Below are 71,072 nucleotides of genomic sequence, written 5' to 3' on the forward strand. Positions count from 1 at the left end.
GATGATGATGATGATTTTTTGAGACAAGGTCTCACTCTATCACCCAGGTTGGAGTGTAGTGGCACAATCTCGGCTCACTGCAGCCTCAGTCTCCCGGGCTTAAGCAATCCTCCTACTTCAGCCTCCCAAGTAGCTGGGACTACAGGCATGTACCACCATGCAAACTAGCATGAGCTAGTTTTTTGTATTTTTTGTAGAGACACCATGTTGCCCAGGCTGGTCTCAAACTCCTGAGCTCAAACCATCCACCTGCCTTGGTCTCTTAAAGTGCTGGCTTTCAGGCACGAGCCACCATGCCTGGCCTACTATGATTATTTATATGACTGTATTAATATCTTACTATATTTGTGATATGGTTTGGCTTTGTGTCGCCTCCCAGATCTCATATTGAGCTGTAGTTCCCATAATCCCCATGTGTTGTGCGAGGGATCCAGTGGGAGGTAATTGAATCATGGGGGTGGTTACCTCCATGCTGTCCTTGTCATAGTGAGTGAGTTCTCACAAGATATGATGATTATGAAGGGTTTCCCTGCCTTCACTCTGCACTTCTTCCTGCTGCCATGTGAAGAAGGACATGATTGCTTCCCCTTCCACCATGATTGTAAGTTTCCTGAGGCCTCTCTAGCCCTGCGGAACTATCAGTCAATTAAACCTCTCTCTTTCAGAAATTACCCAGTCTCAGATATGTCCTTATAGCAGCGTGAGAACAAACTAATACAATAAATTGGTACCAGGAGTGGGATGCTGCTGTAAAGATACCTGAAAATGTGGAAACTTTGGAACTGGGTAACAGGCAGAGGTTGCAACAGTTTGGAGGGCTCAGAAGAAGACAGAAAAATGTGGGAAAGTTTGGAACCTCTTAGAGACTTGGAGGGCTCAGAAGACAGGAAGATGTAGGAAAGTTTGGAACTCCCTAGACACTTGTTGAATGGCTTTGGCCAAAATTCTGATAGCGATATGGGCAATGAAGTTCAGGCTGAGGTGATCTCAGATAGAGATGAGAAACTTGTTGGAAACTGGAATAAAGGTCACTCTTGCTATGCAAAGAGACTGGCATTTTGCCCCTGCCCTAGAGATCTGTGGAACTTTGAATTTGAGAGAAATGATTTAGGGTATCTGGCAGAATAAATTTCTAAGCAGCAAAGCATTCAAGAGGAAGCAGAACATAAAATATTGGAAAATTTGCTATCCAATGATACAATAGAAAAGAAAAACCCATTTTCTGGTGAGGAATTCAAGCTGGCTGCAGACATTTGCATAAATAACAAGGAGTCAAATGTTAATCACTAAGACAATGGGGAAAATATCTCCAGGGCATGTCAGAGGTCTTCATGGCAGACCCTTCCATCACAGGCCTGGAGATCAAGGAGGAAAAAATGGTTTCATGGGCCAGGCCCAGGGCCCTGCTGCTTTGTGCAATCTTGGGACTTGGTGCCCTGCATCCCAGCCATGGCTAAAAGGGGCCAAGGTACAGCTTGGGCTGTGGCTTCAGAGGGTGCAAATCCCAAGCCTTTGCAGCTTCCACATGGTGATAAGCCTGTGGGTATACAGAAGTCAAGAATTGAGGTATGGGAACTGATATGGTTTGGTTGTGTTCCCACCCAAATCTCATCTTGAATTGTAGCTCTCATAATTCCCACATGTTATGAGAGGGACGAGTGGGAGATAATTGAATCATGGGGGCACTTTCCCCCATAATGTTCTTGTGTTAGTGAATAAGTCTCACCAGATCTGGTGGTTTCATAAAGAGTTTCCTTTTTCTCTTGGCTCTCATTCTCTCTCTTGCCACCACCATGTAAGACGTGGCTTTTGCCTTCTGCCACTATTGTGAGGCCTCCCCAGCCACATGGAACTGTGAGTCCATTAAATCTCTTTTCTTTATAAATTATCCAGTCTCCAGTATGTCTTTATCAGCAGCATAAAAACAGACTAATACAGGAACCTCTGCCTAGATTTGTGAGAATGTATGGAAACACCTAGATGTCCAGTAAGAAGTTTGCTGCAGGGGTGGAGCCCTCATGGAGAACCTCTTCTAGGGCAGTGTGGAAGGGAAACATGGGGTCAGAGCCCCCACACAGAGTCCCCACTGGGGCACTGCCAAGTGGAACTGTGAGAAGAGGGCCACCAGACTCCAGACCCCAGAATGGTAGATCCACTGACAGCTTGCACTCTGTGCTTGGAAAAGCTGCAGACACTCAATACCAGCCCCTGAAGGCAGCTAGGAGGGAGGCTGTACCCTGCAAAATCATGGGGACAGAGTTGCCCAAGGAGACGGGAGCCCACCACTTGCATCAGCGTAACCTGGATGTGAAACTTGGAGTCAAAGAAGATCGTTTTGAAGCTTTAAGGTTTAATGACAGCCCTATTAGATTTCGGACTTGCATGGGGCCTGTGGTCCCTATGTATTGGCCAATTTCTCCCATTTGGAACAAGTGTATTTACACATTGCCTGTATCCCCATTGTATCTAGGAGGCAACTAACTTGCTTTCAATTTAGGCTCAGAAGCGGAAGGGACTTGTCTCAGATGAGACTTTGGACTTGGACTTTTGGGTTAATGCTGGAATGAGCTAAGACTTTAGGGGACAGTTGGACAGGCTTGTCCTTGATTGTGTTTTGAAATGTGAGGACATGAGATTTGGGAAGAGCCAGGGACAGAATGATATGATTAGGCTGTGTCCCCACCCAAATCTCATCTTGAACTCTAGTTCCCATAACTCCATGTATCATGGGAGGGACTCAGTGGGAGGTACTTGAATCATGGGGAAGTTACCTCCATGCTGTTCCTGTGATAGTGAGTTCTCATGAGATTTGATTATTTTATAAGGGACTTCCCCCACTTTGCTCTGTGCTTCTCTTTCCTGCTGCCATGTGAAGAGGGATGTTTGCTTTCCCTTCTGCCATGATTGTAAGTTTCCTGAGGCCTCCCCAGCCCTGCAGAACTATGAGTCAATTAAGCCTCTTTCCTTCATAAATTAACAAGTTCTGGATACGTCCTATAGCAGCAGGAGAACAGACTAATTTGTTACTATTTTCTATTTGTTGGCCCTGTTCTTTGTTTCTTTTTGTTGTTGTTTTTCCACTCTTTTTCTGACTTCTCTCTCTTTCTCTCTCTCTCCCTCTTTGTGTGTTGTTTGTGTGTGTGTGCATGTGTGGCTTTTTAATTTTTTGTAGATATGGGGTCTCACTTTGTTGAATGAGCCCAGGCTGGTCTCAAACTCTGGGCCTCAAGTGATCCTCCTGCCTTGTTCTCCCAAAGTGCTGGGATTACAGGTGTGTGCTACCACCTCCAGCTTGTTCTCTGGTTTTAACTGAGCATTTATATAATTCCATTTTCTCTCCTCTCTTAGCATATACATTATAATTTCCTTTTTGGAGACAGAGTCTCTTTCTATCATCTAGGCTGGAGTGGCACAATCTTGGCTCACTACAACCCCTCTTTCCTGGGCTGAAGCAATTCTCCTGCCTCAGCCTCCTGAGTAGCTGCGATTACAAGGCACTGCACCATGAGTGGCTAATTTTTGCATTTTTAGTAGAGACAGGGTTTCACCCTGTTGGTCAGGCTGGTCTTGAACTCCTGACCTCAAGTGATCTGCCTACCTTGGCCTCCCAAATTGCTGGGATTGCAAGCATAAGCCACCACACCTGGCCAAATTATGTTTTTCTGTTTGCTTTTTTAGTGGCTGCCCTTGAGATTGCAATAAACATTTACAACAAATCCAAGTCTTCTTTCAAATAATACTCTACCCCTTCACAGGTAGTGCGAGTACCTAATCACTGAGTATTCATAATTTTTCTCTTTCATATCTTGTAACATTGCTGTCATTCATTTTCACTTATCCATAAGCTACAATCATTGGATACTTTGTTGCTTTTTGTTTTGAACAAACTGTTATGTTAGATCAATTAAGAATAAGAAAAATAAGAGATTTTACTTTATCTTCATGAGTTCCTTCTGTAATACTCATTATTTATGTAGATCTGAGTTTCTGATTGTATTAGCCCATTTTCATACTGCTATAAAGAAGTGCCCAACACTGGGTAATTTATAAAGGAAAGAGGTTTAATTGACTCACAGTTCAGCATGGCTGAGGAGGCATCAGGAAACTGATAATCATGGCAGATGGCAAAGGGGGAAGCATGGCATCTTCTTCACAAGGTGGCAGGAAGTAGAAGTGCCAAACAAAGGGGGAAGAACCCTTTATAAAACCATCAGATCTCATGAGAACTCACTCGCTCTTATAAGAACAACATGGGGGAAACAGCCCCCATGATTCAATTATCTCCACCCAGTCTCTCCCTTGACATGTTGGGATTATGGGGATTACAATTCACGATGAGATTTGAGTGAGGGGGACACAAAACCTAATCATATCATTTCGCCCCTGGCCCCTCCCAAATCTCATGTCCCTTTCACATTTCAAAACCAGTCATGCCTTCCAAACAGTCAAGTCTTCATTCATTCTAGGATTAACCCAAAAGTCCAAGTTCAAAGTCTCATCTGAGACAAGGGAAGTCCCTTCCACTTATGAGTCTGTAAAGTCAAAAGCAAATTAGGTACTTCCTAGACACAATGGGGGTACAGGCATTGGGTAAATACACCCATTTCAAATAGGAGACATTGGCCAAAACAAAGGGACTACAGGCCCCATGCAGGTCTGAAATCCAGCAGGGCAGTCAAACCTTAAAGCTCTGAAATGACCTCCTTTGACTCCATGTCTCACATCCAGGTCATGCTGATGCAACAGGCCTCCTTCCAGCTGCTTTCATGGGCTGGCATGGAGTGTCTGTGGCTTTTCTGAGTACATGGTGCAAGCTGTTGGTGGACCTACCATCCTGGGGTCTGGAGGACAGTGACCCTCTTCTTACAGCTCCACTAGGCAGTGCCCCAGTGGGGACTCTGTCAGGGCTCTGACCCTATATTTCCCTTTTGCACTGCCCTAGCAGAGGTTCTCTATGAAGGCCTTGCCCCTGCAGCAAACTTCTGCCTGGTCACCCAGGCATTTCCATACATCCTCTAAAATCTAGGTGGAGGCTCCCAAACCTCAACTTTTGTTTTTGTTTTTGAGACAGAGTCTCACTCTGTTGCCCAGGCTGGAGTGCAGTGGTGCAATCTTGGCTCACTGCAACCTCCATTTCCCAGGTTCAAGTAATTCTCCCATCTCAGCCTCCCAAGTAGCTGGGACTATAGGCACACACCACCACACCCAGCTAGTTTTTGTATTTTTAGTAGAGATGGGGTTTCACTATGTTTGCCAGGATGGTCTCGAACTTTTGACTTCATGTGATTCATCCCCCTTGACCTCCCAAAGTGCTGAGATTACAGGCATGAGCCACTGCACCTGGCCCCAAACCTCAATTCTTGACTTCTGGGCACCTGCAGGCCCAACAACACATGTAAGCCACCAAGGCCTGGGGCTTGCGTCCTCTGAAGCCATGGCCCGAGCTGTGCCTTGGCCCTTTTTAGCCACAGCTGGGATGCAGGGCACCAAGTCCCAGGACTGCATAAAGCAGCAAGGCCCTGGGCCCAGCCCATGAAACAAATTTTTCCTCCTAGGCCTCTAGGCCTGTTATGGGAGGGGCTGCAGTGAAGACCTCTGACATGTCCTGGAGACATTTTCCCCATTGTCCTGGTGATTAACATTTGGCTCCTTGTCACTTATGCATACTTCTGAAGCTGGTTTGAATTTCTCTTCAGAAAATGGGGTTTTCTTCTCTATTGCATCTTCAGGCTGCAAATTATCCAAATGTTTATGCTCTGCTTCCCTTTTAAACATTAAGTTCCAATTCCAAACCATCTCTTTGGGAATGCATAAAACCAAATACTTTTAAGAGCACCTAGGTTACCTCTTGAATGCTTTGCTGTGTAGAAATTTCTTCCATTGGATACCTTAAATCATCTCTCTCAAGCTCAAAATTTCACAGATCTCTAGGCCAGGGGCAAAATGCCACCAGTCTCTTCACTAGAGCATAGGAAGAGTCACTTTTATTCTACTTCCCAACAAGTTCCTCATCTCCATCTGAGACCACCTCAGGCTGGACTTCATTGTCCATATCACTATCAGCATTTTGGCCAAAGCTATTTAATAAGTCTCTAGGAAGTTTTAAAGTTTCCCACATCCTCCTGTCATCTTCTGAGCCCTCTTAACTGTTCCAACCTCTGCCTGTTACCCAGTTCCAAAGTTGCTTCCACGTTTTCAGTATCTTTATAGCAGCACCCCACTTCTGGTAACAATTTACTGTATTAGTCCATTTTTATACTGCTATAAAGAACTGCCTAAGACTGGGTAATTTATAAAGGAAAGAGGTTTAATTGATTCACAGTTCAGCACGGTTGGGAGGCTTCAGGAAACTTACAATCATGGCAGAAGGCAAAGGGAAAGCAAGGTGCCTTCTTCACAAGGAGGTAGGAAGGAGAAGTGCCGAGTAAAGGGGGAACAGCCCCTTATAAAATTATCAGATCTCATGAGAATTCCCTGACTATCATGAGAATAGCATGGGGAAAACTGCCCCCATGATTCATTTATCTCCACCTGGTCTCTCCCTCGACATGTGGAGATAATGGGGCTTACAATTCAAGATGAGATTTGGGTGGGGACACAAAGTCTAACCATAGCACTGATGTATACTATTTACTTTCTTTCTGAAGAATTTCAACATTTCTTGCAAGGTATGTCAGTTGGTGACAAGTTTTCTCAGTTTTGTTTGTCTGCGAGAGTCTTTATTTCTCCTTTACTTTTCAAGGATAATATTTCTGGGTGTAGAATTCTGGTGGTGGTGGTGGTGGTTGTTGTTTTTGTCAACACACAAAATATTTTGCTCCAAGCTCTTCTTACTTACATGGCCTATGAAGAGAACTCTGGTTAATTATTATACTTGCTCCTTCATAGGTATAGTATTTTTTTTTCCCTTTGACTTAATTCAAAATTTTCTCTTTGTCTTTGATTTTCTGTGGTTTGAATATGCTATATCTAGGTGTAAATTTTTTTGGTATTTATCCTCTTTGATTTCCTGAGCTTCCTGAATCTGTGGTTTGGTGTCTGCCATTCATTTTGGAAAATTCTCTGTCATTATTACTTCAAATACTTTTTCTGTTCCTTTTTTTCTTGTTTTGATATTCATTATGCATATGTTATACCATTTAAAATTGTCCCACAGTTATTGGATGTTCTGTTCTGCTTTTTAAAATTATTTTTTCTCTTACCATTTAGTTTTAGAAGTTTTTATTGACATATCTTCAAGCTCACTCACTTTCTTTGGCTGTGTCCAGTCTATTTTTTTTTTTTTTTTTTTTTTTTTTGAGATGGAATCCTGCTGTCGCCCAGGCTGGAGGGCAATAGCGTGATCTCGGCTCACTGCAACCTCTGCCTCCCAGGTTTAAGTGATTCTCCTGCCTCAGCCTCCTGAATAGCTGGGATTACAGGCATGTACCACCATGTCCAGCTTACATTTATATTTTTAGTAGGGGAAGGGTTTCACCATGTTGGCCAGGCTGGTCTCAAACTCCTGCCCTCAGGTGGTGTGGCTGCCACAGCCTCCCAAAGTGCTGGGATTACAGGCATGAGCCACTGCGCCCGGCCATGTGTCCAGTCTATTTAAAAGCCCATCAAAGGCATTATTTCCATTACAGTGTTCTTTATTTCTAGCATTTCTTTCCTTATGATTCTTCCTTACTGTTTCCATTGCTATGCTTGCAGTATCCATCTCTTATTGCATACGGTTCATTTTTTCTATTAGAGCTCTTAGCACATTGATTATAGTGCTTTTAAATTCACAGTCTGATAATCCCAACATCTGCCATATCTGAATCTTGTTTTGATGCTTACTTTGTTTATTTAAAATATGTTTTGTCTTATAGGATGCCTTGTGATTTTTTGTTGGAAGCCAGAAATTAGGTACTAAGAAAAAGAACCTAGGTAAATAGGCCTTTGGTATGGTGCTTTATGTGTATTTGACAAAGAGTTAAGCTGTTTTGACTATTTGATGTAGCTGTATGTATCAGAGGTATTAAAAGTTCCTCTAATCTTGGTTTGGTCTTCTCTGTTGCACAGAAGCCCTGTTGATGTGCTGGTAAGATGTGGGGGCAGAGGAAACCTTCTCTAGTTCTTTGATTAAGTCTCAGTCTCTTAATAAGCCTGTGTTCCTGTGCTGTGACCTTCACAAGTACTTCTCAGTTTCTTCCCCTTTGTTGGGACAGGATAGCTAGAAGGGACTAGGCTAGGATATTTCCCTTTCCCCAGGACAATTAGCATTAGTAAAACCTCAGTTAAGCTCTGGTAAAATCATTTCTCTTGAGGGCAGGCCTTATTAAGAATAGAATCCCCTAGCTTATTTCACCCTCCCCATTGACAGAAATACCAAGGGATTTTTCTCTTCACCTTGATGACCTGGTAAGGCTTCTGGAGGTAAAACTCAGAAAAGTGTTGGGGCCCTCCTAAGACTGGGCTCCCTGGAGTTTTTAACTCTCAAGCAGTCCAAACAGAGCCTCTAGCAATTCAACAATTGCAGTTTAAGTTTTCCTACTCTGGTACTGGTTCCCATAAAGGGTTCGGCTCTTGAGCTTCCACTCAAGTAGTGAATCAAGTCATGATTCTCTGTATCTGCCATCTGTCTCTCCAATTTATAAGACAGTAATTTACCCTATGACCTCAATTATCTGCAGGATCTAAGAAGAGCAGTTGATTTTCAGCTTCTCAAACTTCTTTGTTGTTGTTAGGGTGGGAATGACGACTCCCAAACTTTTTACACGCCAGACTGAAAACTGGAAGTCTGGTTGCCTTTCTTTTTCTTTTCTTCCTTCCTTCCTTCCTTCCTTCCTTCCTTCCTTCCTTCCTTCCTTCCTTCCTTCCTTCTTCTCTCTCTTTCTTTCTTTCCCTTCCTTCCTTCCTTCCTTCCTTCCTTCCTTCCTTCCTTCCTTCTCTCTCTCTCTTTCTTTCTTTCCCTTCCTTCCTTCCTCTCTTTCTCCTTCCTTCCTTCCTCTCTTTCTCCTTCCTTCCTACCTTCCTTCCCTCCTTTCTTTCTTTCTTTCCTTCCTTCCTTCCTTCCTTCCTTCCTTCCTTCCTTCCTTCCTTCCTTCCTTCCTTCTTTCTCTTTCTCTCCTCTTTCTTTCTTTCTTTCTTTCTTTCTTTCTTTCTTTCTTTCTTTCTTTCTTTCTTTCTTTCTTTCTTTCTTTTTCTTTCTTCTTTCTTCTTCTTTCTTTCCTGTCTCTTTCTCTCTCTCTCTCTCTCTCTCTCAGACGGAGTCTTGCACTGTTGCCCCGGCTGGAGTGCCATGGCACAATCTTGGCTCACTGCAACCTTTGCCTCCGGGGTTCAAGTGATTCTCCTGCCTCGGCCTCCTGAGTAGTTGGGATTACAGACATGCACTACCATGCCCCGCTAATTTTTTTTTTTTTTTTTTTTTTTTTTTTTTTTTTTAGTGGAGACAAGGTTTCACTATGTTGGCTAGTTTGGTCTCGAACTCCTGACCTCGTGATCCGCCAGCCTCGGCCTCCCAAAGTGCTGGGATTACAGGTGTGAAGCACTGCACCCGGCCCAGAAGCACAAAAGTTTTAAATTGTAGTGAGCTGCAACTTGTCTACTTTTTCTTTTCTTTCTTTCCTTTTTTTTTTTTTTTTTTTTTGAGACAGAGTCTTGCTCTGTCATCCAGGCTGGAGTGCAGTGGTACGATCTCAGCTCACTGCAACATCTGCCTCCTGGGTTCAAGCAATTCTTGAGCCTCGGCCTCTCCAGTAGCTGGGATTACAAGCACCCACCACCATGCCTGGCTAATTTTTGTATTTTTAGTAGAAACGGGGTTTTGCCATGTTGGCCAGACTGGTCTCGAACTCCTGACCTCAAGTGATCCACTCGCCTTGGCCTCCCAAATTGTTGGAATGACAGGCGTGAGCCACTGCACCTACCTAGCCTTTCTTTTCTTGTATGTGCATTAAGTGTCTTACCTAAGAAACCATTGTGTAATCCAAGGTCACAAACATTTACTCTTACATTTTCTTCTAAGGATTTTATAGTTTTGTGTCTTACATTTAGGCCTTTTTCCTATTTTGAGTTAATTTCTATATATGGTATGAGGTAGAAGCCCAGCTTCATTCTTTTGCATGTGGATATCCAGTCGTCCCAGTACCATTTGTTAAAAAGACTATTCTTTCTCCATTTAACTGTGTTGGCATATTTGTCAAAAATGAAATTGGGCCAGGTGTGGTGGCTTACACTTGTAATCCCAGCACTTTGGGAGGCCAAGGTGGGAGGATCACTTGAGGCTAGGGGTTCGAGACCAGCCTGGTTAACATAGTGAGATCTCATCTCTAAAAAGTAAGTAAGTAAATAAATAAATAAATAAATGAAATTGATCATAGATCTATTGGGTTATTTCTGGACTCTCAATTCTATTCCTCTGATATAGATGTCTATCTGTATGCCAGTACCACATCATCTGGAGTATTATAGCTATGAGACAAGTTTCAGTAAGTTTTGAAACGAGGACATATGAGTCCTTCAACTTTGTTCTTCCTTTTCTTTTTTTTTTTTTGAGATGGAGTCTCGCACTGTCGCCCAGGCTGGAGTGCAGTGGCACGATCTCGGCTCAAGGGCTCACTGCAAGCTCCGCCTCCCGGGTTCACACCATTCTCCTGCCTCAGCCTCCCAAGTAGCTGGGACTACAGGTGCCCACCAACACACCCGGCTAATTTTTTGTATTTTCTTTTTTTTGGTAGAGACGGGGTCTCACCGTGTTAGCCAGGATGGTCTCGATCTCCTGACCTCGTGATCCACCCGCCTCGGCCTCCCAAAGTGCTGGGATTACAGGCATGAGCCACCTCGCCCGGCCTTGTTCTTCCTTTTCAAGGATGTTTTTGGCTATTCTGGGTCCCTTGCATTGCCATACATATTTCAGAATCAAATTGCCAATTACTGCAAAAAGGGCAGCTGGAATTTTGATAGGGATTACATTGAAAGAGTATATCAATTCGAGGAGCATTAGTAAGATTAGTAAGATTAGGTCTCCCAATTCATGTATTAAATGAGATGTTTTTCCATTAATGTAGGTCTTAAATATTTCTTTCAGTAATGTTTCATGGCTTTCAATGTCTGAGTCTTGTACTTCTTTTGTTAAATTTATTCTTAAGTGTTTTATTTTTTTTGATGCTATTGTAAGTGAAGTTATTTTCTTCATTTCATTTCCAGATTGTTCATTGCTAGTGTGTAGAGATACAACCAACATTGTTTATTGACCATGTGTCCTGCAGCTTTGCTGAACTTGTTTATTAGCTCTAATAGCATTTTATGTGTGTTTGTGGGTGGTTCTTACAATTTTATGCATACAAGATTATGTTGTTTGCAAAACTGAAGTTTTACTTCTTCCTTTTCAACGCTAATTTCTTTTATTTCTTTTGCTCATGTAATTGCCCTGGCTAGGATCCCAGTACAATGTTGCATAGAAACGGCAACAGCAGAGGTGCCTGTCTTGCACCTGGCCTTGGGGGAAGCCTTCAGTCCTTCATCATGAACTACGACTTTATGGGTCTACGAGTGCCCTCTACCAGCATTCAATTGTTACCATCTCCATGGTCCACGCAAGGAGACTGTGGCTCAGGTCGACTAAGATGTCCGGCCAAATAGCTGGTAATTGAGAAACTCAGGGTGTGAACCTATTCTGTGGTTTTCAAAGGCTCTTGGTGCTTTCCCCCTCTGCCTGGAAGTGGCCAGCAAGGGGAGAGCCCAGGAAGAAATGAGGAACAGTGAGGGCTCAGTGCTGACAGAGCAGAGCTTCTCCATACTACAGGTGATGTTGGAAGTCATCCCTCCCAGTAACATGCCCGCCTCCCACCGGGACCCCTGCTCCAAGACAGTGGGTGGCCTACCCTGTAGCCCATCTCTCTGCTCTTTTGTCAGCAGCATTTGCTGGATGCTGGCAGCGTTCGGAGCCATTTGAGGCACATTCTTGTCTGTGTTTCTGCCTCTTTTTTTTTTTTTTTTTTTTTTTGAGACGGAGTCTCGCTCTGTCGCCCAGGCTGGAGTGCAGTGGCACGATCTCGGCTCACTGCAAGCTCCGCCTCCCGGGTTCACGCCATTCTACTGCCTCAGCCTCTCCGAGTAGCTGGGACTACAGGCGCCCGCCACCACCCCCGGCTAATTTTTTTGTATTTTTAGTAGAGACGGGGTTTCACCGTGGTCTCGATCTCCTGACCTCGTGATCCGCCCGCCTCAGCCTCCCAAAGTGCTGGGATTACAAGCGTGAGCCACCGCGTCCGGCTTGTTTCTGCCTCTTCCACGGAGTGCGGGGTTGTCCCGGGTAGGAGTACTTGCTAGGAGAGTTATGTGTTGGATGTAAACAAATGATCTTTTACTCCTTCCAGTTTCTTGTCTGGATTTTTTTTTCTTAAAAGATTTCCACAGTCAATCTTTATTAATAATGAGATGTTCTGCTGCCTCACAAGTTTCTCATCTTAAAGAAGGTTTTCGGCCAGGCGCGGTGGCTCATGCCTGTAATCCCACCACTTTGGGAGGCCGAGGCAGGCGGATCACGAGGTCAAGAGTTTGAGACCAGCCTGACCAATATGGTGAAACCTGTCTCTACTAAAAATACAAAAATTAGCCTGGTGTGGTGGCACATGCCTGTAGTCCCAGCTACTCGGGAGGCTGAGGCAGGAGAATCGCTTGAACCTGGGAGGCAGAGGTTGCAGTGAGCTGAGCTTGTGCCACCGCACTCCAGCCTGGGTGACAGAGGGAGACTCCGTCTCAAAAAAAAAAAAAAAAAAAAAAGATTTTCTCAGAGAGATGTTCGGATTTCATTTTGGAATTTAGATATGTTCTTCAGATCTTCCTTGTGCTCTGACCTAATATAATGGAGAAATCAAATAGGAAATGGAGGCAAAAGCAGTTTGGGTGAATTCCCCAAGGTCGTATAGTAAGGTACAGCCCACCACAAACTAAGATCCAGTCTTCCAATTTCTGTACTGTTTCTTTCAGTCACACAATATTGCATCACAGAATGCTAGGGCATTTTTGAAGAAACCATTTATTCCCCATACATTGTCCCAAATGCTCTGGTATGAAAGCTTAGCTGTGAGCACACAGTGTTTGCTAAATGTCTGGGCTTGGAGCCTGAGACCTGGGTTTGAAGTTTAACTATATTGCTTATTGACTGGGGGCCATGGTCAGGCTAGTGAGCCTCTGTGTCATTTTCTCCGTCTATAAAATATAAAATAAAAAAAGGAACATTTGCCTCATAGGACTTTTATGAGAATTAATTGACAAACTGTAGTGTTTTGTATAATGCCTGGTGTATCATAAATGCACAATAAATGATAGTTATTATTATAACACTTTTCCTTTCACAGTTCAAAGGAGGCCAGTTGAGTTGTTAGTGGATCTGGCTCACCCTGTTGGTGGCTTACCTTCATCTGTGCACATTTCAGCACCTAACTCCCTGACTTCAGGGCCTAGCCTAAGGCTGAGAAGACTTTCATGGATGGTGGAAACCTATGTAGCTTTTCCCACTGGCCTAACAAAGATGTCAGGCTGCCATAGAGTTAGGGTGATTTTATGGAGAGATATTGATTCTCACGTCTAGGTGGGGGACTGTGGATCTTTACAAAGATTATAGGTAAAAGAAAAACAATGCAATGGTAGACATCAAAAGCCTGAGCCGCAGAAGGTGACTGAATAGAGAGTAAACCAGAATATTTTCTCCTCCTCCAATTTCCTGCAGGCACAGCTGTCCTGGCAGCTCCCCGTGCTGCAAACCCAGGGGCTCCCAGTTAGCTGCTGGGCTCCTCCGGAAGCCTGTCCCTGGACACGTGGGAAGGGAAAGGGTACTATCTTAGTCTGTTTGTGCTGCTGTAACAGGACACCACAGACTGAGTCATTTTTTAAGGAACAGAAATTTGTCTTCTCACAGTTCTGGAGGTTGGGAAGTCCAAGATTAAGGCACCAGCATCAGATGAGGGCCTTCTTTCTGTGTCCTCACAGGGCAGAAGGCAGAAAGGGTGAATCCATTGCCACAAATTCTTTTTCAAACTTTATTTTTATTTTTAGAGATGAGGTCTTGCTCTGTTGCCCAGGCTGAAGTGCAATGGCACAATCATGGTTCACTGCAGCCTCAAACTCCTGGGCTGAAGAGATCCTCCTGCCTCAGCCTCCTGAGTAGCTGGGACTACAGGCAAGTGCCACCATGCTGGGCTAATTTTTTTTATGAGGTCTCACTGTGTTGCCCAGGATGGCCTAGAATTCCTGGGCAACACAGTGAATACCCTAGAATACCCTTCTGCTCTGGCCTGCCAAAGTGCTGGAATTACTGGCATGAGCCACTGCACCTGGCCTACAAACCCTTTTTTTTTATAGCAGCATTAATTCATCCATGAGGCTGAAGCCTCATTATCTAAACACCTCTCATTAAGCCCCACTTGCCAATACTGCTGCACTGGGGATTAAGTTTCCAATGCATGAATTTGGAGGGACATATTCAGACCTTAGCAGTCAGGGATGGCAGAACCCTGGCTCCCATACCCAGCACAATGGTCATCCCTAGGTACCCCACATTCTTGCCTAGAACATCAGTCAGCCTGGTACACTCTCTGCCCTGGAAGGTGGGGAGGGCTCAGGTCAGGAGTTAGCCTGAAAACCAAAAGGTGGTGCAGCCTAGAGCGTGTGGGAGGACAGGCCCCTGTCCATTCTAAAGCTGAGTGCACTAGAGCCTCATGCTACAGGGTGCTCAAAGCCCAGATATGCCACAGACAGATCTAAGTTTGAAGCCAAATAAAACCAGCTTTCAGTGCCCAGCTGTGTGACTTGGGCAAATAACTGCACCTCTCTGAGTATCAGTGTTCTCATCTAAAGAAGAGCAGACTATGTACTGTTAGTGGGAGGCCTGATGGCTTATGGTAGCGGGTGATCAGCAAATGCTACCTTCTCTCAGTCACTTAGCTTCTCTGGTCTCAATTTCCACATCTATGCAATGGGGATCCCAACCCTGTACCTACAAAGCCTCAAGGTTTAATGCAGAAAAACACAGATACCAATCTCAAAGATGTCACAAAGCAGGATGGCGTGGCAGAAGACAGATGCAAAATGATTTGGAAAGAGCGCATGTTCTGTGCTGTGAGGTGGCCAGAAGGAGCTTTCCTGAAGGAGTGGAACTTGACCTGTCCTGGTAATGGGAGTAATTAAATAGGCAGAGAAGACACCAGATATTAATTGAGTAATGAGGAACGGTGCAGCAGGGCTTGGGAGCAGGAATGCACATACCCTGTTCTGGAATCAGTCTTCCAGGGGTCTCTTGCTTTACCAGAAAGCCATGAAGCCTCTTGTGGGCTCAAGGCTGACACATCAGTTGACTAAGATGAGATTAAAACATAATGAAATCAGCCCTAAATGGGGCAGGAAAGCATTGAGGGAATAAAAATGTACTGTGAGTCCAGCATTCTCACTCCTAGGTATTTTATTCATGCAAAAACCTGTACCTGAATGCTTAGAGTGACTTCATTCATCATTGCCAAGACTGCAAACAATCCAAATGTCCTGAGTTGATCAGAATGATCCACAAATGAGAGTACATTCCTATAATGAAATACTACTCAGCAATGAAAAGGGACAAAAACCTGATAAATGAAATAACATGGTAAATCCCAAATGCATTATACTAAGAGACAGAAGCCTGATTCAGGAGGTCGTCTCCTGGATGATTCTGTGCATAAGATACTTTGGGAAAGGCAAAACTATAGGGGCCTAGCTGGGGTTGACTAAAAAAGAGTATGATTTTTAAATTTTTTTTTTGAGATGGACTCTCGCTCTGTCGCCCAGGTTGGAGTGCAGTGGCGCAATCTTGGTTCACTGCAACCTCTGCCTCCCAGGGTCAAGCGGTTCTCTTGCCTCAGCCTCCCAAGTAGCTGGGACCACAGGCACCTGCCACCATGCCTGGCTAATTTTTTTGTATTTTTAGTAGAGACATGGTTTCACCATGTTAGCCAGGATGGTCTCGATCTCCTGACCTCGTGATCTGCCCACCTTGGCCTCATAAAGTGCTGGGATTACAGGTGTGAGCCACTGCGCCTGGCCTGAAAAAAATTTTTGAGGTAATGGAACTGTTCTATATCTTGACTGTAGTGGTGGATACACAACTGTATATGTTTTTCACAACTCAGCTCATAAAACTGTGCACCAAAAAGAGTGAACTTCAAATTATACCATTGGACAAAGGACACGGGAATTGGTGTCTGGGTAGGCAAGCTCACATTCTAGTCAACTTACCTTGGTATCCTCCGCATACGAGGAATTCAACAATCACAGATCACAACAAATCAATTCCAGTCTCATCAAATTCTGGAGTGTTGAAATACATCAATAAGATATTTTCAAACCTAAGTTTGATTTATATCAGAACATGTACGGGGAGAGGAAAGAGTGTGGGACTAGGAGTTGGAAAAACTACAGTCATCTTGGCTGCCTGCCTACTGTATGACTTTGGAGCAAGTTGCTTGAATAATCTCTGGTAATTAGTCTCTGACTTGCCTTGTCAAAGGGTTGTTGAGAGGGTCGCATGAAAATAACGTATGTTAAAATAATGTACGTTGTAAATTATAAGTATTGCACACAAATCAGGTACTGGTATTGTCATTGATCATGTGTTTTCAAATAGGGAATATAAGTATCAGAATTTAAATGACATATCCAAGAAAAGAATCCCAAGATGAAACCCCATCCTACAGTGTCTCAAGTTAAAGAGTTGACACTCTCAAGACAAAACTAAAATCAAGCCTTGAATGAATGATTTTAGGTAACTTAGAAGCCATAATTATAAGAAGACTACAAATTACTTAATCTATAAAAGCCTCCATGCTCTATTTGTTACAAGGGAGTTCATTTTTTTTTTTTTTTTTTTTTTTTTTACAAAAGCATGTTGCTCCATGAAGTGCCTGTGTCCTGTGTGAGCACCTTGCGTGAAGCATCAAGGTCCACCTGGAGTAGGCGGGGCTGGCCAGCCGGAGCTCCTCAGGACAGGGGCCAGGGCACAGCTCCTGCCGCTCTGGGCTGCACCTGCAAGACGACAGAAGGAGGCACTAGGCCTTGGCAAAATCTGCACCACAGCTGCTGTGGTCTGAATGTTTGTGTCCCCCAAACTTAACTGGTTAAAATCCTAACTCCCAAGGTGATGGTATGAGGAGGTGGGTCCTTTACGAGGTGATTAGGTCATGAGGGTGGTGCCCTTATGAGTGGGATTAGTGCCCTTATTAAAAAGGCCGCAGAAAGCTCACTTGCCCTCCCACCGCATGAGGACACAGTGAGAAGACAGCTGTCTGCAGCCTGGAAGGGAGCACTCACCAGAACCTAACCACGCTGGTCCCGATCTCAGATGCCCAGCCTCCAAACCTGGGAGAAATAGATGTCTGCTGTGTACAAGTCACCCAGTCTATATTACAATGGCTCAAACAGACTAAGAACAGTTTTTTTTCAGTGGACAGTGAGATCATGAGTATCATGAGTTAGTTTAACTCCTGGGAAGTAATTTGGCTAAAGTTAAAGTCATGCTTTACCATTGCAGAACAAGTTTCCATTCGGCAAAGTGTTTTGTGGTTTATTTCAATTGGTACTGGGGACTGGATTTCTTTATTTTGGTGACTCAAACAGAAATTTACTCTTAAACGTGTTTGAGTGTCGCTAGGTTCCCGCTCTGTATTGGCTTGGGGGAATCCACCCATGAGTCAGACACCACCCCAGCCCTCAAGATGTTTATGGCTCTCTGCTCTGGCTGGAAACATGTTATGTAAAGAAGGAAGCCTGGGAAAGAGTTAAAAGGTGACAGATCTGTCACGGACAAGAGCCTGGGCTGGGCTTGCTAGGCACCCTGCCAATGTCTACAGGGAGGAAACAGGCTGGAAAAGGGCAATTTAGTGAGGCTGTCCCAGAACTGAATCCGAATCTGCAAGATTGAGGACCACGCCCTGAGCCATCAAGATAAATGCCACTTTGGAGAGAGAGAGAGAGAATGAATGTGCTGATTCACAAAACTGAAAGTTACAGAGGGGGTGGTAGATCTCCTCTAGGTACAGCTGGATGGCAGGCGTCTCCCATGAGGGTGTCAGGAGTTTCTTGATCAGGTGGTCTCTGGACAGATGGCTGCCTGCAGTCGCAAGTTTTCCAGGGGCCTTCAGATTGCAATCCCCTAACAAGAGCATGTCTGCACTGATTGCTCTAGCAGAAGTCCCATGGAGGACTCTGCTCCCGACAATGCCCCCAACCCCTGGGTCAGGGGCCACGGGCAGCCAGCGCCATCCAAACCCCTGGGACTGACTAGCATTGCTAGGGAATGTGGGAGCAAGGCTCTCCAAATAAAGGTGAGTGAGCAAACCTCCAGTCTTCCCCTGCGGCCTTTGCTGAGGCACACCTTCCTTTCGGAATTCACCAGTGTCTCATTCTCGGTTATCTGTCCCATCATCAGCATCTCAGAAACAATGAGTGCCGTGCAGCACCGCCCCTACTCAGCGCCTACTGAAATTCTCGTCAGTTTCATGCAAAGCAGGTGTAGTGAAAGGCATAAAAACCCTGGAAACAGATTTGGGTTCAAGTATTAACTTTGCTTCTAACTTAACTCTTTTGGGAACGTCTCTTTAACTTGTTTCTTCATCTGTGAAGGAGGATAATGTGCGCATGTCATAGAGTAGCTGTGAGGACCAAATGGATTCACAGGTGCCCAGGATAGTGCCTGATGCTCAACAGATGATTACAACGTAAGCCAATATTTCGTAAAGCTGGTCAATGACAACAATAGTTTTTCATCATGGAAAGTTAGAGCTTTTTGGCAGTGAAAAAAACTGCTGCTAAGTCTTTGCTGGCTGACAAATCCCACTGGAAAATGCCCACATTCTTTGTAGGAAGAAATGTTTATTTTCTGCCTCAAGTGACCAGGATTATCACAGCTTCAGTAGCAACACCCGATTCACAGAGAAGATGACCTGAGATCTCCTGGTTCTGTCTCCTGGTTTAACTTTGTTTGTTTTGTTTTCTTTCTGTTCTGCCTTTTTATTGATGACTCTGGGGAAGCAACAAGATCATACTACTAATTCTTTTTCCTTTTTACCCGGTAATTCTTAAGTGGAAACAGTCAGAGGCATGGAATTGGAGCACAGAAAGCTGGTGTGGGTGAGAGAATTTCATGCAGACTGCAGGGAACTTGGAAGATCATGCCTGCCCCACCGTGACCGGCAGGTCTGGGTTTCAGAATTCAGAGGCTTGCTTCCTAGAATGTCTTGTACAGCAGCTCCCTTTTCTGAGATCCAGTTTGACTATCCCAGTTCTCTTCCAGGAATATATACCCTGCATTACTCTCTGCTTACCTAACAGCCGTGACATCTCTATTCTGCGTGCTAGAGATTTATCCGTGGTCATCTGGATTGGAGTTCTGGGAGGTGGTAAAGCCTGTCTCTCAGTTTTACTTCCACAGATGGTCATTTATTGTGTATAGAGTTTATTTATCTTTTAGAGGGCAACCCATTTTCCTATTTTGCTGTTGTCATTGGCTGTTGTTGGGAGAAGCTCATTTCTTCTCTATTACTGCCAACAAGCTGATTTTCTTGAAGGAATACATCTGTACAAAATCTCCTGGTTTAAGGTCAGACAGGGACAGTGGTGCCCTCCTGTTGGAATCTCACTTCTGTTTTTCTTGCACGCTGGAAGGGAAAGGAACAAATAAATGGACAGTGTTTTCCCATTTTGGAAAAATAGTTTTTCAGTTATTTTTTACTTATATTTAAGGTTTCTTATAACATCCGATCCTTTATTCCCTCCACATTGAATCCCTCACAACTATGGCAATCATTTACTCTTATTTTTTATTATTTTTATTATTTTCTATGATACTTATACACCATGCAATACTATGTAGCCATAAAAAAGAATGAGTTCATGTCCTTTACAGGGACATGGATGACACTGGAAGCCATCATTCTCAGCAAACTAGCACAGGAACAGAAAACCAAGCACTACATATTCTCACTCATAAGTGGGAGTTGAACGATGAGAACACTTGGACACAGGAAGGGGAACATCACACACCGGGGCCTGTTGGGGGTTGTGGGGCAAGCAGAGGGAGAGCATTAGGACAAATACCTAATGCACGTGGGACTTAAAACCTAGATGATGGGTTGATGGGTGCAGCAAACCACCATGGCACATGTATACCTATGTAACAAACCTGCACGTTCAGCACATGTATCCCATAACTTAAAGTATAATTAAAAAACAAAAAGCCTTTGGCTTAATATCATTAGAGCTTGAGGCAAATTTCAAGAACTAATGTCTTTGTTTATTTATTTAATTATGGAAACTAGCTTTAGACATCAGCAGAGATGATATCCTAAGACACAAGAGAGCGGGGGAGCTGCAGGGAGCTCCAGAGAAGCCTGTCTCCGTGTGTGTTTAAATCTTTCTTCCGCCTGTCTTTCTCTGTATTCTTCCTTCTCCTCTTCCTTCCTTTCTTTACTGCAGTCTTTTCCTTAATTAGCCTTCATAGAGAACCAGCTGCCTTTAAAATCATTGTTCACCTATATTGAATAGTTTAACATATGATTGTTTAACAACCATAAATCATTGTTTATCTATATTGAATAGTTTCAAGTCCAGAATGGACTGAATTGACTTCTACATATGTGGTCCTTTAATATTTCTTAAGGACGAGTAGCCCTCTGCAAAACTGTAAAAGGCTCTCCTAGGGCAAGGCGATTGTGCCATTCTTCATCTTCTGCTGGCTAGCCGTGTTGCCACCCACTTCTGCCTGCTAAACGGGTCCTTTCCTCAATCCCTGCCTGAGTGCTACTTCCTTCAGGAAGACTTTCTTTTGCACTGCTCCATCCTGCCCTATAACTAGATGTGATCGCTTCTTGCCACAAATTCCTATCATATTCAGTACCAGTTTTGTGACACTTAGAGTAATCTGGCTTGTATTTGTGTAACTGTTTTATTCTTCAAATAGGTTATGGCCTCCCAAAGGCAGGTTCAAGGTCTTACTCTGAGTACTTTGCAGCTATCATGCCTTAAAATTAAGAGTTGCAAGGGCCAAGTGCAGTGGCTCATGCCTGTAATCCCAGCACTTTGGGAGGCTGAGGCAGGCAGATCACGAGGTCAGGAGATCGAGACCATCCTGGCTAACACAGTGAAACCCCGTCTCCACTAAAAATACAAAAAATTAGCTGGGTGTGGTGGCTGGCGCCTGTAGTCCCAGCTACTCAGGAGGCTGAGGCAGGAGAATGGCATGAATCCAGGAGGCGGAGCTTGCAGTGAGCCAAGATTGCTCCACTGCACTCCCACCAGGGCGACAGAGCCAGACTCCATCCAATAAATAAATAAATAAATAGAGTTGCTGGCCAGGTGCAGCAGCATTTTTTTTTTTTTTCAAGATTACAGCGTCAGTAATCCCAGCTACTCGGGAGGCTGAGGTAAGAGAATCGCTAGGACCCTGGGGGCGGAGGTTGCTGAGCCGAAATCGCGCCATTACACTCCAGCCTTGGCGATAGAGCGAGACTCTGTCTCAAAAAAAAAAAAAAAAAATGCTTAGTAACAATACTTTGTATACTTAAAAATATCTTATTTTTTACGTTTAGATGCATGAGTACCAACTGTATGAAATCTTCAAATAATGTAACTCAGCGAGCAGTTTAACAACTGACTAGGAAAAAGTTCCCTTCCTTGAAACCACATGGCACACCTCTGGCCTTTCCCATGCTCAGTCCCTCCCTGTGCGGCCACTTCTTTGTGCAGCCAGGCATTAGGCTCTGAATCTAGGTTGGCGGACTCCTCTCCTCGCCACGGCATGGAGGTGGCTTCTCTTCTCCAAGCCTTGTGCAACAGGACCCGTCCTTGTGAGGGACCAGATAAACGCCCCGTGCTCAAAGTCGCTCACCCTCACCTAGTCCTCACTGCTTCGAATGGTGTGCAGAATAAAAGCGATGAGCCCGAGGAAAGCCATCTTAAACGACCGTGATTGTCTTTATGAAACCTCGTGGCAAGATAATAATGTGGTCATTTTACAACAGTAGGAACTACGTGCAAAATCGTCTCACCCCTTTGAAAGTTGAGTTACAATAATTTAAGTTGAAACCATAAAGAACTGCTTCTAAAATGCAAAAAAGACCAAAGATTTCTTTAGTATACCTTCAGTGGTCATTTCGAAGGACGGTAATAATTTACAAAATCCCAGTAGACTTTTCTTTTTTTGGCCGTGGCTGGAAGTGGGGTTGACCTTAAAACTTGGTGGTTTCAAGGAACGCTTAAGTGTGAATTAATATGATGTGAAGAAATAATAATAGCCTCATTCTCTTGCAGTCTAATCACAGCCTTTTCCCCAGCCCCAGGGGAGGGAGCCTTTAATAAGGGTCTGTGTAAACTGATGCCCCGGCGGCAGGAGTACGGAGAAGCAGTGCTCTGACAAGTTAAGACGGAGGAAACAGCAACCCAAAGGGCAGCCCCCGAAACAAAGTTGCTCAGACAAACAAGCCGATGCAGACGAGCGCCATGGCCCTGCTGGCGCGGATCCTGAGAGCGGGGCTGCGGCCGGCGCCCGAGTGGGGTGGGCTCCTGGGCGGCTGGGCCCCGCGGCGGCCCCAACCCGCGGGCGCACGGCTCCCGGCGGGGGCGCGGGCCGAGGACAAAGGCGCCGGGCGGCCGGGGGCGCCGCCGGGCGGGGGCCAGGCCGAGGGTCCCCGGAGCCTCGCCGCCATGCCGGGGCCACGGACCCTTGCCAACCTGGCGGAGTTCTTCTGCAGGGACGGCTTCAGCCGCATCCACGAGATCCAGGTAGCGCGCGCCGCGCCGGGAGGGAGCCAGCCGGGGCTGCTGCCCAGAAGGCTGACGGCGCGGGCGGGAGGGCGCCGGGGAGGGGAGCGGGCTTGGGGAGTCCCAGGGAGGGGCGGCGGGCAGGAATCCCCGGGCACTGGGCGCCGCAGTGGGTGGGGGGAGCTGGACTGGGGTTGTCCGGTTAAGGTTCGCAGGAGGGGGCGCTGGGGAGAGGACGCCGGGAAGGCGATCCGGGGTGGAGGAGGCAGGAACGGTGAGCGGGGCGGGGGCGTTGAGGAGGGGTCTCCGGGAAGCGGACCCCAGAGAGGGGCAGCAGGCAGAGGGAGCTGAGGAACGGGGCCAGAAAAGAACGGCTGAGAAGAGGCGGGGGAAATGGATGTCTCGGGAGGTGGCGGCCGGGAGGGGTCCCCTGGAGGGGCCCCAGCCGGGACCCCTGGGGAGGAGGTGGAAGGGAGGGGAGTCAGGGATGGGGTTTAGGAGAGTGGTAGCCCGAGAGAGGCGGCGGGCAGGGTCTCCAGGGACTGGTCCCGGGGAGGGACTCAGGCAGGGGTTGCCTGGTTGGGGAACCTGGGGAGGGGGCGCCGCGAAGGGAAACCAGGAATGGGACTGCGGGGAGGGCACCAGGGCTGAGGTCCCGGAGGAGGAGACTTGGGGAGGGGCAGCGGGCGCCTGGTGGACGCCGCCGGGGCCCGGGAGTGGAGAGCTGGCGGGACTCGCGGAGCTGGGGCTGAGGGGGCTGCGGCCCGGGGCCGGCTCGAGGGGAGCGCTAGGCTTCCTAGCTCCTCTAGGCTCTGCGGAGCTCGGTGTCCTTAGGTGGCCGAGGCCGTGTTGTATTTATTTCTAGTCCTTTTTGTATTTTGTAATGGCGGGGGAAGAGGGCACAGAGGCTCGGAGGCTCGGGGTGCCGTAGACTCTAAGCCGGAGTTGGGGGCGACACCTGGAGTTCGCGCCAGGACTGGAGACAAGGACGTGGCAGGAACCCAGGGGTCCCAGCCACCCGCTAGGGCGTTGGGGCCGGCGAATTCCGCACGCTTCCCACCTGGAGCCTGAGTGCTGTCCTTCCCACTCCCTCCTCTGTTGCGCCCTTCGTGGCAGGGGCACTGCACCTGAGCCGCGGCGGCGCCCTCCGATGCCTTCGCCCATCGCCCGCCTCCCCGGGTGCCCGGCCCAGCACGCGCTGTTATTTCTGGGATGGGGGCTTTTGGCGTCTTCCGAGAACGCCCCCTTCTCCTCCCACCCAGCCCTGTCCTTCTGCCCAGAGTTCCGGTCTTTCGAGACCCTTCTCCATCGAAGCCTCTTCTAACTACCTACCTGAGCTTCAGTCATTCATTCGTTCCATCAGCCATTCAGTCAATGAACGTGACGGAGAAGCCCCAAACCTCATTAATGGAAAAACGGGCGCGCGAGGAGCAACTTTAATTCGGCCGGGAATTAAACTTTAATTTAATTTTAATGCCGGGAAGTCCCAACCGTCCCTCCTAAAGTCCGCCACACCAACCCTATACAATTCCAAACCCCCACCGCCACCCCAATGCTTAGAGGACTCAAAAATGACTTTCTATGTAGAATCTGATAAGATATCAGGATGGCAACTTTCAAATACAGTAAGAAGTGTTTTGTTATTTGCTGTTAATGGGTTCGATACAGCCTGCTTTCTGAAGTGTAATTTAATTTTTCTTTTATCCGCTCCTACTGCCGTCTGCTTTTATCCTCATACCTCACCCAGAGTTTGTTCCATGGGCACAGGTTTCTTTGAGACGGACCCTGTTAAAACCTGTATCCAGTCAGGATGTGTGGCAGTTCAGATGGGTATTTTCCATTCACCCGCCCTGTCGCCAGCCCTCACCCTGAGCTCAGCCCCTCCTGCCCGCTGCTCAGACAGCTTCCTTCACCACACCCAGGGCCCTGGGGCACAGAGCAGAGAGTCACAACTGACTCACTTGGTGCCTTCTCACCCCGCGCACACGGGACCTGGAGAGTAAAGGAAATAAAGGAAAAAGTTCTTTTCCTTTACCCTCCAGGTGGCACTACCCCAACCCTCAAATATGGTACTTGTGGGAACTCTCACCTTCCTGCAGCCCCTCTGAGGACTCCCAATTTCCAACACATGGTTCTAGAAAAGCCCTCTCTTCCCGCTCTCCAGGTTGCTCATTGTTCTGTGACCCATCACATCCAGTTCACTTGCGCTACCCTTGCAATCACAGAATGTTAGCTAAACAAGGGCTCTTAGTGTTCACCTACATAGCTCACCTCTCATTTTACAGATGGGAAAAGCTGGGTGGTTACCTAAGCGACTTGCCTAAGGTCAGGCAGCTGGTGATTGGCAGAGTAGAAATCATAATCTGGGTCACTGGATGCTGTTTAAGGTGTGGTAGAGCAGCAGGATGGCTGATACCAGGAGTGATGTCCTCCAGTGCTGGCCCTCTGCAGCCACCTGTGGAGCCTTGGGCTAGTCACTTATTCTCTCTGCACCTCAGTTTTCTCATCCGTAAAGGAGATTAGCAATCCCCATTCCTCTCATGGGTTATGATAAGGTCAAATGAGCTTAGTGTTATGAAACTGTAATAATAACAAATAATAACTATCAGTATTTCTAGAACTTTTTTCATGTGCCAGGCACAGTTTCAAGTCTCACATGAAACTTATTTCTCCATTTTTTGGGTGAGGAAACTGAGGCATAGTGGGACCTAACTTCCAAAGCTTATTCAGCTAGTAAACTGTGAGCCCAGATTCAAACTCCAGAGTCTGTGCTCTTAACATCCAAGCAAACTCTAAGTACTGTGCCTGACTGTATAGTTCCATGGCCCACCACCAGAAAGTGATGAATACTATCTGTATCATTTCTACCTCCAGTTCCCTTGTGCTGATTGTAACCAATTCAGTAGCTGGATTTACTTGGCGAGTGGCCCATTTCGCAGTAGTTCTTGTTACCAGTCATTCCTTCAGTGGGCCCCTTTAGAGACCTGAACTCTTTGGGGGCCACTTATTTATTAGGTAGAAGTGACCCCTTGGAGATGGACTCATTCCAGTTTAGTCTGAGTGTCTTCATTTTCAGGTCTCCAGAAGGAGTATGAGAGTAGAGAAATGACAGTGCTCCTGGCCCACTGTTTCTGAGATTGAGAGCTGGAGTGGTAAGAAAGCTTAGCAGATACCAAAGAGAGTCTTAATAACTTTCCCCAGGCCAGCCCTGTCTGTGTCATGCTAAGCCATATTAGAGGCTCATCGCTTTTGTGTTTTAATTGAATAATTTAGTCCATTTACATTTATTGTGATTTCTTTTTATGGAGGGAGTAACAGCTTTCTTAAGATATAATTAACATATCATATAATTCATCCATTTGAAGTATACAACAATCACCACAGTCAACTTGTAGAACGTTTTCATGACCTCAAAAAGAAATCCCATATCCATCAGCTATCACCCCCAACTCTCCTATTCCCCCTGCTTTAAGCAACCACCAAGCTACTTTCTGTATCTATAGATTGGCCTATTCTGGACATGTAATATAAGTGGAATCATGTAATATGTGGTCTTTTATGGGTGGTTTCTTTCACTTTAAACATTTCAGTATAATGTTTTTAAGGTTCACCCACGTTGTAGCATGTATCAGTACCTCATTCTTTTTATGGACGAATAATATTGCAGTGTATGACTATACCACATTTTGCTTATCCATTCATCAGTTCATAGACATTTGGATTGTTTCCACCTTTTAGCCATAATGAATAATGCTGCTATGAACTTTTGTGTGTAAGGTTTTGTGTAGACATGTGTTTTTTATTTCTCTTGGATATGTGTCTAGGAGTGGAACTGTTGGGTCAAATAGTAATTCTGTATTTAACCTTTTGAAGAACTGCCAGACTGTTTTCCAGAGTATCTGCACCATTTTACATCCCCACCATTATCATAAGAGGGTTCTGATTTTTCTACATCCCTGTCAACGTTTGTTATTACTTGCCCTTTTGATTATGGCCATTCTAGTGGGTGTGAAGTGCTATCTCTCCCTGATGACTAATGATGTTGAGCATATTTTCATGTGCTTACTTACCGTTTGTTTATCTTCTTTGGAGAAATGTCCATTGAAATCCTTTGCCCAGTTTTTAACTGGGTTCTTTTCTCTCTCTTTCCTCTCTCCCTCTCTCCCTCCCTTCCTCTACTGATTTGTAAGTTTTTATATATTCTAGGTACAAGTCCCTTATCAGATATGTGCTTTGCAAATATTTTCTCCATCCAAGAGTTGTTTTTGCTTTCTTTTTTTAAATTTTATTTTTATTTTTTAATGAAACAGGGTCTTGCTATGTTGCCTAGGCTGGGCTCAAGCAATCCACCTGCCTTGGCCTCCCAGAATGCTAGGATTACATGCATGAGCCATTATGGCCGGCCTTGTTTTCACTTTCTTAATAGTGTTCTTTGAAGCATAAAAGTTTTAAATTTTGATGAAGTCCTATTATTGATTTTTTTCTTTTGTTACTTGCACTTTAGGGGTCATATCTTAAGACATTATGCCAAACCCAGGGTCATGAAGATTTACCCTTATGTTTTCTTCTAAGAGTTTATAGTTTTAGCATTTATATTTAGATCTTTGATCCATTTTGAGATACTTTTTTTATACGGTGTGAGAAAAAGGTATAAATTGATTCTTTGCTTGTGGCTATCCAGTTGTCCCTGTGCCATTTGTTTAAGAGACTGTTAAATCCTTTTCCTATTGAATGATCTTGGCATTCTTATAAGTACCGCGCGCTAACCGATTGCGCCACTGGAGCCACGATCTTGGCACTCTTGATGAAAATCAGTTGACCATAGATGTTTGGGTCTTAATTCTAAGCCAATGATTACGCCATTACTGCGCTGTCTTGGTTACTGTAGCTTTGTACTAAGCCTTTTTTGTTTTTGAGATGGAGTCTCGCTCTGTCGCCCAGGCTCCAGCCTGGCGCGATCTCAGCTCACTGCAAGCTCTGCCTCCCAGGTTCACGCCATTTTCCTACCTCAGCCTCCCGAGTAGCTGGGACTACAGGAGCCCACCACCACGCCCGGCTAATTTTTTGTATTTTTAGTAGAGACTGGGTTTCATCGCGTTAGCCAGATCACGATCTCCCGACCTCGTGATCCGCCTGCCTCTACCCTCCAAAGTGCTGGGATTACAGGCATGAGCCACCGCGCCTGGCCTGTACTAAGTCTTTTTTTTTTTTTTAATTTCCTCTAAAAAAACAAAAACAAAAGCAAAAACCAGACACATGTGCAGAACATGCAGGTTTGTTACATAGGTATACGTGCACCATGGTGGTTTGCTGCACCTATTGACCCACCTAAGTTTCCTCCCCTCAACCCCCACCCCAACAGGCCCTGGTGTGTGTTATTCCCCTATCTGTGTTCATGTGTTCTCAATATTCAACTCCCACTTATGAATAAGAACATGCAGTATTTGGTTTTCTGTTCCTGTGTTAGTTTGCTGAGGATGATGGCTTCCAGCTTCATCCATGTCCCTGCAAAGGACATGATCTCATTCCGTTTTATGACTACATAGCATTCCATGGTGTATATGTACCACATTTTCTTTATCCAGTCTATCATTGATGGGCATTTGGGTTGGTTCCATGTCCTTGCTATTGTAAATAGTGCTGCTGTAAAAATATGTATGCATGTGTTTTTACAGTAGAATGACTTATATTCCTTTGGGTATATATCCAGTAATGGGATTGCTGGGTCAAATGGTATTTCTGGTTCTAGATCCTTGAGGAATTGCCATACTGTCTTCCACAATGGTTGAACTAATTTACATTCCCACCAACAGTGTAAAAGTGTTTCAGTTTCTCCACAGCCTTGCCAGCATCTATTTCTGACTTTTTAATAATCACCATTCTGACTGGTGTGAGATGGTATCTCATTGTGGTTTTGATTTGCATTTCTCTGATGATCAGTGGTGTATATATACATTATATGTTGAACTTTTTTCATATGTTTGTTGGCTACATAAATGTCTTCTTTTGAGAAGTGTCTGTTCATATCCTTTGCCTACTTTTTGATGGGGCTGTTTGTTTTTTTCTTGTAAATTTGTTCAATTTCCTTGTAAATTCCAGCTATTAGACCTTCGTCAGATGGGTAGATTGCAAAAACTTTCTCTCATTCTATAGGTTGCCTGTTCACTCTGATGATAGTTTCTTTTGCTGTGCAGGAGCTCTTTAATTAGATTCTAGTTGTCAATTTTGGCTTTTGTTGCAATTGCTTTTGGTGTCTTCGTCATGAAATCTTTGCTGATGCCTATGTTCTGAATGGTATTGCCTAGGTTTTCTTCTAGGGTTTTTATGGCTTTGGGGTTTACATTTAAGTCTTTAATTAATCTTGAGTTAATTTTTGTATAAGGTGTAAGGAAGGGGTCCAGTTTCAGTTTTATGCATATGGCTAGCCAGTTTTACCAGCACCATATACTGAATAGGAGTTCCTTTCCCCATTGCTTGTTTTTGTCAGGTTTGTCAAAGAGCAGATGGTTGTAGATGTGTGGTGCTATTTCTGAGGTCTCTGTTCTGCTCCATTGGTCTATATGTCTGTTTTGGTACCAGTACCATGCTGTTTTGGTTACTGTAGCCTTGTAGTATAGTTTGAAGTCAGGTATCGTGATGCTTCCAGCTTTGTTCTTTTTGCTTAGGATTGTTTTGGCTATATGGGGTCTTCGATTCCATATGAAATTTAAGGTAATTTTTCTAATTCTGTGAAGAATGTCAATGGTGGTTTGATGGGAATAGCATTGAATCTATAACTTACTTTGGGCAGTATGGCCAATTTTCATGATATTGATTCTTCCTATCCGTAAGGATGGAATGTTTTTCCATTTGTTTGTGTCCTCTCTTATTTTCTTGAGAAGTGGTTTGTAGTTCTCCCTGAAGAGTTCCTTCACATTCCTTGTTAGCTGTATTCCTAGATATTTTATTCTCTTTGTGGTGATTATGAATGGGAGTTCATTCATGATTTGGCTCTCTGCTTGCCTATTGTTTGTGTAAAGGAATGCTTGTGATTTTTGCAAGTTGATTTTATATCCTGAGACTTTGCTGAAGTTGCTTATGAGTTCAAGAAGTTTTTGGGCTGAGATGATGGGGTTTTCTAAATATAAAATCATCTCATCTGCAAACAGAGATAACTTGACTTCCTCTCTTCCTATTTGAATACCCTTTATTTCTTTCTCTTATCTGATTGCCCTGGCCAGAACTTCCAATACTATGTTGAACAGGAGTGGTAAGAAAGGGCATCCTTGTCTTGTACCAGTTTTCAAAGAGAATGCTTCCAGTTTTTGTCCATTCAATATGATATTGGCTGTGGGTTTATCATAATTAGCTCTTATTATTTTGAGATATGTTCCATCAGTACCTAGTTTATTGAGAGTTTTTAATGTGAAGGGATGTTGAATTTTATCAAAGGCCTTTTCTGCATGTATTGAGATAATTATTTAGTTTTTGTCCTTGGTTCTGTTTATGTGATGGATTATGTTTATTGATTTGTGTATGTTAAACCAGCCTTGCATCTCAGGGATGAAGCTGACTTGATCGTGATGGATAAGTTTTTTGATGTGTTGCTGGATTCAGTTTGCCAGTATTTTACTGAGGACTTTTGCATCGATGTTCATCAGGGATATTGGCCTGAAGTTTTCTTTTTTTGTTGTGTCTCTTCCTGGTTTTGGTATCAGGATGATTCTGGCTTCATAAAATGAGTTAGTGGGGAGTCCCTCCTTTTCAGTTGTTTGGAATAGTTTCAGAAGGAATGGTGTCAGCTCCTCTTTGTATTTCTGGTAGAATTTAGCTGAGAATCCATCTAGTCCTGGGCTTTTTTTGGTTGGTAGACTTTTAATTACTGCCTCAATTTCAGAGCTTGTTATTGGTCTATTCAGGGATTAAATTTCTTCCTGGTTTAGTCTTTGTAGGGTGTATGCATCCAGGAATTTATCCATTTCTTCTAGATTTTCTAGTTTATTTGCATAGAGGTGTTTATAGTATTCTCTGATGGTAGTTTGTGTTTCTGTGGGGTCAGTGGTGATATCCCCTTTATCATTTTTTGTTGTGTCTATTTGATTCTTCTCTCTCTCCTTCTTTATTAGTCTAGCTAGCAGTCTATTTTGTTAATTTTTTCCAAAAACCAGTTCCTGGATTGATTGATTTTTTTTGGAGGGTTTTTCATGCCTCTATCTCCTTCAATTTTTCTCTGATATTAGTTATTTCTTGTCTTCTGCTAGCTTTTGGATTAGTTTGCTCTTGCCTCTTTAGCTCTTTTAATTGTGATGTTAGGCTGTCAATTTGAGGTCTTTCTAGCTTTTTGATTTGGGCATTTAGTGCTATAAATTTCCCTCTTAACACTGCTTTAGCTGTGTCCCAGAGATTCTGGTACGTTGTCTCTTTGTTCTCATTGGTTTCAAAGAACTTTTTGATTTCTGCCTTAATTTCATTATTTATCCAGGAGTCATTCAGGAGCAGATTGTTCAATTTCCATGAAATTGTGTGCTTTTGAGTGAGTTTCTTAATCCTGAGATCTAATTTCATTGCACTGTGGTCAGAGAGACTGTTTGTTATGATTTCAGTTCTTTTGCACTTGCTGAGGAGTTTATGTGGTCAATTTTAATTGACCAATAAGTGTCATGTATACTGAGAAGAATGTATATTCTGTTGATTTGGGGTAGAGAGTTCTGTAGACATCTACTAGGTCCACTTGATCCAGAGCTGAGTTCAAGTACTGAATATCCTTGTTAATTTTCTGTCTCTCTGATCTGTCTAATATTGACAGCGGGGTGTTAAAGTCTCCCATTATTATTGTGTGGGAGTCTAAGTCTCTTTGTAGGTCTCTAAGAACTTGTTTTATGAATCTGGGTGCTTCTGTATTGGGTGCATATATATTCAGAATAGTTAGCTCTTCTTGTTGAATTGTTCCTTTTACTATTATGTAATGCCCTTCTTTGTCTTTTTTGATCTTTGCTGGTTTAAAGTCTGTTTTGTCTGAGACTAGGATTGCAACCCCCGCTTTTTTTTTTTTTTTTTTTTGCTTTCCACTTGCTTTGTGAATTTTCCTCCATCCCTTTATTTTGAGCCTATGTGTGTCTTTGCCTTTAAGATAGATTCTCCCGAATATAGCACACTGATGGTTCTTGACTCCTTATCCAATTTGCCAGTCTGTGTCTTTTAATTGGGGGATTTGCCCATTTACATTTAGGGTTAGTATTGTTATGCATGAATTTGATCCTGTCATCATGATGCTATTTGCTTATTTTGCACACTAGTTGATGCAGTTTCTTCGTAGTGTCATTGGTCTTTATATTTTGGTGTGTTTTTGCAGTGGCTGGTACTGGTTTTTCCTTTACTTACTTGGTGCTTCTTTTAGGAGCTCTTGCATGGCAGACCCAGTGGTAATAAAATCCCTCAGCATTTGCTTTTCTGGAAAGGATTTTATTTCTCCTTTGCTTATGAAGCTTAGTTTGGCTGGATATGAAAGTCTGGGTTGAAAATTCTTTAAGTATGTTGAATATTGGCCCCCAATCTCTTCTGGTGTATAGAGTTTCTGCTGAGAGATCCACTGTTAGTCTGATGGGCTTCCCTTTGTAAGTGACCTGGCCTTTCTCTGTGGCTGCTCTTAACAGTTTTTCCTTCATTTCAACCTTGAAGAATCTGATGACTATGTGTATTGGGGTTGATCTTATTGTGGAGTATTTTAGTGGTGTTCTCTGTATTTCCTGAATTTGCATGTTGGCCTGTCTTGCTAGGTTGGGGAAGTTCTCCTGGATAATATCATGAAGTGTGTTTTCCAGCTTATTTCCATTCTCCCTGTCTCCTTCTGGTACTCCATCCAGTCAATTGTAGGTTTGCTGTTTTTATGAAGTCCCATATTTCTTGGAGGCTTTGTTTATTCCTTTTCATTCTTTTTTCTCTATTCTTGTCTGCATGTCTTATTTCAGTAAGGTGGTCTTCAAATTCTGATATCCTTTCTTCCACTTGGTCGATTTGGCTGTTGATACCTGTGTATGCTTCACGAAGTTCTCACACTGTGTTTTTCAGCTCCATCTGGTCATTTATGTTCCTCTCTAAACTGGTTATTCTAGTTAGCAATTCCTCTAACCTTTTATCAATGTTCTTAGCTTCTTTGCATTGGGTTAGAACATGCTCCTTTAGGTCATCGTAGTTTTTTATTACCCATCTTCTGAAGCTTACTTCTGTCAATTCGTCCATCTGATCCTCCATCCAGTTCTGTGCTCTTGATGGAGAGACATTGTGATTATTTGGAGGAGAAGAGGCACTCAGGCCTTTTGGGTTTCAGCATTTTTTTTATTGATTATTTCTTATTTCTGTGAGTTTGTCTAGTTTCAGTCTTGAGGCTGCCGACCCTTGGATGGGGTTTTTGTGGGGGCCTTTTTGTTGTTGTTGTTATCAATGCTGTTGTTGTCGCTTTCTGTTTGTTTTTCTTTCAATTGTCAATCGCTTTTCTGCAGGGCTGCTGCAGTTTGCTGGGGGTTCACTTCAGGCCCTATTCTTCTGATTCGCTCCTGTGCCTGGAGATGTCACTCAAGGAGGCTGAAGTGCAGCAACGATGGGTGCCTGCTCCTTCTTCTGGGACCTCTGACCTCAAGGGGCATCAACCTGATGCCAGTAGGATTGCTTCTGTATAGGGTATCTGACAGCCCCTATTGGAGGGTCTCACCCAGTTGGGTGGCATAGGGAGCAAGACCCTTTTAATGAAGCACTTTGTCCCTTGGTGGGGAGGGTGTGTTTTGCTGGGGGGAACCCACTAGTCTGGATTGCCTGGATTCTTCAGAACTACCAGGAGAAGAGGCTAAGTCTGCTGGTCCGCAGAGACTGTGGCCACCGCTTCCCCCAAGGGCTCAGGCCCAGGGAGATCAGGGTTCTGTCCCTGAGCCTCTGGCTGGCATTGTTGGAGATCCTGCTGGGAATCCCCAGCCACTGAGGAAGGATGGATTAGGGTTAGACCTGAAGAGGCACTCTGGCTGCCAGCTGCCACAGCTGGTGTGTTGAGCTGTGGGGATAACTCTTGGGACAAAGCCATCCAGCCTCCCTGGCTCCAGCAGGGGAAAAGTGCAGCCTGGAGCTATAGAAATGGGTGCCACCCTTCCCCAACCCAGGGAGCTTAGCCTGTTGGCAGTTGTGAGTCCCAGTGCTGGCTGCTGCGAGTCCCAGTGCTGGCTGCTGCCGCTCCCCCAAGGAGCTCAAATTGCTTAGACAGCAGGCAGCTGCAGCTGGTGCTGGTCGCCCCTCCCCTCAGGAGTTCAGTAGGCTTAAGCAGATTCCAGCTGAGAGGCTGTAGGAATCTGTGCATACCAGGGTTGGGACGCTTGGCTCTGGTGGCATGGGTTCGAGAGTGGGATCTTCTGATCTGTGGGTTGCACAGTTCTGTGGAAAAAGCACAGTTTCCGCAGCTGGGTAGCCCGCTCACTCACCACCTCCCTTGACTGGGGGGAGGGGGTTCCCTTCCCCGTGTGGCTCTCAGGTGGGCCACTGCACTACACTGTTCTTCCTTCTCTCCATGGGTTATGCCAGCCTTCTAGTCAATTTTGATGAGAGAAACTGGATACCCTGGCTGCCAGTGAAGGATTCACATGCTTATTATGTTTTTTTTGATGGGAGCATCTGAGCGCCACTGCTTCTAGTTGGCCATCTTGGCCCCTCTCCCATACTAAGTCTTGAAACAGGAAAATGGGGGTCCACCAGCTTTGTTCTTTTTTCAAGATTGTTTAGGCTATTCTGGGTCTCTTGCATTTTCATATGAATTTTAGGATCAGCTTATCAGTTTCTACAAAGAAGCTCACTGGAACTATGACAGGGATTGTGCTGAATCTATATATACACTTGGAGGTGTATTTCTATCTCAACAATATTACATCTTCCAATCCATGAACATGGGATATCTTGCCATTTATTTCATGTCTTGCCATTTATTTCAGGCTTCTTTAAACAATGTTTTGTAGATTTCTTTAGACAATGTTTTATAGTTTTCAGATTGTAGGTTTTACACTTCTCCTGTTAAATTTATTTCTAAGAATATTATTTTTTGTGTGTGACAGAGTCTTGCTCTGTCACCCAGGCCCGAGTGTGGTGGTACAATCTTCGCTCACTGCAACCTCCACCTCCTGAGCTCACATGATCTTCCCACCTCAGCCTCCTGAGTAGCTGGGACTACAGGCTCACACCACCATGCTTTGCTAATTTTTGTATATATATATATATATATGTATTTTTTGAGATAGAGTTTTGCTCTTGTCGCCCAGGGTGGAGTGCAATGGTGCAGTCTTGTGGCTCGCTGCAACCTCCGCCTCCTGGGTTCAAGCGATTCTACTGCCTCAGCCTCCCGAGTAGCTGGGATTACAGGCGCACACCACCATGCCTGGATGATTTTTGTATTTTTAGTAGAAATGGGGTTTCACCATGTTGGCTAGGCTGGTCTCAAACTCTTGACCTCGGGTGATCCCCTTGCCTTGGCCTCCCAAAGTGCAGAGAGTACAGGCATGAGCCTTTGCACCCAGCCATGTATTCTTTTTAGAGACAGAATTTTGCCATGTTGCCCAACCTGATCTCGAACTCCTGTGCTCCAGCGATCCACCCACCTAAGCCTCCCAAAAGTGCTGGGATTACAGAGAGGCATGAGCCAATGCAGCTGGTCAAGTATTGTATTCTTTTCGATGCTATTGTAAATTGAATTGTTTTTTAAATTTCATTTTGGATTGTTCACTGCTAGTGTATAGAAATACAATTGATTTTTGTATATTGAGTTTGTGTCCTATTGAACTTGCTTATTAGTTCTAATAGTTTTTTAGTAGATTCCGTAGGATTTTCTGTATGTGAGATCATGTCATCTGCCAATAGAGATAGCCTGACTTCTTTGTTTCCAATCCAGATGCCTTTTCCTTCATTTTCTTGCTGGGAGTCAGTTTTAGAGGCTCGTTACAGACTGTCCACAGAGGGCTTGCTCTGCAGAGTTGGCTTGGTACTGCTTGGGTAGAGCTGTTGGGCCCACGGAAAGGGGCTGGCAGACAGGGCCCTGTTTGCTCTGGACATTTGTCTCTTATGATGACATTTCTCTCTTGTTGCTTCACACAGCTAAGGTAGTTTTAAAAACACATCCCTAAAGAATAAGAAAACTTCCATGATCGTGCCTGTAATCCCAGCACTTTGGGAGGCTGAGGCAGGAGGATCACTTGTGGCCATGAGTTCGAGACCAGCCTGGCAACATTGAGAGACCCCTGTCTCTACAAAAAATAAAAAATTAGCTGGGAGTGGAGGTGTGCACCTGCAGTCCTAGCTACTTGGGAGGCTGAGGTGGGAGGATTGCCTGGGCCCAGGAGTTGGAGGCTGCAGTGAGCTATGTTTATGCCACTGCACTCCAGCCTGGGCAACAGAGCAAGACCCTGTCTCTAAAAACAAACAAACAAACAAACAAACAAACAAACAAACGGAAACAACAAAAAAGAGATGGTTATGTGAAAACATGTTTATCTCAGCAATATGTAAATTACTGCTCTGATTCAGTGCTGTATTAGATAGCACTTCCCTCTGCCCCAATTTTCTGCTCCTCTAGCACACAGGGATGTTTATGTTAAAGGTATATCATATCTATGTATTTTTTCCTTTTTTGATTTCTCCATGGTATTGCAGCAGAAGCACACACGGGAATATGGAAAAATCTTCAAGTCTCACTTTGGTCCTCAGTTTGTAGTATCTATTGCAGACCGCGATATGGTGGCTCAGGTGCTCCGGGCGGAGGGCGCTGCGCCCCAGAGAGCCAACATGGAGCCCTGGCGGGAGTACCGAGACTTGCGGGGGAGAGCCACCGGGCTCATCTCGGCGTGAGTATGTGGGCCCAGGCTGAGCCACGGGCTGGAGGGGGAGCTCAGGGGGAGGCCCCCTCCTCCAAAGCTGGCTTCCTAAAAGCCAGCTCTTAAAAAAGCCCATAACCCCCCCCCCATGGAATGCTGTCAGACAGCCTTGTGTGATCTCCCAGACACAAGAGCCCGGCAGGGCTTTCTGGCTCCTCCTCCGTGCCCAGTTGTCGCGTCAGGAGCCAGGAGGGGCGACGCTGGCTCGGTGGTGGGCAGAGCGCTTCGGAAGCAGTGCTTTGTGGCACTGGGAGTCCATTCAGTGATAACCGAGGCAGATAAAACTCACAGCGCCCTTGTCTGTGCACAGGGGAAGGAGGTGGTCACTATTTTGGGAAAATCCCTTTGAGGAGGGGCTAAGAACCTCCAGCCTTGGTCGCCACGTGGTGATTTTCCTGTTTCATAGCAGACTGTGATTATTCATTTTGAACCAGCGTCACCCAACACTTCTGTGCCTTCCAAGAGATCATGGCCCACAGCCAGGCAGGGAGGCCCAGGGCGCCTGCAGATGCCCCGGTCCAAATCCCCATGGGGCGGGACTTCTGTCTGCAGCGCTTTGGTATCTATGTCCTTATACATAAATTGGGGAGAAATACAGCCACCAATTTCTCAAGTAAGATAAATAAGAATCGTGACCAGATGTCACCAGGGTCCTTCAATTTACGTCCTGGGGGAAATAATTAAACAGCTCCTCCTGAATGTTCAGGCCTAGAGGGGCCAGAAGGCTGAGGCAGAATCTCTCTGCTGTCTGCCCCGTTAGCTGCAGGCTTAGGAGCCTGTGTGGATGCCTGGACCCCTCTTCTGCTGAGATGGAGTGAGTCGGTGCTGGTGACTTAAGCACAGTGGACAGCAAAGGGAAGGGCAGTGCCTAGGTCCAGACGCCGGGCTGGCTTAGCTTGGGTCCCCCAAAGTCCATCTGGAGGCAAAGCTTTGAGTGCAAGTGGTCTCCTTGGGGACGGGAAGCGGAGCAGGGATGGGAGGGAAGCCACGCGGAGGTGTGGAGGTGTGGGTGACGCTTGTGGGCACTTGAGGCTCAGTCCTGCCACGACCCTCTGAGAAACTGCAGAACATTCCTCAGACCTCCAGGGGGTTCCCTCAGCGTCCTGCCTTCCCTGGGAGCAGTGTGCTGGGCTGCTACCTGGGCGCCCTCCGAGTGCAGCCGGGAGCCCCAAGGCCCCACACCCTGGTAACAAGCTGCAGTCACTCTTTTTCTTTTTCTTTCTTTCTTTCTTTCTTTCTTTCTTTCTTTCTTTCTTTCTTTCTTTCTTTCTTTCTTTCTTTCTTTCTTTCTTCTTTCTTTCTTTCTTTCCTCTTTCTTTCTTTCTTCTTTCTTTCTTTCTTCTTTCTTTCTTTCTTCTTTCTTCTCTCTTTCTTTCTTTCTTCTTTTCTCTTTCTTTCTCTCTTTCTGTTTCTTTCTTTTCTTTCTCTCTCTCTCTTTCCTTCCTTCCTCCCTCCCTCCCTCCTTCCTTCCTTCCTTCTCTCTCTTTCTTTCTTTTTTTTTTTTGAGATGGAGTTTCGCTCTGTTGCCTAGGCTGGAGTGCAGTGGCGTGATCTTGGCTCACCGCGACCTCTGCCTCCCGGGTTCAAGTGATTCTCCTGCCTCAGCCTCCCGAGTAGCTGGAATTACAGGTGCCCGCCACCACACCCAGCTAAATTTTTGTATTTTTGGTAGAGATGGGGTTTCACCATGTTGGCCAGGCTGGTCTTGAATTCCTGACTTCAGGTGATCCACCCACCTCGGCCTCCTAAAGTGCTGGGATTATAGGCATGAGCCACCATGCCTGGCCCTCTTTTTCTTTTTTAATATCAGTACTTACTTCATTTATATATACATATGTATGCATACATGTATATACTTTTTTTCTCTTTTGCTAATTAGCAATCTCATTTCTTTATTACAATATTATTTCAAGATTTTTTAAAGGAAGTGGTATTATTTTTACTAAAGATGATTACTTACCAGTGGTAGTTTTTTCCTTAAAGTTTTCTTCAAAGGCAAGAGTGTAAGAAGCTCTAACAGGCTCCAGGGCTGCAATTATTAACTCCTCTCTCTCCAGCAAAAAGTCTTTCCTGTCTTAATTTCACCTTGACGGGCAGATCTTGTTGATTCTTTATGGCTGAAAATTTTTCTAGTGGTTCCTTGAATTCTTTCCCAGAATGTCAGTGTAGGTAAGATGATTTGAAACTCACTTGATTCTTCTAGGGAGGGCGAACAGTGGCTCAGGATGAGAAGCATATTGAGACAAAGAATTCTGAAACCGAAAGATGTCGCCATTTATTCTGGAGAAGTCAACCAAGTTATTGCTGACTTAATTAAAAGAATCTACCTCCTCAGGAGCCAGGCAGAAGATGGAGAAACCGTGACCAATGTCAATGATCTTTTCTTCAAATATTCAATGGAAGGTGAGGTGGAATCAGCAGGTGGGAAGGAGGGAAGAATGGACACTTGCCCCAAACCCGCAGATGTCATCTTGGATCATTCCCTGGGTCCCAGGCAGTGTGCTAAGTCTGGGACATACATGCATGTCACCTCCACGGTGCTAGCATGAACCTGGTGTGAACCACTGTTGACCAATGAAGAAACTCATTGGTTTTTTTTTTTTTTTTTTTCTGAGATAGAGTCTTGTTCTGTTGCCCAGGCTGGAGTGCTATGACATGGTCTTGGCTCACTGCAACATCTGCCTCCCGGGTTCAAGCGATTCTCCTGCCTCAGCCTCCCGAGTAGCTGGGATTACAGGCACCTGCCACCATGCCCGGCTAATTTTTTGTATTTTTAGTAGAGACAGTGTTTCACCATGTTGGCAAGGCTGGTCTCGAACTCCCGACCTCGTGATTCGCCTGCCTTGGCCTCCCAAAGTGCTGGGATTACAGGCGTGAGCCACTGCACTTGGCTGAAACTGGACTTAAAAAAGAACTTGCCCAATGCCACACCCCCATCCCTCTTTTTAGAGGCAGAAAGTTAATTTCAAATTCAGGTCTTTTAAACTCAAGAAGCCATGTTCCTAATTACTACACATTTTGTTTGAGCATAATTTTTAAAAAGGAGTAAAGTTGAGAGGGCATCTACTTCAAACTCGTTATAGCTTTTAGACATATTGAATGGGTGGTACATTCCTGTTCAAATAGCAATACCAAAAAGGCTTCAGTGAAGGTCTCCCTCTTTCCTGAATGCAGCAAAGGTCACTAATCTCTCATGTATATTGCAAGAGATGTTTTATGCACACACAGAAAAACGCATGTGAATATTCTTTTTATTTTTAAACAATAAACGGTAGTACACCAAACATACTGTTCTGCACCATGCTTTCTCTTTACTTAAGAATGCATCTTGGGGCTGGGTGCGGTGGCTCGTGCCTGTAATCCCAGCACTTTGGGAGGCCGAGGCGGGTGGATCACCTGAGGTCAGGAGTTCGAGACTAGCCTGGCCAACATGGTGAAACCCTGTCTCTACTAAAAATACAACAATTAACTGGGCCATGGTGGCAGGCACCTGTAATCCCAGCGACTTGGGAGGCTGAGGCAGGAGAATTGCTTGAACCTGAGAGGAGGAGGTTGCAGTGAGCTGAGACCACACAATTGTACTCCAGCGTGGGTGACAAGAGTGAAACTCCATCTCAAAAAAAAAAAAAAAGAAAAAAAAAAGCATGTTGGTCTAACATGGTGATGTCTGTGTAAAAAAAAGCAATAGAATGCATCTTGGAGGACTTTCTATCAGCTTTCTCGTCTTTTTTTAAAAAAGCTTACCTTACTTCAAGTTTCACTCAAGTTAGCTTTGCATAGTTCTGATATTAATTTTCTCTAAAATTAGTAACAAAATCATCCCAGAAGTGATTGGTAAATACAGTTCACAGCTCTGCCCGACACGGATTCATCCAGGCCACTTCTGCTGCACCTTTAGCTCTCCAGGCCTGGGCTCTGTGTTTTGGCCAGGAGGAGTCACTTTTCAACTCCTCAAGTTGGGCAAGTGGCTGGAAGGCGATCCCCAGTGGCCAGGTGGGGCAGGAAGAGGCCCTGTGGGGTTTGCCGACTCCTTCCTGAGAGGGGGGTGTTGGGGGAGAGCAGCGACACGCGCGGTTATTGTCCCCTCCCCAGGGCTCATCATTTCACACCTGTGCTCCAGATCTGTCCCAGGGTCCTCCTCTGCAGCCTTAGCCAAGCTACTTAAACTCTCAGAGTCTCCGAATTTCCTCCGGAGAGTGGGCTTCTTCACCTGTGCCTCCCAGGGCTCTGGGGCTCCTTAGGTGAAGCAGCAACAGTACCACCTGTCAGCCCTAAATGCCAGCACCCTGCAGTTCAGGACACAGAGAAATCCTCAGAGTGACGACGCCTCATTCATGAAAGGCACCTGGACCACGTTTGAAAGTTGCATTTATGGCCCAATGTTGCCTGTTGGTCTGGTAAATAATCTGGAAGAGGGTTTTCAAATTCTCTTTCCTGTCTAGGAGTGGCCACCATCCTTTATGAGAGTCGTTTGGGCTGCCTGGAAAACAGCATCCCACAGCTGACTGTGGAATACATCGAGGCCCTGGAGCTCATGTTTAGCATGTTCAAGACCTCCATGTATGCAGGCGCCATCCCCAGATGGCTTCGCCCCTTCATCCCAAAGCCCTGGCGGGAATTCTGCAGGTCCTGGGATGGACTCTTCAAATTCAGTAAGAGAAGAATTGAGAGCACCTTTTGCAGAAGCAGGTTGACCTGCCGTGTTTTGTGTCTAACTCTCATCCAGACAATGGGTGACCATAGCAGAGGATGCCTAGATGTAGTCATGTGTTGGTTTTTGGACCCATAACTTTTGGGTTTTTTTTTTTTTTTTTTTTTTTTTGAGACGCAGTCTGGCTCTGTCGCCCATGCTGGAGTGCAGTGGTGTGATCTCGGCTCACTGCAACCTCTGCCTCATAGGTTCAAGTGATTATCATGCCTCAGCCTCCCGAGTAGCTGCTGTTACAGGCACCTGCCACCATGCCTGGCTAATTATTTTGTATTTTTAGTAGAGACGGGGTTTCACCATGTTGGCCAGGCTGGTCTTGAATTCCTGACCTCAGGTGATCACCCACCTTGACCTCCTAAAATGCTGGGATTACAAGTGTGAGCCACCGCGCCTGGCCATGGATTTGTTTTTCAAAGAAGCAAAAAGCATGTGGGTTGTGACTACAGATAACATGATCAGTTTTTTCATTTTAAAATAATTTTTATTTTCACTAGCATGCTAGCAGGGACAGGTACAAGTAAATGTCCATGCAAGATGATGTCTTTACTCCAAATAAATTGGTCAGTGCTTAAAATGTAGAGTTTCAGGTCCACGCATATTCATTTGAATGTTACAATTTTTGTTCAAATCCAAGGTGAGATTACAAAGAGATTTGTTTTCTTATGTGACTAAAAATTTTACTATAAAAGCATTTCTGAAAATAAAGAAATTATTTTCTAAATGCTTAGAACAATGTTTCCAGAGCAATGCTAACACTGAATAAAGTGTTTCATGGTGTCTTTTCAAGATCAATATTTAGGCTGGGCGCAGTGGCTCACGCCTGTAATCCCAGCACTTTGGGAGGCTGAGGCGGGAGGATCACCTGAGGTCAGTAGTTCAAGACCAGCCTGGCCAACATGGCGAAACCGCGTCTCTACTAAAAATACAAAATTAGCCGGGCGTGGTGGTGCATGCCTATAATTCCAGCTTATCGGGGGGCTGAGCCAGGAGAATCGCTTGAACTCGGGAGGCGGAGGTTGCAGTGAGCCAAGATCCTGCCACTGCACTCCAGCCTGGGCCACAGAGCGAGACTCTGTCTTAAACAACAACAACATTTATTTGAATATATAAGTCCTGAAGTCTGTGCTGTGTGGTAACATCCCAGATAATAAATAATGCGTGGCCTTTTCCCCTCCACTCATTTTCTCTTCTGAAAGTGTGGTAGAAAAAAATAAAAGAGTTTGCATTTTGTTACTCATATTATATAAATAATTTATTTGGCTATTGGATTAGTAAAGCAAACATCTGCAAATATCTTACAGCTTATTTTTAAAAAGGAAGATATGTTTAGCTTGTCTTTTAACTTTTCATTCATTTACATACGCAAGTGTATGAGTGAAACTCCCAGGTCGACATTAGATAAATTGGATTTCCTTACCCTCTGTCACCTGCCACTGGTTTAGTTAAGCTACTGGGAGGACAGAGCGCATTGAGACTGAAAAGATGATTCTCAACCCAAACTCCTTTCAAAAGAAATACTGTTTCCAAACAGGCCAAATTCATGTTGACAACAAGTTGAGGGACATACAGTACCAAATGGACCGAGGCCGGAGGGTGAGCGGGGGACTTCTCACATACCTCTTCCTTAGCCAGGCGCTGACGCTGCAGGAGATCTACGCCAACGTGACTGAGATGCTGCTAGCCGGCGTCGACACGGTGAGTCTGCGGGTCCTGGTTCTCAGCAAGCAACACACGATAACCCCTTCCTCTTCACCTCATGGACGTTGTCTACTTTTTTGGAGGGGGAGGATGGAGTTTTACTCTGTCGCCCAAGCTGGAGTGCAATGGCATGGTCTCGGCTCACTGCAACCTCTGCCTCTCAGGTTCAAGTGATTCTCCTGCCTCGGCCTCCAGAGTAGCTAGGATTACAGGCGCCCACCACCACGCCCAGCTAATCTTTTGTATTGTTAGTAGCAACGGGGGTTTCACCATGTTGGCCGGGCTGGTCTCGAACTCCTGGCCTCAGGTGATCCACCCGCCTTGGCCTCCCAAAGTGCTGGGATTACAGGCATGAGACACTGCGACTGGCTGTTGTCTACTCTTAAGGCAGATTTGTTTAGCACACTGTTCATGTTTGTACTAGGCCTGCTGCACTGCTGAGGGGCTCCAGGAGGAGAAAACTCCGCGTGTGCAGTCACGCCTCACTTAATGATGCAGGTTTGTTCTGAGAAATGCGTTGTTGGGCAGTCCTGTCATTGTGTGAACATCTTAGAGTGTATTTATACAAACCTAGATGGTAACCTACCACACACCTAGGCTGCATGGTAGAGCCTATTACTCCTAGGCTACACAACTGTACAGAATGTTACTGTGCTGAATACTGTGGGCAGCTGGAACACAGTGGTAAGTATGTGTGTATCCAAACATAGTTAAACCTTGGCAAGCTACAGTACAAGTGTGGCTTTATAATCTTATGGGATCACCATTGTATATTGGGTCCATCATTGACCAAAACATCACTACACATGCATGATTGTGTATTAAATGTAAGGTGCATAATGATTTCTATGAAAAGCATAAGCAAAATTCCATTATCACACACACAAAATTATAATAAATGTTTAAAGTTTACAAATCATTCCTGATTTGTAAACATTTTGTCATTGTTTCATAATTTCACAAATGAAGAGGGTATGGACATAAAAAACCTTATTAGTTATCATTTAAAATATTCCAGGCCATGGAATTTATTTTATAAAGACAAGAATTCATTTCATTCACCCCCCAATTTGTTCTATAAAGCCAACATAACTTCAAAACCAAAACCTGCTAAAGAGAGTGTAAACAAAGTAAACTTAAGCAGTTTGGTTGATGAGTGCGTGTGTGTGTGTGTGTGTGTGTGTATCAACAAATTCCCTGTGAATGGAGCCCAGTAGCATGGCAGATCAATGATACACTGGGACCAGGGAGGGTTCATATCAGAATGAGACAGAGCACTGCCCATTAACCTGGGGGGAACCCACAGGCTATCCGATGGGAAAGGAAGAGGCAGACCAGCATGTATACTGTGTCCTGTGAATAAGATGCAGCGGCACCGCCCCCTCCCGGCTGTGTGCATGTGCACATCTGTCCGTGACTGTGTGAGCACAGAGCAGAACATGGAGGGAACACACTAGATAGTTAACATGGGTTTCTTGGCTGGCTGGGGGTGGCATGGTCCGGAGGGATAAGGAGCCAAGTTCTTTTCAAAAACACATGTGTAATATGATACAATTACTAGGATAGGTGTGAAAATAATCTCCATGTAGGTACAGGTGAAAGCAGTTGTAAAATTTGCTAAAAGGAAGTGGCAAAACAGGGAGGAGCTAGGCTGATGCTTTCAGTGGGTGGAAGATAATGAAATTTCTGGCTGGAAACTGGGGAAGCTGCGGGCTGGGGTGCTGCTAGTGGTTGGGTGGAAAGTAAGAATTAAGATTGCGTGACACTTCGCTGTTTCCAAAGCATTGCACGCACACCCTGCCTGTCTCACAGCTTCTTCTGAGGTAGGAGTCATTGACTTCATTAACAGGTGGGGAAACTAAACAACCAAGCTCATCATCTCAAAGCTTTTCCTCTGCGCGGGTGCTTCCCGGCCTTGAATAAGGCACGCCCCGCACAGACCTCCATCTTAAAGGGACGAAAAAGCCTCAAGGCTTTATTTTCATTGTAATATCACTTAAGCATGTAAAAGCAAAAAACAAAACAAAACAAAACAAAAAACCCACACAGCATAAACTCCTTATTCTTTTGGATTTTGTGCAACAATAAAAGTATATGAATTAAATGCAAACTAAATGATACAATCAATGAAAATTCTAATTAACTACGTGAATGTGATGGTGTGGATTTGCTCAAATTAAGACACCACTTGAAAGGTGAAGAAATGAATGAATGGCTTGGTCGCTGAGCTTGTGCCTCCTGCCCCCTGGTGGTAACTAAGAACATCACAATGAGGTGGCATTCAGAAGGAAGCTGTTCCTTTTAGCATCCTACAATAGAAACCAGGGAACAAATTCTTACAACTTCATACTGATTTTTAAAAATTAGTATGATTTTACTGCAGCATAACTTATGCATAGTCAACTCCATTTAAACTGCATAATGCGATACAGATTGTTGACAGATGGAATCATTTATGAAACCACTGCCACATTTTTCTAAACATCGATGAGAATGGAATCATATGGTATGCTGTCTTTTCCATCTGGCCTCCTGCACTCAGAAGAATGACTCAGATTCATCCATGTGGTGGCATAGAACAGTAATTGATTCTTTTAAATTACTGAGTAGTATTCCGTTGTATGGATATACCACATTTTTTCCATAAAAATGTGACCTTAATAGAAATTTTCTATTCTCTTGATAGGAAGCATCTAAGTAATCTTTTATAATTTATAAGAGCTTGCACATTATATTATATATACAAGAGGCCTGCCCTGTAAAACACGTGATATCTTCTACAAGAAAATGATATCAATATTACCTGCTTAAGTTAGTTTTTTTTTTTTTTTTTTTTTTTTTTTGGTGAAAGAGAAAGGCCTTTATACTGTGGCATTTCCTTGTTTACTAGAGAGTGAAATGTAGTCCCATAGATGATACTATTGATTTTAGTGAAAATCTTGGGACCTATGAGAATAAAACAATTATTTTCAATAAGTAGAAAGGTTTGAGAAGAAGTATAAAAAGTGACATGGCTGGCCGGGCGCCTTGGCTCATGCCTGTAGTCCCAGCACTTTGGGAGACTGAGGCGGGCAGATCACAAGGTCAGGAGTTCCAGACCATCCTGGCTAACGCGGTGAAACCGTGTCTCTCCTAAAAATACAAAAAATTAGCTGGGCGTGGTGGTGGGCGCCTGTAGTCCCAGCTACTCGGGAGGCTGAGGCAGGAGAATGACGTGAACCCGGGAGGCGGAGCTTGCAGTGAGCCGAGATCACGCCACTGCACTCCAGCCTGGGTGACAGAATGAGACTCCGTCTCAAAAAAAAAAAAAAAAAGACACTGCTTTGCATAGACGAGTTATTGACTTGATCTGTGTGGACCTTCCTTGATGAAGGCAGGACACGATGGCTAACTAGTGATCTCCTGTGCACTGCAATCTCTAGATTAGGGTAGCCAGGTGGGCCGGATCCAGCATCCTGGGCGTGGGGATGCCGGGGGGCAGCCTGAGGCCCTTTCTGGCACACACAGAGCAAGCCCTGCAAAGAAGGTCACACGAAGTCCCAGCAGATCCTCCAGGCTCCGCAGCATCACTGACATATTGCTCTTCAGTGATTAAAAAAAGCTCCAGGATCACTTTTCCTGTGGCTCTTCATGACAGGAGCACGTGAATCATAGAGTGGATGTCACTTGCCAAATATGTTCAGTTATTTATTTATTTATTTATTTGCCATGAATTAAGGAAACAGTCTTTCGTTTTTTGGTAAGACATTAAGTGCTATATGGAATTGGATGAGTTTGACTTTGCAGCTATGTGTATTCCCAGGGGACTTCATACCTGCCACCGTGTCTGTTTCAGTCCCTGGTGTTACTCACTGCCTGCCTGTGTCTGCCGCTTTCTCTCCTTAGACGTCCTTCACCTTGTCCTGGACGGTGTACCTCCTGGCAAGGCACCCAGAAGTGCAGCAGACGGTGTACCGGGAGATCGTCAAGAATTTAGGGGAAAGGCATGTTCCAACTGCAGCTGATGTCCCCAAGGTCCCGCTGGTCAGAGCTCTCCTTAAGGAAACCCTGAGGTAAAAGGCTTGCCAGAATCTGTCAACGAACTGTGTCTCTTAGGTCCCTGGTTCTCTATCATAACGAGTCCTCCAACTGCCCTCCATGGCTGACCTGTTCAGGATGAGGATGTTCGTGACTGTAATTTTTTCTCTGCTCTTGTCAGAATAGCAGAAAGACCATTCTGTTGTATGGGTCGACATAATCCTTATTCTCTGTAAAGATCTTTGGGCCAGGCGCAGTGGCTCACGCAGTAATCCCAGCACTTTGGGAGGCCAAGACAGATCACCTGCGGTCAGGAGTTCAAGAGCAGCTTGGCTAACACGGTGAAACTGCGTCTCTACTAAAAACACAAAAATTAGCAGGGCGTGGTGGTGGGCACCTGTAGTCCTAGCTACTTGAGAGGCTGGGGCAAGAGAATCGCTTGAAGCTAGGTGATGGAGCCAAGATAGCACCAGTGCACTCCAGCCTGGGTAACAGAGCAAGACTCTGTCTCAAAAAAAAAAAAAAAATCTTTTGAGCAGTCATTGAATATTGTCCCTGCTTTAGCCAATTGGCTTATTGGAGATTTCCCAACATGTTCCTGGGTCAATGGCCTTTGACTTTGTTCCTCTGAAGATAACACGAAACCAGATCAATTTGTCAGGAAAATAGTTTGGGCTGTTTGGCTGATTTCCAGACCTGGGTACAAACCTCATGGTTCTTGTGTGAATGTCCTCATCTGAGTTGAGACGCCACCCTTTGAGGCTCAATTACTCCCAGACAGGGCTTTCCTGACAAACGGAAAAGCCGGAGGGATGTGGGTTGTCTTGGGTTGAGAGGATGGTTTGGGTAGGAGGTGGGATAGGGACGGATGACATCCGTTCCCCCAAACACGGCATCCTCTGTGAGGAAATGCTGTGACAAAAAGCAAAGCTTGTTTTCTGCAGTATGTACTAAAGAATTCTTTCAAAGCTGACTTGATAATGACCCTCAACCTATATAGCATGCTGTTTAACCTCAAAATTAAAAAAAAAAAGGAGATGGCTGTGGGGTTTACTGGTATTTGTCAATTAAAGTTTTATTCCGGGTTTTCTGAGAGAATCTGATCACTGAAGTATCTTTTCTCCAAATGCATTTCATGGGGCCTTAAGTCCTATGAACTATTCCTTGATAAAGTGGTCCCGTGGTCACATAAAATATTAGAAACTTGGAATTTTCCCTCATGGGAACACAATGGCATGTGAAAGGCTTGGCTTTGTGTTTTGCAAACGTTTTGCTTTGGGAATCTTTTCCACATTCCTCAGAATACTCGCTGGTAAAGCAAGCCAGCAAAGAAGCCGCAAAGGTCCTTGCAAAATGTTTCAGTTGAATATGTACCATGTGTTACTTTTTAAGAATTTTTAATGGAAATGGGAATATATCCAGGGTTCTGAACGTTCAATAAAATATTGTGAAAGTCACCACGCCATTCCTGTCCCTGCTGGCTCTTTTCCAGGCTGTTTCCAGTGCTGCCAGGGAACGGACGGGTCACCCAGGAAGACCTGGTTATTGGCGGGTATCTGATTCCGAAAGGCGTGAGTTTGGGGCCATGGGGGTGGCCAGGCCTTGCGGGTCGGGGTTGAATTGGAATCTGCTTCTACCTTCAGGAAGTCTTTGTCCCTAAGCAGAGATCAATAGGTTTCCTTTTCTTTCGCATGTATTTTAAGATGAAGATGGGGTGTTGGGAGAAAGGAAGGGAATGGTGTGATCTCGCTGCTCTGGAAACTTACTGCTCACCAGCAAGGCAGCCCATGCTCCTTGGCCTGCTCCCCAGGCCGTGTGGAAGTGGCCAGTCACCGCTGGGAGTCTCTGAAGGGCTCGACGGTCTTCTCAGCGGCTGCAGTGACATTTGGGGTGCAGTGTGGAGCGGGAGGGGAGGGAGATGCTGCCATCCTGGGTGTGAGTGGACCCAGGCGGCTCCCAGGCGGGAGCACCCCGGGAGACTGTCCGGCTAGGGCTCTGGGCCCTGCCCTGCTCTTGAGTGATTCTGCTCCTTATCCCTTTTCTGTCATCCCTGATTTCCTCAGACCCAGCTGGCCCTTTGCCACTATGCCACATCATACCAGGATGAGAACTTCCCTCGGGCCAAGGAGTTCCGGCCTGAGCGCTGGCTGCGGAAAGGAGACTTAGATAGAGTTGACAATTTTGGATCCATCCCCTTTGGTCATGGGGTTCGCAGCTGTATAGGGCGGAGAATTGCAGAACTGGAGATTCACCTTGTCGTGATCCAGGTAGGGCGTGGAGGCCAAACGTTGGCCTTTGGGTTCAGCCTCTTTCTACTGGGCACAACGGGATAAAGACTTGCAGGTTAAAAAGAAAGACGGTTTTGGAAACTTAAGAGCAAGAGCTGTCAGGCATTGTGGCTCACACCTGTGGTCCCAGGTACTCAGAAGGCTGAGGCGGGAGGCTCACTTGAACCCAGGAGTTCAAGGCTGCAGTGAGCCATGATCACACCACAGCACTCCAGCCTGGGCGACAGAGTGAGACCCTATCCAAAAACAAGAGCTCTGCATGAAATCCCTTGAAAATGCCTCCCCATCTCCCATGCCCACCCTGCCCCCCAACCATGGTAGCCATCTTCAACCCCATGGCCTCCTGCCTTGCTTCACTCCTCCTTGGAATCGTGTGGGTGGACGACAGGCCGCGGCCTGAAGATTTGGATGGGGTGTGTGTCACTGGGGGTGCCAGGGGCCCAGAGCCCAGCTCTCCTGCCACCACACAGCGAGTTAGGAGAGAGGGGAGCGGGAGTCAAATGAGTGGTCTTCAAACGCTAGGGAGCATAAAGCCAGCAGGCAGCACCTCACAAGGCGGACTCCTAGTCCCGCCTGCAGAGTCACGGGTTTGGTGGGTTAGGGGTGGGGTGTCCACTGCTGCTGCCGATGCCGATGGTGCGGTGCGTGGGCTACACTCTGAGAAACCCTGGAGGTCTAAGCGAGGCCATGTGGGGTTTGGGGACCCCGCCTCCACCTCTAGTGGCCGTGTCTGCAGTTAGGAGCTGGCCTCTCAGGCACCCTCAGCAGCAGGCCCCTCCGGGAAAGGCACAGTGGTGCTCTTGCTGGTCGCCTTTGTTTAACTGAGCCAACCATTTACACGGAGCAGTGGTTCTCAAGCTTCTTAGGTTGTGAAACATCAGGAGGCTGAGGCGGGAGGCTCACTTGAACCCAGGAGTTCAAGGCTGCAGTGAGCCGTGATCACACCACAGCACTCCAGCCTGGGCGACAGAGTGAGACCCTATCCAAAAACAAGAGCTCTGCATGAAATCCCTTGAAAATGCCTCCCCATCTCCCATGCCCACCCCGCCCCCTGGGTGTTGTTAGAGAACACCTTACATGTGAAGATACATAATTCTGGATTTGCGCTGTATCTGGGTTCAGGCTATAGCAGGAACTAAATAACACCTGAAGGAAATTTTATAAAAGAAAAGCCAGTGGTGGAGAAAATTCCACCCATTAGCCTCTCCTGCAAGTTGGAGACTGTTTCAGCGACAGGAAACCTTGGCCCGAGGTTTGGGAGCTCCATCGTTGTCTGAGCATTTGGGAAATGTGGGGAGTTCCTGGTGACCTCATCTCCCCATTTTACTGATGAGGAAACTGAGGCTCAGAAAGCAACAGCCACTTGCCTAGTCCCACAGTGGCAGGTGCAGGGCAGGATCCAGGTGTCTTGACTTTTTCCCTACAAGTCATGCAGGTGCCTCCTCCAGGCTCACTGGGAGCCCAGAGCTGGGCAGAAGGGAGAGTAAGGGACCAGGGAAGCCTGGTTGGCTGGGAGGAGGGGTAGAGGGATTCTGGATGGTCAGGCTTAGGGTGGGCACCAGAGCTGGAGAAGGTAAGGGTCTACTGCCCAGGGAGGAGGCCCAGAACGAGGTGTGGGGAGAACTCCCACTGGCTCAGGGCTGGCTCTGGAGGCACAGGTGGCCCACGAGGCTCTGCTGGGGTGGGGCTGGTGGGACCAAGTGGCCATCCCACCTTCGTGTGGATGTGGCCGCTACTCCTGTCCCTGGGAGCATGTGAGCGGCAGCTCGGTGTGTAGGGGGAGCTCAGGGCAAGCTGGCTTCACCCCTAGTTCTGCCACTTGCTGGCTCCGGGACCTTGGCAGATTTCTCAGCCACCTGAGCTGAGCCTGTCACATCATTTACAAAAGGGGCCAAATCCCTATCTGATAGGTGTGTGAGGAGTAAAAACAGTCCACGCACAGAGTCTGTGCTCAAGAAATAGAAGCTGTTCTCATACTCTGAGCCCTGCACTAAGTCTGCTGTGGGGAATGTTTTCAGGAAGGTCTCAGCTCCCTAAAATGCTGCTGTGCCTCCCACAGCCACTGCACCCTCCCGAAGGGCATCAGTGAGTTGGGAGGGAGGCTTGTTGCCCCCAAACTCTGGCTGCCTGAAGAACCGGGGTAGACACCTGAGCAAGAGGCTGGCGGTGAAATGGTATTTGGAGCTCGTGATGGGGTCTTGTTTGCTGCTGTTAACACATGGATATACCTGCTAAAGTTTTTGCTTAAAAAGTCCTCATTTCTACCTGGGCAAGTGTAGAAAGGGAGCATCATGGTTTTTTTTCTTTTTTTTTTTTTTTGAGTCTTGCTCTGTCGCCAGGCTAGAGTGCAGTGGTGCAATCGGCTCACTGCAACCTCTGCCTCCTGGGGTCATGCAATTCTCTTGCCTCAGCCTCCGGAGTAGCTGAGATCACAGGTGCCCATCACCACGCCCAGATAATTTTTGTATTTTTAGTAGAGATGGGGATTCATCATGTTGGCCAGGCTGGTCTCGAACTATTGACCTCAAGTGATCCACCTGCCTTGGCCTCCCAAAGTGCTGGGATTACAGGTGTGAGCCACTGTGCCTGGCCCATGATTTTTTTTTTTTTTTTTTTTTTTGGAGTCTCGCCCTGTCGCCCAGGCTGGAGTGCAGTGGCGCAATCTTGGGTCCCTGCAACTCTGTCTCCCGGGTTCAAGCGATTCTCCCGCCTCAGCCTCTGGAGTAGCTGGGATTACAGGCTCCTGCCACCATGCCCCGCTAATTTTTTGTATCTTTAGTAGAGGTGGGGTTTCACCATGTTAGCCAGGGTGGTCTTGAACTTCTGACCTCAAGTGATCCATCCCCTCGGCCTCCCAAAGTGCTGGGATTACAGGTGTAAGCCAGCACGCCTGGCCCATGATTTTTAATTGTTAAGAAAAAAGCTGGGCACAGTGGCTCACACCTGTAATCCCAGAACTTTGGGAGGCCAAGGCGGGCAGATCACGAGGTCAGGAATTCGAGACCAGCCTGACCAACATGGTGAAATTCATCTCTACTAAAAATACAAAAATTAGCCAGGCCCGGTGGCGGGTGCCTATAATCACAGCTACTTGGGAGGCTGAGGCAGCAGAGTTGCTTGAACCCAGGAGGCGGAGGTTGCAATGAGCTGAGATCACGCCATTGCACTCCAGCCTGGGTGACAGAGTAAGACTCTGTCTCAAAAAAAAAAAAAAAAAAAGAAAGAAAAAAAAGAGAAGGCACAAATAGTACCAGGAATGAGCAGGGAGGCACAACTGTATAGACAGGAGATGATTTTTTTTTTTTTAATCAAGAAAATACCTTAAACAGTTTTTTTGCCAATGAATTTGAAGACTTAGGTAAAGTATACTGTTTACTAGAAAAAATATAAGTGATCCAAATTGACTCAAATGAAAGAGAACAGACCTAAGATATTGAATCAGTGAGAGCAGATCAAAGAAATGATTTACCCCTAAAATATCCTGAACCTAGACAGGGTTATTGGCAAGTCTTATCAAATCTTCAGGGAACAGGTAATCATCATCTTATATAAATAAAGAATAGAAAAAGGAAGTCTCATTTTGTGAGACTTGCATAACCTTGATATTCAAACCAGGAAAGGATGGAAAATAAAAACTACAGGCCAGCCTGACTGATTAATAATTGAAGATGGAAAATATGCAAAATGAACACTTGGCAGGCTGAATGTATAAAACAGAAAGGCATCTTCACATATCAGATGTAGTCAGGAATGCGAGGATGGTCTGCCTAGAGAAAATCTGTCAGTAGAATCCACCAAGATAAAAAGGAGAAAAATTACATGAGCATCCCAAAAGATAACTGATAAAATTCAACTCCAATTAATGAAGAAAGTCTCTTGGCACAGGAGCAACAGTGGGGCCTTTCTTTTGTTTTAAATTTTACCTTAAGTTCTGGGATACATGTGCAGAACGTGCAGGTTTGTTACATAGGTATACATGTGCCATGGTGGTTTGCTGCACCCACCAACCCATCATCTAGGTTTTAAGCCCCACACGCATTAGGTATTTGTCCTAATGCTTTCCCTCCTCTTCCCCCCCACCCCCCTGACAGGCCCCTGTGTGTGATGTTCCCCTCCCTGTGTCCATGTATTCTCATTGTTCAACTCCCAACAGTGGGGCCTTTCTTAACCAAATAAATGGCGTCTGCCCCAACAGTACAGGCACATGCCTGAAGGCTACTGGGAAGGAAAGGGACAGCTTTCATGGTGTGATATTAATGTGTTCCCTTAAAATCAGGAAAAAGATATTTGACTGAACAGGAGCATGTTTGGAAGATCCACCCCAGCTCCTTGGGAGCTGGAAATTGGATGTAGGGGGGTGGGGGGGGGGCAGTGTTTTTTGTCTTTTGTCTCCTGCATAGTTTTAATTTTTTCAACAAACAAACCACTCAGAAAAGAAAAAATACCATGCGGCACGATGGCCTTGAAGTTAGGAGACCCACATGTCCACATGTGAGTCTTCCCTCTACCGCATGGGAATGAGCAGGCGTTTCTGAGAGGTCAGCACGAGGGGTCAGAGGTTAGGTGTTTAGGCTGAGCCACCCGGATGCCAGCAAATGATGTAGCTGCCTGAAGACATGCTGTTCAGCTCATTTCTTTAATAGTGACAAAGGCATGAGTTCCGCCTGCGTCCCCATTGCAAGCCTTGACCCTTGAGCCTTGGTGCCCTGTCTGACTCTTAATTATCTTAAAAGAGATATCTTAAAGAGATAATCGCTTTAGGGTGATGGATACTTTGGTGTTCTTTCAAACTCACTGTGTAGGTACATTCCAATTTTACCCTGGGAGGCAGGGCTGATTCTGCTTTTGAACTATAGAAATGAGAAACGGAATCAAAGGTACGAACCAAAATCAACAATCTCATCATTCATTCCTTTTTCATTACTATTCACTATTACCAGCACAAGTGATTGTAAATTAGGCCCTGAGGAGAGCTCTACCTCCCCTTTTGACAGTGTTAGAGGCCGAGAGTGGTGGCTCATACCTTTAATCCCAGCACTTGGGGAGGCGGAGATGGGAGGATCGTTGGAGGTTAGGAGTTCAGGAGCAGCCTGGGCAACAAAGCGAGTCTCTGTTTCCACAAAAAATTAAAAAGTTAGCCAGATGTGATGCATGCCTGTAGTCCCAGCTACTGAGGAGGCTGAGGTGGGAGGATCACTTGAGCCCAGGAGGTTGGGCTGCAGAGAGCCGTGATCACGCCATGGTAGTCCAGCCTGGAGCCCCAGCCCATCCTGGGTGCAGCTTCTTTGCCTGGGAGACGAAGCTGGAGAGAGAGGAAGGGCAGGGCAGGGACAGCCTGGGTCCTAAGTAGGAGACTATGGTGTTGCCAGCTCATCTACCCCCTGCTCTGTCCAAACGGGCTGAAAGCAAGGTCCCCCTCCCCGCTAGGAGCCTGTCCATGGACAGAAGTCTTTAGAGCAGGTTACCTGTATTCCTAAGCCCAGGGCTGACTTTGAACATCAAGCCCTAGCCGGCCAGTGGGGGAGATAATCGCTTTGGGTGTTCTTTCAAACTCACCGTGTAGGTACATTCCAGTTTTACCCTGGGAGGCAGGGCTGGTTCTGCTTTTGAACTGTAGAAATGAGAAATGGAATCAAAGGTACGAACCAAGAATATTTAAATTCAGGATATTAGCACGATGAATTCTTTTGGAGGATTCAGCTCTCTCCGCCTCTGTTTCTGGCCGGGTCTGAAGTGTCTGCAGATTCGGAACCAGCAGGAAACCCGGAATTTTGCTTTGTTCTGCATTTCCCCCTGCTCCTTTGATGTCTTCTTCATCTAGACCTGCAATGGAAGCAACAGAGTTAGAATTTGAAATGGCAGGTGAAACTTAAGTCGTCTGAGCATCTGCCTGCATCTCTGTCCCACCAGCTGCATAGCTGCTTAGTGGACATGCCTAGGCTCTGGTATAGGATCTAAAGTTCTGTTTCCGAACAGTGGGCTTCTCACTGACCCGGAGGTTCTGTAGTCTCCAAAAGCTGGATGTGGGTGCTCATTGCCTGGGCTCTCTGCAGCCCAGTGCCACCACAGGAAGAGTAAAAGCATTCAGGGAGCACTGAGAATTTTCTGCTGTTCCGATTCTGACCCCTTCTCTCTCTTTCTCTTCTTAGTTGCTTCAACATTTTGAGATCAAAACATCTTCTCAGACCAAAGCTGTTCACGCAAAAACCCATGGGCTCCTGACACCAGGGGGGCCCATCCACGTGCGATTTGTTAACAGAAAGTAAGCCTGGATTTTAAACCTGGACTGATGTAGCAGACCAGCTCGCCAACACACAGTGGGTATTTGTGTGTCGCTGACCACCGTGGAGAAGGAAAGCAGTGTCACTAGGGGCTGTCTTGTTATAGACTAGCCTCCCAGGTCCTGGGACACTTGTAAATCTTTATGCAAAGTAATGTAAAAAGGTTGCTATTTTACTGGTGCGCACCAGAAGTTGCCCTTTCTTTGGGGGAAACAGCTGTTGAAAAACCAGTGGCACTGAATTTTTATGCTTCATACATTGTGCTAGACTCAATATTTAATGACTGGCAGTATCCTATGCATTTACTTGTACAGGGAAATGGTGGTTTACTTATAAATTCAGTTCTTCAATATGTGTTCTCTAATACTGGCATCTGGGCTCAAATTGCCATCAACAGTAATTTGAAGGCAATTTCAACTTACTGTTTCTAATTTGAAGAGGGAACATTAAGAATGCCTCTGTAATACTGTAATTATGGGAAGAAAGCACCAGAGGCAACATTTTATCCTGAGCACCAGATTTAGATCCTGTTAAAGGGCTCAAACTTAAAAGGGCTGGCCGGGTGCGGTGGCTCACGCCTGTAATCCCAGCACTTTGGGAGGTCAAGGTGGGAGGATTGCTTGAGCCAGAAGTTCGAGACCAGCCTGAGCAACATGGTGAAACCCTGTCTCTACCAAAAATACAAAAATTAGGCAGGCGTGGTGGTGCACATCTATGGTCCTAGTTACTCGGGAAACTGAGGCAGGAGGATCGTTTGAGCTCAGGGGGTTAGGTCTGCAGTGAGCTATCTATGATGGCACCACTGCACTTCAGCCTGGGCGACAGAGTGAGACCCTCTCTCAAAAATAAAATAAAATAATAAAATAAAATAAAATGGCTGTATTCTTACTTTTCTCTTCACAACGAGTGCTTAATTTTCTAGTCATAACGCCTAATGAAGTTGACTTAGTTTTTATTTGGAAGAAATAAAAAAAGAAAGCTCCTGGTGAAATCAAGAATAATCAGATTTTCTAACCAAATCTAAATACGGAGTAGAGCAGACATATAAGAACTGGAAATATGACTACGTAAAATTTTGTTGCCTAAGTTGTGAGAAGTAATAAAACAGGCAGCATGGAAAACAATGTAACTTTAGAACATTTTTATTTCAAGGAAAAATAAATACATAAATAGAGATGCTACAGATACGACAATATTTTTATCTTGATGGTGTTGTTTTAAATATCCACATGAGAACCGTCACCCAGCTGTGTGCCTGTGCCAGGCTCTCTGGGAAGCCGTGGCTCCGGGAGTGCCTTTCCTGCTGCTCACTGGTTGCTAAGAGGAAACACCGTGATTTCCTGATGCTCTTGCCTTGTCATCGTGCCTGAAACAGCTTATTCCCAATTCTGTAATTCCTTTTACATAATCCTTCTCCAAAAATTACTTTCCTACCAATATAGACCATACAGTTTTTTTTTTCCATTTAGTAAGTCACTCTGCAAAATAACTCTTAAGTAAGTAGACATAATATCCATTTCACATACCATTTTTGTTAAAGTATATAATAAAGCTGAAATCTCTGTGTGGTAGCAGAATGACTCTAGTATGAATACTGTAAGTGTACAGGTGAATGTGAAATTAGGTCATATTAACTGGCCAAGTGTTGGATTGATTACTTTGAGGTAGCAGTATACGTATATTAAGTTTTATAAACTAGATGAAATTGCATTCTGTTTGAGATTGAAATTTAAAAATATTGAGAATAACTAAGCGACTTGAAGTGACCTCTTATTCCCTGGATATATATACGGTGTGACCCTCTAGTGAGGTGTGGCTCTGCCTGGGGATCAGCACAGGGTGAATGGCAAAGTGCGGGCTGGGGGTAGCACCTGTGCCCGCTGCTCAGTCTCACTGAACAGGAAGGGAAGCAGCCAGACACGGGGGCCTCCTGGTGTGATGTAGCAGGAAGTGCAGGGTGCCACCCAGGAAGCATCCGTGCCAAAGAAATGGAGATTCAGCTGGACAAGTTTCTAGGTTCACTACTGGTTTATAGGAAATACGTGGTATACAGGGAGATGTCAAAACTCCATGGGGGCTGGGCGTAGTGGCTCACACCTGTAATTGCAGCACTCTGGGGAGGTTGAGGCGGGAGGATTGCTTGAGGCCAGGAGTTTGAGACAAGCTTGGGCAACATAGTGAGATCCTGTCTACTAAAAATCAAAAAACTTAGCTGGGTGTGGTGGTGCATGCCTGTAGTCCTAGCTATTTGGGAGGCTGAGGCTGAAGGATTGCTTAAGTCTGGGAGGTTGAGCCTGCAGTGAGCCGTGATCCGCCATTACACTCCAGCCTGGGTGACAGAGCAAGACTCCATCTCAAACAAACAAACTCCGTGGGGATGCAGTCAGCAAAATCCAGAATAGAGTGAGGTCTATAGGACCAATGTCCTGGGTTTCCAACAAAGCAAATATGTGACAGGCAAAAAACAAGAGGAGGAGCTAGGCGCAGTGGCTCATGCCTGTAATCCCAGCACTTTGGGAGGCCAAGGCAGGTGGATCACCTGAGGTCAGGGGTTCGAGACCAGCCTGGCCAACATGGTGAAACCCCATCTCTACTGAAAATACAGAAATTAGCCAGGCACGGTGGCGGGCTCCTGTAATTCCAGCTACTTGGGAGGCTGAGGCAGGAGAATCGTTTGGACCTTGGAGGTGGAGGTTGCGATGAGCTGAGATTGTGCCACTGCACTCCAGCCTGGGCAACAAGAGCGAAACTCCATATCTAAAACAAAAAACAAAAAAACCAAGGGGAGGGGAGAACTGTTATAGATGAAGCAGTATAGGAGACATATTAACCAAGTACAATGCTGGACTTCGTTTGAATCAGATCAAAATAAAGCACTTGTAAAAAGACATTGAAGAGATAATTTTTAAAAATAAAGTAAAAGCCAAAAATATTAATTCTTCCAATCCATGAAAAAAGAGAGAGCAATTTGGGGAAATCTGAACCCTGACTGTGTGTATTTGATGATATTTGGGAATTACTGTTAATTTTTTTGGTATGATAATGGTAGTTATGTTTAAAAAAAGAGATATTATCTCTTGGAGATACCGCAAAGATATAAATGTTTATGGCTGAAATTTTATGGCATCTTGGATTTGCTTTAAAATAACCCAGCTTGCTGCAGGGGGTGGGTAATGTGTGTGTGGGAAGGTGGGGAGGCTGCGGGAGGAAGAGATGATCCAAGATTAGGCAGATGTTGCTAACTGTGGAAGCGGGGTGGTGAGCAGGGGCTCATGACACTATGCTCTGTACTTTGTGTATGTGTGAACACTTCCGTAATAAAAGATGCCTTCAGAAACAAAAGACTGATCAATAGTATCATCATTCATTCTTTTTCATTACTATTCGCTATTACCAGCACAACTGATTGTAAATTAGGCTCTGCAGAGAACTCTACCTTCCCTTTCAATGGTGTTAGAGGCTGGGTGTGGTGGCTCATACCCGTAATCCCAGCACTTGGGGAGGCGGAAGTGGGAGGATTGTTGGAGGTTAGGAGTTTGAGAGCAGCCTGGGCAACAAGGCGAGTCTCTGTTTCTACAAAGAAAAATTAAAACATTAGCCAGGTGTGATGCATGCCTGTAGTCCCAGCTACTGAGAAGGCTGAGGTGGGAGGGTCTCTTGAGCCCAGGAGGTTGAGGCTGCAGAGAGCCGTGATCACACCATGGTACTTCAGCCTGGGTGACAAAGTGAGACCCCCATCTCTTAAAAAAAAAAAAAGTGTTAGAAATGATTGACTTAACGCACTGCAATAGTACAAGGGTTGTGCTAGGGTTTAGGGGACCTGCCGGGGCCCAGATAGCCTTTGCAGCTGAGAAGGAAAGACAGGACAAGTCAGATAGCAGGAAGAAAAGGAGAAGCAGGACCCTGCGGTCCCAGCAGGGGCTTAAATGGGTCAGACCACAGGGTATGACAGCAGGGGGTGGTGGGGCCCATGGGGGCACTCCCTGCCTGAAGTTTTTCAACCTCCAATTTTAAGAATGTGCTGGGCAAATGAAAGGGCTCAGCTGCTGGTCAGGTCTGGGAAGCTGGCCAGGGTTCATGAGTGAGTCAAGGACCCAGCACAAGCAAATGCCAGCATGAGGCGGCTCCACAGCCCCTTCCCAGCAGAGGCAAGCACACCCATCAGGAAGGTGGGGGACCAGCACAGAGACAGCAGAGCCATTTAGGAAAAAGTAAAAAGGAACTTGTCAGAGGGACACTGGGCATTTGTCAAATGGAAGGACCAGCAGACCAGCCACGCAGCAGTCAGGGCTATCCAGGAACCTTAGCTGAGGATCTGAGGCCTCCCGAGCTCCTGGCTCATGTTTCTGTGGCTCTCTAGGCCTGTGATAGACAGGTGCTCTGACAAAAGCAGGGGGGCTGCTGAGCTGGCAGCCACAGGAGTCCACTGGCCAGCATCGCCAGTTGCTGGGCCGCACGTCCTCTCTCCCGTGTGTCCTCTTTCCCCTGGGGTCCCTGCACACCTGTGTGTCATTTCCAGCCCCTCCCTCCTCCACCTCCGATGAAGAATTGGGCCATTTACAATACATCTTTTTTTTTTTTTTTTTTTGAGACAGAGTCTCGTTCTGTGGCCCAGGATGGAGCACAGTGGCACCATCTTGGCTCACTGCAGCCTCTCCCTCCCAGGTTCCAGTGATTCTCCTGCCATAGCCTCCCCGCATAGCTGGAATTAAAGGTGTGTGCCACCAAGCCCAGCTAATTTTTGTATTTTTAGTAGAGACGGGGTTTTGCCATGTTGGCCAGGCTGGTCTTGAACTCCTGATCTCATGTGGTCCGCCCACCTCTGTCTCCCAAAGTGCTGGGATTACATGCGTGAGCCACCGCACCTGGCCTCAATACATCTTAGGTCACTTCCTGGAAAGAAAAAGTTCTCCAGTGACTTTTAGTCGCTGCCACACTCTCATTTAATGATGAAAACATCCAGTCCAGTGTAAAGAAAACTTTGCTTAAAGCTGAGCATCTCTCCTCCCTCAGCTCAGGGTGGTGGAGGCTGGATGCCGGCAGGGCTGGGTGCCGTTGACCTCTCTGTTTCCTGCCTTGCCCTACCCCACTCCCACCCTAGGCTCTCAGGCTCCTCTGGTTTGGAGCTGGGGGAGGAAGAGGAGTTGGGGTGGGACAGGAGCCGCTTGACTGATGCCTTGGATACCTGGCCTGAGCCTCTTCAGCCTGGGCAGACACTGATGCAAAATGGACCCCCGCTCCTGGGGGTTCTTTCTCAGGGGTTTTCCTAAACAGGGAGCCTCCAACCAGACTTACTAAGAAACGGGCAGTGCCTCTCCTCCAGGCAGCTTCTTATGACTGCCCGTCAGCCTTGGGCATCCAGGGTCCACTTCTGCTTGGGAGCTAGGCCCCTCCAAGTGCTCCTCCAGGGCAGAACCTAGAACCCTCCCACCGATTCCCTTGTGTCCCACCCTCTCCCCACCAAAGATGGGTGATTGGAAATGGGAGGTCTGGTCACTGGTCTTTCCTAGTCATTTACAGAACAAGAACAATGAAGAGAGAGTGGTATTATAATCTAAGCATCAGAATTGCAAACAGGCAGTGTGACTCAGTCTCGGGGCTTAACTTCTCCCTTGGCATAATACATTTAGAGGGTCTGAAATTTTATTTTCTTTTGCAATATAAATAGTGTCATACTGTATCATTCCACAACTTGCTCCCCCAGTCGTTTTAAGTGATTTATTCATGTTGCTACAAGTGAATCTGCTTGTTTAATTTTAACTCTTCACAATATTTCTTGATATTGATATAGCACCATTTACTTACCCATATTCTTGGAAGAAACCTTTTTAACTAACACTTTCTTTTATTATAACAACTATTATTTTTATTATACTTATATAGAGGAAAACTTCAAACAACCACAAAAATAGAATAATGAATGACCATGTATCCAAACTCAAAAATTTTCAACACCTCATTTCCAATCTAGTTTCATCACATCAGTATATATCTCTAAAACGTATGGATTCTCTTTAAAAAAAAACACATAATACCATAAAAATAGCTAAAAATTTATCAATGATGCATTATAATTATCAAATATCCAATCAGCATTCAAATTTTCAATTGTCTCGTAAATTTTGAAGTAGTGTGAATCTATTCAAATAATGTTTGTTCCTTGAGATGGACTGATTTGTCTCTTAAGTATCTTTTAAGGTTCTCCCTCTTTCCCTCTCTTCCTGTGTCTTTCTTAAATTTTTTTTCTTGTAGTTTATTTCTTGAAGAAACTGAATTGTTTTTCCTGTGGAATTTCCCACAATCTGAATGTTGCTGATCTTGTTCCTGTGGTATCATTTAGCATGTTCTTCTATCCCCTGTTTTTCCTGCATATTTGTAGTTAGATCTAGAGGTCACCCTCATTCTAAAATAATTTAGTTGAGTATAGAACTCTATATTAGTGATTATTTTCTCCCAGCACTTTGAAGATATTATTCTGTTGTCTTTAGACTTTGGTTATTGCTATTGAGAAGTCTGAGGTCATTCTATTCTCACTCTGTAGGCAATTTATCATTTCTCTCTGGCTGTCTTTGCTCTTAGTCTTGAAGTTCTCCTATGTCATTAATTTTAATTATTTTACTTACAGCTCATAAAAAAACCTCCCTGAATTAGAAGATGCATATCCTTCATCAATTCTGGAAAATTCTCAGCCATTTTTTTCTTGAGTATTGCTTTTCTCTGTTGTCTTCATTTACCCATTTAGGAGTTTCTAGTAAACTGAAACTGGATCTTCTGTCTTCATTCTCTGATTTTTATCTTTTCATCCAAACTTTTCACCTATTTATGTCTCTTGAGTGGCATTCTGGGAAATTTCTTCAATCTAGTTTCCAGTTCACTATTGCTCTTTTCAGCTATATTTAATCTGCTACTAAACATGTCCGTCATTTCAATAATTGTTGTTTTCAATTCTGTAAACACTATTTGGTTCATTTTCAAACAAGCCTGGTCTTTATCTTAACAATGTCTTGCTCCTGTATCATCCCCTGACTCCTTTTATTGAACGATTGTAAGCATACTTATTTTATAATCTACCTCTGTGTGTTCTGTTGTTTGGAGTTCTCAGAAGTTGAGTTCTTTGGCGCACTGTTGCTTGGACTGCTGCTCACCATGGCTTGTTTCCTCATTTGCTTTGTGGTTTTGGGGCATGCGTCTCTGTTGGTGGAGCTTTACTTGTAGAACATGTGCAGTCCAGACTGAGGGTATGTTCCTCAAAGGAGCTTTGGATTTGCTCTTGCCAGACACCCCAGGGGTGTTAACAGCTTGGAACTGCTATTTTCTTATGATTTCTCAACAGTGGGATTCCTTGACAATGCTTTCAGGCAGGCCTGAGGCTGCACATTCTCGTGGAAACATTTTGAGACAATCTGAGACAGACACAGTCTTTTGTGGCCACTTTTGGTCAATGAACAGATTTTTATTTATTCTCCGAAAGTATAGCCCTTTGATGATCCTCTTTGTGGGGTGGCCTTGTTTCTAACTCTGCTCCTCTGGGCCTGGGCCACATTGCTTGCCTTCATGGTTAGTGAAACAAGCCTTTTGGAAACTGCTAGCCTCCCCATCCAAGGCAGCCAAAGTGTCATCCCCACTTACGTTTTCGATTTTCAGTTTTTTCTCAGTGGTAGGTAGAATAATCCCCCTTGCCCCAAAGATGCCCACATCCTAGTCTCCAGAACCTGAGAATACGCTAGATGGCATGCAAATTGCAGATAAAATTACCATTGCTTATCATTTGATTTAAGATGGAATGATTGCCCTTGATTATCAGAGTGGGCCCAGTGTCATCACAAAGGTTCGTACAAGTGAAAGAGAGAGGCACAAGAGAGTCAGAGGAGATCTGATTACAGAAGAATGGCCAGAGATGCACTGCTGCAGACTCTGGAGATGGAGGAAGGGGCCACAAGCCAAGGAATGTCAGTGGCCCCTAGAAGTGGTAAAAGCTATGGAAATGGATTTTCCCTTAGGGAATGCAGCCCAGTGAGACTTGTGTCGGATGTCTGACCTCCAGAGCTATAAGATACTAAATTTGCATTATCTCAAGCCACTAAGATTATGGTGATTTTTAAATGGCAGGGTAGAAAAATAACACACTCTCTAACATATTTGGCCTTCAGTCATTTTACTTTTCTGTGGATTCATGCATGCATTTAGAGGGACACATATTTTATCCAGCATGTCTAGGTGTTTTGTGGTGGGAGATTTTAATAACCCAGTCTACCATATTGCTGCAAACAGAAGCTGTGCCTTAATTTTAGACAGATTCCTAATATCTTTCATTCTCAGGCTTTTTGTTTGTTTGGGTCCTTCTGTTGTGTTCCTCTTTCTCAATCCACTAATAGTTTTCATCATAAAGTATAAAGAATGAGGGGAAGAAGGACCCCAATGTCTCACACGAGACACCTTTTGGGACAAACACAGATTTAGGCAATGAAGCTTGGATAGGAATGATCTTGATGGGCCGGGTGTGGTGGCTCACGCCTGTAATCCCAGCACTTTGGGAGACCAAGGCGGGTGGATCATCTGAGTTCAGGAGTTCAAGACCATCTTGCCCAACATGCCGAAACCCCATTTCTATTGAAAATATAAAAATTAGCCCAGTGTGGTGGCATGCGCCTGTAGTCCCAGCTACGCAGGAGGCTGAAGCAGGAGAATCTTGAACTCCTTGAACTCGAGAGGTGGAGGTTGCAGTGAGCTGAGATTTCACCATTGCACTCCAGCCTGAGCAACAGAGTGAGACTCTGTCTCAAAATAAATAAATAAAATAAATAAATAAATAAATAAAGGAATGATCTTGCTGGGTCCCGGGATCCGTGCAGCCCACAAGGACCCCACCCCAAAGCACCACACTCTGTGTCTCTTGGGATGCAACACAGCAGAGGAGGAGATATTTTAGTCACTGCCAAATGCTTTGTTTTATATACAGGCTCTGATTTATAATTTAGCTCTTATATAATAAACGCTTTCCAATAGAGCTATACTTAGAACCGCACTGGCTTGTTTCATCTCGGACTCTCTGCCGAGGGCCCAGATCTGCTGTGGCCAATGCATGGATGTGTACAGTGGATCAGGAGGCTCCGCAGAGAGGGCTGCACCATCAAGAGAGCCTGTGGGCCTCAGGACGGTGTGGCAACACCACCGCGATACCCCAGGGACCCGACGTGGGTTTTTAAATGTCAGCTATGTGGTAGGCGATTGTGTTGATAGCACCACACGTGGATTTCTAAATTACAGACTTAGTGAAAACCTAGGATCACCATGTCGCTTCCACAGTGTCTCTTGGTCCCCTCAAGTCTGAGTCATGAATGTCGTACGTGGGACTGGAGCAGCCACGGGCAAGTGGGCACCCTCCAGGGACCCCCAAGGATGTCTGAAATGGCCTTCTGTGTGAGGGGAAATGTGGCCAGAATGTATTTCGTTTACAGCCAAGCTTTTAAAAAGAAAGCAACAGCAACAAGTGGGTGGGCTTTTAGTAGACAGAGAGAGAAGGAGAAGTAACACCTGTCAGGATGTGGAAGCCATTTCCATCAATAGATGATTCCAGAGGCACATGGGGTGGGTTCCCTGAGGAGACAACACCCAGCAGCTCTGCTCCTGGAGGCCGTGTGGAGAGCACGGGGAGCACCATCCCAGCATCTGCACTGCGGGCACAGGAAGCTGCTGGAACTAGAGGCCCCGATCTCCCCTTGTTATTGTCCCAAACGTCGCTGCTGGACTGTGCATCCCCAGACTTCCGATGCAGACAGACAGGGCCTGGGTCCGTCCAGTCCTCCATGCTGTCCAGCACTTGGCTTTGGCAAGCACTCGAGGGCCCTGAGGTCTTTCCTTAAAGACCAGGGATAGCCACTGCCATTCTGCTTGATAAGGATTGGATGTGCTCATGGACACACGGCCTCTGGCACATAGCTGGGCCTCCGTAAAGGGTGCCTCTCTGTGTGTCTGCCTCACACTGTTGATGAAGCAGCCTGCCACAAAGTGACCGCCTAGCCCTACTGCAGTGCATTCAATCCGAGGGTGGGGAAATGGTTTCAGTTCTGAGCCCCAGTCTAGTGTGGTGCCAGGAAGTCATCAGGGAAGCGAGGACTGGAATCGTGTGCCCATGAGGGATTGCACCATTACAGAAGGGAGCGCAGATTGGGGAAAATGCAACAGAAGCGGAAATGAAGTCCAGGTCACAGTGGGGAGACATGTGGCATGGTGTGCAGGCTTGGGTGTAAATCCTGGCTTCCTCGCTGACAAGCGGCAGGACTTTGTCAAGCGGCTGGACCTTGTCAAGCGGCTGGACCTTGTCAAGCGGCTGGACCTGGGTGCCGCAGGCTCTCCAGCTGATGACTACACCGACCTTACACCGACCTCTTGGAGCTGTCCTGGGGTGGTGCCTGGCCCATGGGAAGAACGTTGGGCCTGTTTGCACCACCCCTCTCTCTGAGCTGGCTTCCCTCCCTCCTCCCCATCTACACATCTTTTCTCTATCTCAGAGCCTCTGCTGACTGAGCCTCCTCCGACGCAGCTCCTTTCTTTCCGTGCTTCTTCCCTTATGCTCCTGACTGCTCCCCGGGGCCTCTGTCTCCGCCTCCTTTCAGCTGTGTTGGAGCCGCTCAGCTCTGCCCCCACCCGGCCATGTGCTGGCGCTGGTTCATGCCACGTTGGCTTGAGGGAGCTGATCGTTCTGTTTTAAGCGAGCATTGAAACAGTCGTGGCAGGAGTGTTTACACGATGGAAATCAGTAAGCACTCTTTCGGTGACGACTGGGCCACACTTCACAGATTAAGGACACAGTCCCCGTAAGACTGTCTTCCTGCAGACCCCAGCCACAAGTTTGGTGGCAGGTCACCCTTGGGTGGCTACAAATTCAGGAATCGGGATTTGATAATTTACTGGATAATTTACTGGAATGACTCACGGAACTCAAGAAAGCACGATGCTTAGGATTACAGTTTTATTATAAACACAAAGATACAAATCAGAACCAGCCGAAGGGAGAGATGCATGAGTGAGGCCTCGGAGTGTCCCAAACACGAAACTTCCGTCATTCCCAGACAAGACTGTCTTCCCGGCACATTGTGTGTGACGGTACGCAGAGTGCTGTTGCCCAGGGAAACTCACCAGAGCTGTGACATCTGGAGTTCTTACTGGGTTTCATTGTGTAGGCGTGGTTGATCGGGTCACTGCTCACGGGACTCCATCTCGAGCCCCTCTCCCTTAGTCCGGGTCAGGCTGACATCTCAAAGCCCCAACCCTCTCCTTACACTGTTGGTCTTCCTGGCCTGGTGGCCCCCATCCTGAGTTACCTTGCTAGCATAAACCATGGGCTGTAGCTCAAGGATCCACCATGAATAATGAGGGTTTAGAGGCGACCTCCCAGGACCTAGGGACAAGGACCAACCAAACTGTCAATTACACAGCTACAAATCAGCGTCCACTGCCCCTCCCCTGTGTTCCCATTCCTGTCTCTGAGAGCAGGCCCCGGACAGGCCAGACTCATCTTTTCCCAGCAGGCAGGCAGCATCACGAACTCTAACAAGCCTCTGGCCAGGTGCTACCCAGCCCAAGCTGCTGGAGAAAAATTCACCCTTTGCCTTTCCTCCCATGGGACCTGCCCTTCTCTTCTGTTCCCCTACCCCGCATTTAGTGACCTGAATCTCTGGCTTTCTATTTGTCCTTGCCAAATGTTATCTTTGCTGGTTTTAGCCTGTTCTTCCGCCTGTTGGATCATTTTTATATCCTGGATTTGTTAACTCAGACATGGAATGACTGCATCGTGCTGTTCACAGTTTTGGCAAATGCAGTTCCCATGTTTATGCAAGTCATTGGCAAGACCCTCCATAACCAATTGCTACAGCCCTCCCAGCCTCTGGACAGGGGTTTGAGCCTGTTGTTAATACATTGTCCCTACACTTCACTGCTCTGAGCCCTCCTCCCTGCCGAATCTCCCAGGCCTCACACGTGCCTAGAGGATGTCTCCAGGGTTACTGCTCCCAGACCACGCGTGCAGGCCCCACTCGCTGGCAGCTCCCATAGCCCGGGGCATCCCTGCCTTGCACAGTGAGACCCATCGTCTCTGCCTTAGACGGAGCTCGGTGGAGCTCTCCCAGGTTTGGTGCAGAAGCGAAAAGGAGGCTCCTCTTTCCCACCCTGAGTCCATCTTGTCTCCTCACCTCGTGTCCTTGAAAAGGAGGCACAAACACCTTTCCTCCTCCCCACCTCTGCCCCAGGGACTTGCACACACTTTTCCTCAAGAGCCTTCTCTGGGGACTTCTCCAGCTGCACTCGCCCATCACCTTTAGTTTCGGACAACCACAGCTGAGGAGTGCCACCTTTCGCTGGGGCTTGCTGTGTCCCAGGGACATTTTTCTCCTTCCTGTCTCTCAGTCTTCACCACAGCTCCCTGAAATACTGTTATTACTCCCTGTTTTTAGATAAGAAAACAGAGGCTTGGAGATAGTAAAAAGCTCACTCAAAACCATCAAAAGCATACATCGCAGGTCTAGGTTTGCATCCAAGCTGTCCACACATTCAACAGGTGTTTACTGAACAGGTGTTTACTGAACACCTACTGTGTGCTGTCTGCCTCTGGAGCCCTCGTGCCTTCTACGCCACCCGCTGCCTCTCATGCTGCTGAGGACCTAGGACTGGTGGGAGTGCCAGGTGGGAATGGGAGGGGGTGGGTGGGTGCCAGGGCCCTGGTGAGGGCACGGGGTGGGGGGCGCTCGCTCCTCCTGTCCTAGATGGGGCTGCTTGGCTGGATGTCCCAGGCAGTGCTGGGTCAAACTGTCTCTCCACACCTTGTGGGCTTTAGGGCCCTTCTCTAAGCCCAGGGATGTCCAGCCTGCCTGGAGAGCACTCAAGAACGACCAGGAAGCTACCCAGAGGGGTTCCCACATCGTGCTGGGATGTGGAGGGGACTGGAGCCCGAGGGGACTTGGAGGCCCCCTCACTCATGACCTACATTTTGATTTCTCAGAAGTTGCAGCTATGGAAGTTTCTGGAAGGCTGATGGCCCACGAAGACGCAGGAGGATGGACCCCAGAGGCAGTTTCTATGAACAGAGACATGCCTGGAACTGTGGGGTTCGTAGTTAGTTAACATTGTTTTTAAGTTTAAAATTTTTAAATTTTGTGGATTCATAATAGCTGTACATACTATTTTTCTCCCTGCAAACTTAATTTTGAAAAATTGCAAGCCTACAGAAAAGTTGAAAGAACAGTACAATGAACATCTGTTTCTCTCTCACTGGAGCCACTACTTGTTAATATTTGGTCAATTCGGCCGGGCGCGGTGGCTCACGCCTGTAATCTCAGCACTTTGGGAGGCCAAGGAGGGTGGATCACCTGACGTCGGGAGTTCAAGACCAGCCTGACCAACATGGAGAAACCCTGTCTCTATTAAAAATACAAAATTAGCCGGGCGTGGTGGTGCATACGTGTAATCCCAGTTACACAGGAGGCTGAGGCAGGAGAATCACTTGAACCCGGGAGGCAGAAGTTGTGGTGAGCTGAGATTACGCCATTGCACTCTAGCCTGGGCAACGAGAGCGAAACTCCGTCTCAAAAAAAAAAAAAAAAAAAAATTTGGTCAATTCTTCTTGGTCTTTTTCTCACACTGTGTGCTTGTGCATGTGTGCATGTGTATATGTGTGAGTCGTTGGAAAATCAGCGGCAGACAGCATGTCACTTCCCCCTGAACACTCCAGCAGCGTCTCCTAAACACAGGCACATTCTCTGATACAACCTCAGTCTGTTCTTGGTGCTATTATTCTTTTAAGAAAAGAATGGAAGGGAAAATGTACTTGGCTTAGGAACGTGGCAAATCCCCAGTGAGGCCTGGTTGCCAAGAGTGAGAACATGAGGAAGCCAGCCGGGAGAGTCTCCTTCCCTTGCTTTGAGGGAAATCCGAGGCCTAGCTTGTATTCACATCATGACTCGAGCTTTACTTTGCTGTACTTTACAGGTGATTCATATGGGCAGGCATGATTTCATCTGGATGTGGAGGACCATCTCTCAGGAACGCTAATTATTCCCAGTGAAACAGTGAGAAACTCAGTCATTTGTTTTTTGCTTTTTTTTCCTCTTTTTACTTCACTGTCAATTTTCGAACCAGTATAGACATCGAGGAAGTCTCATTCTTCTCAGACTGGCAGTCACTGCATACTGTGTGGTTACATCTTGCTGGTCATCAAAAAAATGCAAATTCATACGGGTGAAGAGATAGCTTAGGACCACATTAGTAAGTGTCCACAAGTTAGTAAGTGCGTGTTTGGCGGAGGGTGAGGCCTGGTCCTTTGAAAGGAATGGCAAGCCGCGTGGGCACCCTTCGTGTGCAAGAGTGCACGTTTAGGTCACACTAGTTTTCAAAAACAATTCCAAAGTGTGGCCTGGGACCTCCAACATTACACTGCAACCAGTGAGCTACAACTCTCCCATCATCCCTCCAAACAACAACAGAGTTGATGAAGCAATGTATACTAAGGATGGAAAACTGCAATATGTTCCTTTTTTTTTTTTTTTGAGACTGAGTCTCGCTCTGTCGCCCGGGCTGGGGTGCAGTGGCGCAATCTCGGCTCACTGCAAGCTCCGCCTCCCGGGTTCACACCATTCTCCTGCCTCAGCCTCACCGAGTAGCTGGGACTACAGGCGCCCGCCAGCACGCCCCGCTGATTTTTTTTTTTTGTATTTTTAGTAGAGACGGGGTTTCACCGTGGCCTCGATCTCCTGACCTCGTGATCCGCCCGCCTCGGCCTCCCAAAGTGCTGGGATTACAAGCGTGAGCCACCGCGCCCAGCCTATGTTCCTTTTTTAAAGCTATTTTCCTTCTGAATTATTATTATTTTTTTTTGAGACAGAGTCTGGCTCTGTCGTCCAGGCTGGAGTGCAGTGGCGTGATCATGGCTCGCTACAGCCTCAACTTCCCGGGCTCAAGCCATCCTCTCACCTCAGACTCCCGAGTAGTTCGGACTCCAGGTGTGCGCCACCATGCCTGGCTCACTTTTTCTATTTTTTGTAGAGACGAGTCTCACTATTTTGCCCAGGCTAGCCTTGAACTCCTAGACTCAAGCTATCTTCCCCCTTTGGCCTCCCAAAGTGCTGGGATTACAGACATGAACCACCATGCTGGGCTGTAATTTTTTTTTTTTAAGCAATTGGTTCTTCGCTTTTACTTTTGTATACATATTTTTTGTTATGTCTTTCTACTGCTGGATACGGAGGTGTCTCTGAAAATGGAACATTCCAGCTTTTAAAAACTTCATCATATGCTTTTTCATATGGCAGAAACTGACCTGTATTTTGAAAAGATAAAAAGTTTTGAAGCCAGGCACGGTGGCTCACGCCTGTAATCCCAGCACTTTGGGAGGCTGAGGCAGGTGGATCACCTGAGGTCAGGAGTTCAAGGCGAGCCTCACCAATATGGAGAAACC

At 46.0% G+C, this 71,072-nt stretch overlaps 1 protein-coding gene across 2 annotated transcripts; it reads left to right on the forward strand.

The window, feature by feature from the left end:
* The first annotated feature begins 22,468 nt into the window (after window positions 1-22,468).
* Window positions 22,469-58,966, forward strand: CYP27C1 (cytochrome P450 family 27 subfamily C member 1). 2 transcript variants are annotated; one of them, XM_055262110.1, is made up of 9 exons: window positions 22,469-22,779; window positions 36,412-36,602; window positions 38,836-39,035; window positions 41,075-41,284; window positions 42,872-43,035; window positions 46,924-47,090; window positions 48,548-48,626; window positions 49,119-49,322; window positions 55,493-58,966. In XM_055262110.1, exons 1-9 carry the CDS (start codon window positions 22,483-22,485, stop codon window positions 55,607-55,609), a joined length of 1,629 nt encoding a protein of 542 aa, XP_055118085.1. In that variant the 5' UTR covers window positions 22,469-22,482; the 3' UTR covers window positions 55,610-58,966. The 2 variants fall into 2 exon arrangements, with proteins under 2 accessions (XP_055118085.1, XP_055118086.1); XM_055262111.1 differs by lacking the exons at window positions 22,469-22,779; window positions 36,412-36,602 and adding an exon at window positions 36,740-36,843.
* Window positions 58,967-71,072: the final 12,106 nt, after the last annotated feature.

The sequence above is a fragment of the Symphalangus syndactylus genome, chromosome 22 (genome assembly GCF_028878055.3).
Source record: "Symphalangus syndactylus isolate Jambi chromosome 22, NHGRI_mSymSyn1-v2.1_pri, whole genome shotgun sequence".
Taxonomy (NCBI): Eukaryota; Metazoa; Chordata; class Mammalia; order Primates; family Hylobatidae; genus Symphalangus; species Symphalangus syndactylus.

Excerpts from the sequence above, each read along its gene's own strand:
- CYP27C1 (XM_055262110.1), top strand. The coding sequence starts at position 22,483 with ATGCAGACGAGCGCCATGGCCCTGCTGGCGCGGATCCTGAGAGCGGGG. Across the intron at positions 43,036-46,923 it reads TGCTAGCCGGCGTCGACACG|ACGTCCTTCACCTTGTCCTG; the intron begins GTGAGTCTGCGG and ends TTCTCTCCTTAG. Across the intron at positions 47,091-48,547 it reads CTCCTTAAGGAAACCCTGAG|GCTGTTTCCAGTGCTGCCAG; the intron begins GTAAAAGGCTTG and ends GCTCTTTTCCAG.